Raw genomic sequence first — 57,128 nt, forward strand, 5'->3', positions numbered from 1 at the left:
CATCCAGCAGTTTACTTTTTCTAAACAGTCACACAACACCTCAATGGGACCATAGTCATCTGGGTTCAGTGATAGATATAGTTGTGTGTCATCTGCGTAGCTCTGATAATCAACCTTACAGTTCTGTAAAATTTGTCCTAAAGGAAGCATATAAAGGCTAAACAGAAGAGGTCCAAGAACAGATCCCTGAGGAACCCCACAGGACATTGGTAATCTGTCAGATTCAAAGTTTCCAATGCTTACAAAATAGCTTTGCTCCTCCAAGTAGGACTTAAACCATTGCATTACTTTAACATTTAGTCCAACCCATGTTTACAATCTGTGCAACAAAATTGTATGATCTACAGTGTCAAATGCAGCACTTAGATCCAACAGAATGAGAACAGATACTTTTCCTGAATCAGTGTTCAACCTTATGTCATTGATCACTTTGATCAGATCAGTTTCTGTGCTGTAATGAGAACCAAAACCTGACTGAAATTTATCAAATATTTTGTTGAATGTTAAGAATTGACTCAGTTGGTTGAAGACCACCTTCTCAATGATCTTGGCCATGAATGGAAGGTTCTGATTGGTCTATAGTTAGCCAGTATAGAGGCATCCAGTGTTCTCTTTTTTAACAGAGGTTTCACAGCAGCTACTTTCAGGGATTTTGGTACGGTGCCTGATTGGAATGAGCAGTTAATTATCTGACACTAATCAGTGACAATTGACTTTACAACAGTTTTAAAGAAGTTTGAGGGTTCACTGTAATAAACTCTAACATTGTAGTTGACACATCACTTAGTGGTTGAAGCTGTTCAAGATTTTTGTTATTTTTCTGGTTTATTCGGATGTTTGACCTTATTGATTGTATTTTTTCATTGAAATATACAGTAAATTCATTGCATTTTCCAGCTGACAGTAATTCAGGGGCTATCTGATCTGGGGGGTTGTGAGCTTTTCAATTACAGAAAACAACGTGCGAGATTTTTGGCAATAATTTCAGAAAAGTATTGCTGCCTTGCTTTGAACAAGCCATCATTGAATTTTCACAGACTTATTTTGTATAGTTCTAGATGAATTTGGAGTTTTGTTGATCTCCATTTACGCTCAGCTCTTCTACAGTCAGATTTTAAATTCTGCATTATCTCAGTCCTCCTCCAAGGTGTTTTCTGTGTGTTTGGTTTTCTCTTAGTTTTGATTGGAGCCACCACATCTATGACATTACAGACATTTGTATTGAACTCATCCAGAAGATCATCAACTGTCTCAGCACTCAATGTTGGTGTCATTGCTATGGCTTCCATAAACTGTGCACTTGTGTTGTCATTTATGTATTTTTTCTTTAAACACACATAACTAGGGGGAACAGATGTTACAGTTTCTAGGTCAAAAAAGACACAGAAATGATCAGATAGAGCTAAGTCTCTTACATCAACAGCAGAGATATCAACACCTTTAGAGATAACCAGATCCAAAATGTGACCTTGAGTGTGTGTCGGACCAGACACATGATGTATAAGACCAAAAGTGTCCATTAAAGCATACAGTTCTTTGGCAGTATTGTCCATGTTATTGTCTACATGAATATTTAAGTCACCTGTTATTATTAAAAAGTTGTATTCACACACCCCCCTTTTAGAAACACCAGTTTAAATCCTGCAGTTTGTTGGGCATTGAAGGACGCCGTCCAGACGGGATATGACGGCTCTGTTCTGTTCATTATGTAATCAGAGTGTGTCATTGACCACAGTGGAGCATTCTGGGAGTCTGTGGTAAAACCAGGCAGGGGAAGAGATATGAATAATAATTTTAAATACTCATAAATAGACCAATTTTATTCAGTTAATAATTCATTTAATTATCCATACTCATTTTTCTGAATCTTCATCTAGACCAGTGGTGCCCAAATTCTTTTTATTAAAGTACCAAACATGAATGGCATTGGAGGGCCTAAACTAAACATTCATGTTCCAGTGCATGAAATTAAATATGCCACTAACGTAATTGTGCTATATATATATATATATATATATATATATATAAGTAGTTTTGAAGTTGAAGAACTCTTTTCTTTATTGTGTTTCATGGCATAAAATTATGAAACATCTAAATGTCTTCAAAGACATTTAGTGCAATACAAATGTAACAAAATGAAAGTCAACATACTCCACCTATACGGTCAAAACACTACATTCTCCTTGCCTTGGAAAATCCTTTAAAACTCGAGAAAAATAACATAATTGTAATAATAATCATAAATCAGTTTTATATAGTGCTTTTCAAAGAAAACCCAAAGATGCTTTACATGAAGCTTCAGATTTTTTTCTTATAAATTATGTACTGAATTGTAACTGTTTATATTTCAAAGAATATCAAAATATAAAAACAATTATTGGCAGCGGGCCAAAACGAATCGCTTGTGGGCAAACTTTGGCGTGCGGGCCCTAAATTGGACGGCCATGATCTAGATGTCATTACATTTTATTTACTGTATATAGCATTTCACACGACACATTTATCTCAAAGTATTTAATAAAAATGTTTAATTTTAGAAAATAAAACTCCAGCTGTTTCACATTAGCTTTCTGTTCCATTTGAACAGGAAACAAACACGTTTTCATCTCCATTCACCAGAACTGGTGAGAGAGTTACTAAGAGCTGAGATATGAGTCGTGGGTTGGACCAGGGACCAGGAAGTGTCTGCTCTACAGACACCAGGAGGATCTCTACTGGAAAAAGCAGAGAAAAATACAAGAGTGAGACATTATTGTCACAGCGTCTAAAATTACAGTGAATGCATGAGAGTGAAGATGGAAAAATGCATCAGATTATTTCCTGTAGCTGTGTAAACCTGTAGTAGTATAAAGACTTCATGAACACCTGAGCTGTAACTATAACTGCCCTCCTCCTCAAATAAGGTTTATGTCCACTCTGAAATCACAATATTTCATTATTTATTAACAACTTTACAGTTGTTAATTTAACCACATGTTCATGGCTCATTGTAAACCCCAACTTTCAAAATAATTCAATAGATTAAGTAGTTTATACTCAAAGTTATAGAAGAAGTCTTACTTATTTCATTATGTCAAATTGGTGTAACATGTTCTTCCTTTTTGAGTAACTTTAACTAAGTTACTGAGTAAATGGACACAGAATTAAGTAATTACATGCTAAGAATGACAGAGTCCTGTTATTTCTCTTATGTCAAACAAGGATTATTTAAAAACAAATAAACTTTACTCATTTAACTGTTTTCAAAAAGTACAAATAGCCAGTCATCCAAACTTTTAAGTTCTGGAACATTTTGATTTTTAACTTAATCAACTTCAAAAAATTAAGGCAATTGATTTTTTTTTTTTTAGTTCTGGTAATTTATTGGGTTTACAGTGCTCCTGTAATCCACCCACTTTTTATCCATACTTGCTTCGTCTGGAGCCTTTTATTGGTGTGTCCATTGTTTGATACGAACATGTAGAAAAATATAACAAGACAAAAAAAATCACCATGTCAAATTGACATTTTGTCATCTTCTCCCAGTTAGTTCTAAAGATTAAACCAGTACTAAAGAGGACAAGATCAATAATATCCTGCACGGCTCACAATTCATAATCAATAGGGTGTTAATACTAATAAGCTGTTCAATGATTACCAGTAAATCATTTGAGTTCTAAGTGTATGGAGCTGTGATGGTTATCCTCATCATTCTGATTATAACCGTTTAAATCAGACATGGGCAACTGGTGGCCCAGGGACCACATGTGGCCCATGGTCTAATTTTGTGCGGCCCCCAAATTGAGTGGCAAAATCACACCAAAAGGCCAGAAAAATAGACTAAATTACTTCAAAAACACAAGACGACTGCAAAAAGACACTTCTTAAATACTAATTAAAGTGAAATACAGTTTGGCTTTAATTAGCAGTAATTTAAAAACATAGGTAATGTTTACATTTCAACAATCAATGCTTTATTTTTCTTCATTAATGCAATTGTTTCTTTTTCATTATATTTCAGTCACTAATTAACAACTTTTAACTAATTGTAAAACGTAATATGCCTGTCAATTTTTTAGTATATATTTACAAAAATCCATGTGTTTTTTTTTAACACACGTTATTACATCCATTTTCACTAAATCCTTTCAGTGACACATTCAAATATTTGTCACAATGTTTTATTGAAAATAAAGCATTTAAAAATGTTTAATGCAACAAAAAAAAAAAGTGAAATGCAGCAGTATTTGTGGAATAGAATAGAACGGGGGTCACCAACACCAGGTAGCCCATGTGGACCCCTGGAGGGGCCCTCAGGCCTGTTGTAACCCCACTATTCCCCAACGAGCTCAGTCTAAAATGGAATTTACTCACAATAATAAATACAGATGACGGATGTGGTTTTAGTAGAATTATGATACGTTTTCTCCAGTTTATTGATTAAGTATCACAGATACAGTAGGTGTTTGTTATACAAGGTGCAGATTTCATGTTCAGATTTTTATGTTTTAATAAATGAAATCTTACATCATAGTTGAATTGTAGGTACAGTAAGTAGTTGTGGCTTAGGCACCAGCAGACCCCCGCCACCCTGAAGTAGGACAAAGCAGGTCTGAAGATGGATGGATGGATGGATGGATGGATGGATGGTTAGTGAAATAAAAACATGACTTCTAATAAAATGTGGTCCTGTAAAAATGAAACAAGTGCATAAATTAGCATGAATAAAGTGTTGCATGTTTAAACTTTTTAACCTTTAATGCACGTGAGGCTTCATCATTTTTCCCTCTAATTAAAGTAAAATCATGAAATCTTAGAATTTCTGTGTATATCAAACTGTACTTCAGATTAATCAATAACTTAGTAGTCGCTCACTGTTTCAGAAAGGTCGTTGACCCCTGGAATAAAATATAAAATATTTCAGTGGTTTTCAAACCTTTTTGGCTCAAGTCCCCTTTTCTCTAACTTTGAATGCAAGTTCCCCCTTACATCCAACTAAAACATTTTGCTCAGAATTCTGTGAAAAAACAACTAATATAGATCATAATGATAGATCAAATGAGTGATAACACACATTTTAAAGAACCTCATGTTGTAAATAAGTGAATGAAACAGTATTTAGTGCCTCATGAATAGATTAATTTCTATAGATTTTATCATTTCCAGTCGTCTACCGCATGATGTGAGACCAACACTGACCTTTGTATTTTCAGTTCATGTTCTAATTAAAATCATTTCTATCATTATTGTGTGTTTTTTTGTGTCATTTTGTGTATATTTAGTTTTTGTTCGTTATTTTTATTATTTAGTAATTTTTTCTCTCATTTTCTGTTTTTTTTTGTTGTTTTTGTGTGTTGTTGATATTATAGACATTATTCTATCTTCGTGTGTGTGTTTTTGGTCTCTCATTTAGTGTATCTTGTTGTTTTGTGTGTTGCTGGTAATAGTAAGTATTTTTTAGTGATTGTGTGTTTTGTTATTGTTTGTCTGTTCTTTTTTATTATTCAGTAATACTTTTTTTCTTATTTTGTGTGTTTTTGTTGTCGTTTTATGAGTTGCTGGTAATATTTAGTATGTTTTTAATTTTGAACTAAAAATAAATTGGTGACCCCATGATCGTCTTAATTACAGATAAGCTGGCAGCCTTGTGATGTGCTTATTTCCTTTTGCTGCTAATAACTCTGAGTATCTCATTCCTAAACGTGAGGTATGTTCTTCTCTGAGTATGTTACCATGGCAACATTGTCCATGAACTAAACCTGGTCACTGGCAGGTTTTATCAAAGAAACCCTGGGTTTCTACCTGGCTCCGCCCACCTGAACACCGTTTCTGAACACTTTAATGAACCTTTACACTTTTCTCTGAAACACATTATTAACATCACACACTACAGACGTGTTCACATCATTACTAATGTTGTGTTGATTTATGTTTATTTATTTTTTTATGTGCAAACGGTAGTTTTCTTTCTAACATTGTAGATGTAGATCATTTAGTGAAACACACTGAGAGGTTGATCTACATTAAAACATCTACTGACGTCTGTAGTAAAGTTCACTGAATACAAACCTGTGGATAATATAAAGGAGGAGATGATCATTTAAATTAATACACTTTTAAAGCTCAATTATTGTTTTATATTGCTATACAGTTAAATCTGTAGATCATATATCTATGAAGGTATGATGGCGTAGTGAATTGTGATGCTGCTTTTGGAAGCGATGGGTCGTGGGTTTACGTCTGGCTTCAGGCCTTGTGGGGGACAGCGAGTAGAAAATAACGTACTACAAAATATTTTTTTTCACTACCCTAAAAAAAGCTGTATTTTTTTTGTTGCTAAAGTGTCAAATGGTAGAAGTTAACATCTATTGTTCCTCACAGTTAATAGCCAGTCACCAGTTTATTTAGATACTATTTGGAACGTGACGTAGGTTTAAAATCCACTTTTTACGGCGTTGTTCTGTGAGTTTTTACATTTCTCACCTTTGTGAACGACAATCTTCGGTACTCTATAAAATCTCTGCCGTAAACAACACAAAATATGGACATTTTGATGATTTCAGACGTCAGATTCTCAAGCTTCCTGCTCTCCATCTGAATTTAGCACTTTAGCTTTGTGACGATGCAGCAATGTGAGTGACGTCACGTGAATCAACAGAGCAGGCCATAGACATATACACATTACAACAGCTCTAGGGTACGTTTAATAGCACAAACGTTAAACAACTACACCACAGTATATAATATCTATGGAGCAGACTCCTGTACGCTGTCAGTGAATGGACACATTCACTTGATAGCCAATCAGATATCTTTAATTAATAAAAAGCTCCCCTGTAGTGGCCGGGAAGAGTGGGTGTGTGTCACGCCCCCCATGACGCTGACACTACCTGGGGTGGAATCAATGGAAGCCCAAAAAAGTCATAATTAAATAAATAAAAACAACATTTTGAAATAAATACCATTTTGATAAATAACAGACAAATATATAATATGGTCATTAAATTGTTAAATAAGGTAATATTATTATGAAATATGTTTTATTATTCTTAAATATCTATTTCCACAGTGGCCTTTTTATTTCATAATGTCATTTTTCAGCAGAATGACTTCGGTCTGTCAATCAAAGCTAGTGGGTTGGACCTCAGCTTGATCCTTAAAGATCGATTAGTTTTCCTGGACATCCGTCATTACCGTTCTTTGACCGACACAGTGGGAGCAATGTGAGGGAATATAAATAAAAGTATTATTAATAATAAAAAATAAAGCAATAAAAGTGCAGTGAGATGTGTCAGAATGACTTCGGTCTGTCAATCAAAGAACATAAGGCGGAGCCAGTGACATGATTGGCTGATCCTTTACACAGACATGAGCAGCAGCACTTACAGTATGGATTAGTGGAGAGTTCTCACTAATGCTGAGAAGCCTGAACACCACGAGTGCATCACATGTTAGAAAAACACAGTCTCATTCTCAACTCATCACATATTAACCATCAGTCAGTACCCCATAACGTCAGTGTCCCACACACGGGGTACCCCTTAGTGTCAGTGTTCCACACACGGGGTACCCCTTAGCGTCAGTGTTCCACACACGGGGTACCCCTTAGCGTCAGTGTCCCACACACGGGGTACCCCTTAGTGTCAGTGTTCCACACACGGGGTACCCCTTAGCGTCAGTGTCCCACACACGGGGTACCCCTTAGCGTCAGTGTCCCACACACGGGGTACCCCTTAGCATCAGTGTTCCACACACGGGGTACCCCTTAGCGTCAGTGTCCCACCTACGGGGTACCCCTTAGCGTCAGTGTCCCACACACGGGGTACCCCTTAGCGTCAGCGTTCCACACACGGGGTACCCCTTAGCGTCAGTGTTACACACGGGGTACCCCTTAGCGTCAGTGTCCCACCTACGGGGTACCCCTTAGCGTCAGTGTCTTACCTACGGGGTACCCCTTAGCGTCAGTGTTCCACACACGGGGTACCCCTTAGCGTCAGTGTCCCACACACGGGGTACCCCTTAGCGTCAGCGTTCCACACACGGGGTACCCCTTAGCGTCAGCGTTCCACACACGGGGTACCCCTTTGGTGTTTATTTTTGACGCTGAGGGTCCGTGTTCCACCCACAGGCAATGATAAACATGGTGGACACGTATATTTTAATAACAAATCGCCTTATTTTAATATAGATTGTGGCTTTAGAAATGTTTTGATGACAATTGTAATGAGAAATGTTCCCTTAAATTTCATAGCATCCATTCAGTTTATGTAAACAATCTGTAGTTTTTTCGTTACAACGTACATTCTTCTGTGGTTGCTATGACAACCTTGGACACCAAAAAACTGCAAGTCAAAAGCAGATAAATATCCATTCATGGACTGAGTAATGTTGTAATTCTCTTGTTAAAACCTTTAGTGTTTTTATCTCCTAACCATGGTTGGGGGACCCAGGGGAGGTCCTTACTCTCCAGAGCTGAATGTAGCTCCTCCTCCTCCGGTGTTAAATCCTCAGATAAAAGTGGAACTGTTGGAGAACTGTACTTTATTAACTACCTGCACTGTAAACATAAACCTCACTACCTGTCACAGTCACCGTGTTGGACTGAACCCAGGTTTTAATACACACACACTTCTGCTCCACTGACACGCACACACGCGCATCAGCCACACGCATGCACCCGCTCCCTCACTTAAAATGAATACATTCAAGCTAGACACATTTATTTAAGTTTATTTATTTAAGCACTTTAATTGCTTTATTTTTTATTATTAATAATACTTTTATTTATATTCCCTCACATTGCTACCACTGTGTCGGTCAAAGAACGGTAATGACGGATGTCCAGGAAAACTAATCAATCTTTAAGGATCAAGCTGAGGTCCAACCCACTAGCTTTGATTGACAGACCGAAGTCATTCTGCTGAAAAACGATATTATGAAATAAAAAGGCCACTGTGGAAATAGATATTTAAGAATAATAAAACGGATTTCATAATAATATTACCGTATTTAACAATTTAATGACCATATTACATGTTTGTTTGTTATTTATCAAAATGGTATTTATTTCAAAATGTTTTTATTTATTTAATTATGACTATTTTGGGTTTCCATAGGAACCAAGACTGACATTTTATTTGTTAATTTTCCTCTCTCTCTCTCTCTCTCTCTCTAGTACCCCCTGTAGTGCCATCGCGTACCCCTAGGGACACACGTACCCCCATTTGAGAAACTTTGATTTAAAGGGACGCAAGCAGCGACCACGTCAACATGATGGACTCTTCATCAGAGCGTCTGCAGATAACCGGAAGTCAAGTATGCGGAGAAAGTCATTTTCTGTTAACACGCACGCACGTACGCGCGGTCACATCACGCCATCGGAATCTCCACCAGCTGCGCAGACGCAGAAGATCCTCTCTCTCTCTCTCTCTCTCTCTCTCTCTCTCTCTCTCTCTCTCTCTCTCTCTCTGCCACATCAGGCTCTACGTCCGCCGGATTTACCAGATTTCCTTATTTAATCACTGGTTATATAATAATAATAATAATAATAATATAATAACACACACTGATCGTGTTTGGTTCCACCGATGCAGTAAGTAACGTGTCCGTGTGTGTGTGTGTGTGTGTGTGTGTGTGTCGCTTTGTTTATGGACGGATAACCTGTAATGTACATGCCATGGAAGCTCATATTTCATTAGCAGTTAATTATTTATCTGTGATCGATAAGAAGCTGTAGTCATATCGCTTTTATAAAATCTGCTTTTTTCTACTGCACAGGTTGTATATACTGTATCAGTATTTAATATACACACGTTTTAAATAGAACCAGTGTCATGTCTCTGTTCTGTTGTTTCAAAGTTTATGTAGAGAGTTACACAAGTTACATAAAACAAATAAATAGAGGAATAAAATCAAGTATCCACCATGTGCACGTAAGCACAACATAAGCGCTATACACAAATAATCAATACTGTCATGAATGCACTTATACCACATTTATTAATAAATAGATAAATAAAATCCTGAGTGTAAATCGTCAATAACCACATAAACGCACGTGATGCATCTGAATAGTGCAGATACATGAGACATGCTGGATATTAATCAAATTATTCACATTATTATTATTATTATTATCATTATTATAAATGATAATCTGTGTTGTTATTACACCTTTTTGCTGCCGTTTATAGTTTTTTTTTATTGCGGATTTGTAGAATAAACAGATCATCTATTTGGGAGCTCGTTGCTGACGTCACTAGGACACCACACACCGATGCAGCTGATATGACGTCACGCTGTGAGCATGCGTCACAATAGATGAGGAGTGAGCGTAGAGGAGGGGGAAACATGATACATATATATAAACCCAGAAAAGCCATCAGAATAGCAGTGATCTACTCTGTCAGCAGAGTAATCAGATTACAGGAGGAAAAGAAGGCCAAGGTCACCTGACCAAAACAACATTTATTCACAAGTGCTCTCATTACATTTTTGTAGATCTATAAAATCCAGTTTGATCCTATTTAGTTCTTCAAATATAGATGTTTGCTTTTTCAACAACAGGAAACAGGCGGATGCTCGGTGGAGCGTTGAGAAACATCACTTCCTTAAAACTACAAGGTCACGACCTTTATCTGTTTGCCATGTGGTTAAGCTGCAAACACGATGAATGATAATAAATATTAACAAAATACATCCTTTGTTGATGTTTAAGGAGGAAATCCATGTATCAGAACAGCGCTAGGCAGAAATAAAAACAATAGTAATAGTAATTGGTTACGTTGTTGTTTTGCAGCAAAAAAAAATAAAAACAAAAAACATGTCAGTCTTTCCATATAGCGTTTGTATGTTCTCCCTGATCATATATGGGCTCTTATAGTTACTGCTTCTGAATGGGTGAATTTACCTACCGTAGCACTAACCTTTAAGATTAGTAGAAGTAGTAGAAATGGAAGTCGAGCAGATTTGAAACTATAATCCTCACATTCATTACTTTTTTGCTCGGCGTATAAATCATGTTGTGGCCTGTTCTCGTATGGGATTGGATTTAGTGATTGTTGAAGCATTTCACAAAGGGTCAAGGTTCACTGCGGGTGGTCTCTTTTTCCTTCAAGCTCGGATCCTCTACCAGAGGCCTGGGAGCTTGAGGGTTCTTCAGTATGTTTACTGTTCCTAGCACTGCACTTTTCTGGACCGAGATGTCTGATGTATTTCCTGGGATCTGCTGTAGCCACTCTTCCAGTTTGGGGGTCACTGGCCACAGGCACCACTGATGCCTTCACCCTCCAGACCTTCTCCAACTCTTCTCTGAGCCCCTGGTATTTCTCTAGTTTCTCGTGTTCCTTTTTCCTGATGTTGAAGTCACTCGGTATTGCTATGTCGACCACAACGGCTTTCCTCTGCTCTTTGTCCACCACCACAATGTCTGGTTGGTTCTCCATTACCATTCTGTCCGTCTGTATCTGGAAGTCCCACAGGATCTTGGCTCGGTCATTCTCTACCACCTTTGGAGGTGTTTCCCACTTTGACCTTGGTGTTTCCAGCCCATACTCTGCACAGATGTTCCTGTACACTATACCAGCTACTTGGTTATGGAGCTCCATGTAAGCTTTCCCTGCCAGCATCTTACACCCTGCAGTTATGTGCTGGATTGTCTCATTGGCCTCTTTGCACAGTCTACACCTGGGATCTTCTCTGGTGTGGTAGATCTGGGCCTCTATTGCTCTGGTGCTCAAGGCCTGCTCCTGTGCAGCCATGATGAGTGCCTCTGTGCTGTCCTTTAGTCCGGCTCTGTCTAGCCATTGGTAGGATTTCTTGATATCTGCCACTTCAGTTATGTTTCAGTGGTACATCCTGTGTAGGGGCTTGTCCTCCCATGATGGAACCTCCAGCACCTCATCTTCTGTTCCCCATTGTCTGAGACATTCACTGAGTCATCTATTGGAGTCTTGTCCTTGATGTACTTATGGATCTTGGATGTTTCATCCTGGATAGTGTCTCTCACGCTCACTAGACCTCGGCCTCCTTCTTTATGGCTAGCGTACAGTCTCAGGGTGCTGGATTTGGGGTGGAACCCTCCATGCATGGTTAGGAGCTTTGGTGTCTTAACATCTGTGGTCTGTATCTCATCCATTGGCCAGCTTATTATTCCTGCAGGGTATCTGATTACTGGCAGGGCGTAGCTGTTTATTGCCCGGGACTTGTTCTTGCCATTGAGCTGGCTTCTTAGGACCTGCCTTACTCGTTGGAGGTATTTGGCCGTAGCCGCTTTCCTTGTCACCTCTTCGAGGTTGCCATTTGCTTGTGGGATTCCAAGGTACTTGTAACTGTCCTCAATGTCTACTATTGTTCCTTCTAGGAGTGAAACCCCTTCTGTGTGGACTACCTTCCCTCTCTTAGTCACCATCCAACCACATTTCTCTAGTCCGAATGACATCCCAATGTCTGCGCTGTAGATCTGGGTGGTATGGATCAGTGAGTCTATATCTCGCTCATTCTTAGCGTACAGCTTGATGTCATCCACGTAGAGGAGGTGACTGATGGTGGCTCCGTTCCTGAGTCGGTATCCATAGCCAGTCTTGTTGAATATTTGGCTGAGGGGGTTCAGACCTATGCAGAACAGCAGTGGGAACAGGGCGTCTCCTTGGAATATGCCACATTTGATGGAAACTTGTGCAAGTGGCTTGCCATTGGCCTCAAGGGTGGTTTTCCACGACCTCATCGAGTTTGCAATGAAGGCTGTTAGAGTTCTGTTTATGTTGTATAGCTCCAAGCATTCAATGATCCAAGTATGTGGGATTGAGTCGTAGGCTTTCTTGTAATCAATCCAGGCTCAGGTTAGTGTTTCGGGTTCTGCAGTCTCGAGCGACTGTTCTGTCTACCAGGAGCCGGTGTTCAGCACCTCTGGTATTTTTACCGATTCCCTTCTGAGCTGTGCTCATGTATTGATTCTTGTGCCCGCTTATCTTAGCCGCTATGATGCCAGACATGAGCTTCCACGTTGTGGAGAGGCACGTTATTGGCCGATAGTTGGATGGGACTGTACCCTTTGAGGGATCCTTCAGGATCAGGATTGTGCGTCCTTCGGTTAACCATTCTGGGTGATTCCCATCTCTCAGCAGCTGGTTCATTTGTGCTGCCAAACGCTCATGAAGTGCTGTGAGTTTCTTTAGCCAGTAGGCATGTATCATGTCAGGGCCTGGTGCTGTCCAGTTTTTCATACCTGAGACTCTTTCTTGGATGTCTGCCATTGTGATGGTAACTGGATTCTGTTCAGGGAGGTTGCTGTGGTCTTCTCTCAGAGCCACCAACCACTGTGCATCACTATTGTGTGCTGCCTCCTTCTCCCATATGCCTTTCCAGTAATGTTCAGTTTCCAGCCTTGGTGGGTCTGCTCTGCTATTGCTCCCCTGCCATTGAGCGTACACTTTTGGTGGTTGAGTTGTGAACAGCCGGTTTATTCGTCTGGCTTCATTGTCTCTCGTGTACCTCTTTAGGCGGCTGGCCAAGGCTTGGAGCCTTTGTTTGACAGTTTCCAATGCTTCAGGTATGGGCATCTGGGTGTACCTCTTGGGGACTTGTTTTTTCATTGCACCTTTCAGGGCCTCTGTCAATTGGCTCATTTCTCTCCACGCTGCCTTGATGTTAGCTTCCAGCCTTCTTTTCCATGGTGGGTATGTCATCTCATGATTGCTCTTACGATAGCCAAGTGTCTCTAGGATTACTGATGCTGTGAAGTATCAGCTCACTGGTTTCAGTGATGGTTGATGTGGGTATCGCTCTCAGAGCTGCATTCACATCTTCTGAGAGACTTTCTGGTGGTACTTCACTTAGCCTCTGTAGTTGGCTTTGTGGCTGCCTGGTGGACATTTTTTCCATGATCTTATTTTTCAGGTCAGTCGCTGCCTTGTTCAGTGTGATTGGGGTTTCGTACCCAATCTCTGGAGGAGAGTTGGTGTTAACTCCGCTCTGACCTGGCCGCTTGGCTCCACCTTGTTATAGCATTGGTGTTGTACCTCGTCAATCTGAAGTTGTGATAGCAGTTGCCTTTTGTGGATGTTGGAACAGTGAGTTACTACAGTAGGTGTTTTGCTGTGAGTTTGAACTGTGGGTTTCGTAGTAACCATTTCTCCCACATCCTTTGCATGTAGCCCCTCCGACTAGGGTTACTGGAGTAGTAGCATTCCAACAGAGCAGTGTTATCGCATCTCGCCCATTTCAGTCTTATATATATATATATATATATATATATATATATATTACAACAGTGTAAATAACTGCACCAGGTTTTCACATCCCATACTCAGCTTTCTCATAAACAGGGCTTTTAAATTAGGGCCACACAATTCATCGAATTTTAATTATAATAACGATTTTGGTTGCCACGATTAAATTGACCTGATTGACAGCAATATTTACATGCACTCTGTAATAGTGTATTTATTCAGTTAGCCTTTTGTACATTTTAAATTGTTGGAGTAATTGTTTGTTCATTATAATTATTATTTAAAGCTTAATATTACACTGTAAACTGTACACATGTTTGTTTAAAAGTAGTGCAATAAAAACACAGATTTTCCCCTAATATCATACATAATTGTGATTATGATCATGATTACATTATTGATCAAAATAATCATGATTATCATTTTGGCCATAATCTTGCAGCCCTATTTGAAATAATGAACACATTCACTGGGTGCTGTCATTTCCCACCAGTCTGTATTAGTTCAAATATGGTTCAAGTAAAACTGTTGATCTGCAAGAATCAACATGCCTTGATCTCTGATATATTTTTACTTTCACTCAGAGCTTTTGTTTCATAAAAAAAAAAAAGAAAAGTCTGATGAAAAATCTGCCTCAGAATTTTGTAAACTGACCCGTGAACAGGTTTGTTTGAGCTCAAGCCCTTCCATCGCACTACGTGATACATGACAAGTCTTTTCTCTTTCCTTACAGAGTGTGCACTTGACAGGCGTGAAGGGACAGCGCTGACCATAACCACAGACCCTGCATCTGCATACACATCTGTCTCATTCCCCCTCCTCCTCCTCTGTTCTCATCATCATCATCATCATGGCAGATCCAAGCCTCACATCACCCTCTGGGACCCCCCTGCGCTCACCCAATGCCTCTCTCACCCTGTCCTTCCCATTCCTGAGGGAGGGGAGCCGGGTGTGGGAGGAGAGGAAGGAACCATCACTGCCTTGTGAGCTGCCTAGCCCACTGCCAACCAAACGTACCCGCACCTACTCAGCGTGAGCACAGCACACTTATTTTGTAAAAGAGTTTTGTTTTAAGTCCTTGAGAGCCACAGTTCTGCAGATTGCTGACGTTGCATTGCTTCAACACGTCTGAACAGGGAGATTGTTAGGCCTGCAGTAGGGCTGGGCGGTATACCAGTTCATACCGAATACAGGTATATATTTTCATTATGATGTGAATTTTTAAAATACCGCCGTACCGGTGTATTTGATTACACAACTTTCAGAACGCTGCGCCGCGTTTCTGACCGGACCCTTTTCAACGTTGCACTTCTAAATAAGAAGGTAAACAGTAGCGCTCTGGTGTTAGTTACGGTGTAAATGGATAAGAACACTCACGGACACTGAGACACGGTAAGCTTAAGATGTCAGCAGTTCTGCAGTAATACACAAAAAGACTGCAATTTGTAATTCTTATAACGCGAAAATAAGTCGTGGTGAAGCTGCAAACAAAACGCTACATTATTCACCATAAGAAACACCACACCACTGAGTATGCAGCATTTAAAGCTAGAAATCAAGCTAATGCTAAAGCTAAGCTAGTGCGGCAAAGAGCCATTGGGCTGCTGTTGCAAACTTGTATTACTACTAGTGTGGAATTATTCTACAATATTCACTCATCATAACTCTCCTAAATCAATCTACTGCAGTAAATCCTCTCTCAACCAGTAGAAGATGCTGTGAACACCTGATTATATGTGAAAAAAAACCTTCATATACCGTGAAACTGTTAGAATTTTGAAAAATACTGATGATATTCATATTTGGTCATACTGCCCAGCCCTAGCCTGCAGCGTTGGATTGTGGCATCATTTTTGATTCAGATGTGTTGTATTAAGGAAACACCCAAAAAGGAGGCCAGTGCCTGCTTGTTTTTGAAGAACATCCCTGAATGGAATAAGCAGCTCAACATCAGAACTTCTAATATATACAGCGACCACACAGTCCTTATAAGATATGATAAGATAAGATAAGATAACCTTTAGTCGTCCCACAAGGGGACATTTGCACAGTTTCAGTAGCAGATAAATAAAATAAAAAAATAAAAACAGCATAATAATAAATAGAAGATATCTACACACATGAGCCTGTACACAGTACAGAGACAAAGAGGGAGAAAGGACGTTGCTCAATAAAAAACAGAATATATAAACAGAATATAAAAATATACAGTAAACTAGCTGACTGTCAGTGGATTGGCTGCCAATGTTCTGGTTATATACTCTGACAGCTGCAGGCAGGAAGGAGAGGCAGAATCTACTATATATATCTATAAAACATATAATATATATATAACATGTATAACACATGCAGGACTAAGGACCTTCAGGAATTTACCTCCTTAAACCTACTTGACTTTAACCTGGTGAAAATGCAGAAATCCATTCCTGATCAATGCCACCACTATTTTCTTTATATCGTCGCTGCAGCTGAGACAGCCACGTGGCTCCAGCATCCAGTGAGTCTGAGTAGGATAAGCATGTATTAAAGGTAGATGACATGATCAAACCTGTAATCAACACACAGTCTTTAAAATAGTGATACCTGTCCATTTGCAGCTTTGTAAATAAAGGGGATGCCTTAAAATAAATGACTCAAATCCCCTACAACGCATGTGTGCAGAGGTGGCAAAAGTACTAGTCTTCAGTGCTCAAGTAAAAGTATAGATACTTGAATAAAAAAATGACTGGTAAAAATAAAAGTACTGAAGTTGCTCCCTTACTTGAGTAAAAGTGAAAAAGTACATGCTACTAAATGTACTTGAGCATAAAAGTAAACCAGCAAATTCCATATCTTTTATTTTTTGAAGAACTTGTAGAAAACTGGTGCATGGAAACAAGTTAAATATGTTACTCTTTATGAACACCTGGAGAATTTAACACTCAGTTTAAATACAATTTGGAAATAAAATGCGTCAAGAAAAAGTGCAAATGCTCAATAAAACCCAGAGCAGCTTTGAGTTTAACATATTAATCTTGAAACTAAGGGACCTGTCTAATAGAAAAAAGCTCAAATTACCAAAATGTTGCGTCTTTACAGGTTGTGGCATTTATCTTTGAAGGTCTTAAAAGTGACAAGCTTATTTTTCAAATGTAATAAGTAGAAAGTACAGATATTTGTTTAAAAAAGTAAGGAGTAAAAGTACAAAGTCGCCAAAAAATAAATACTCAACTGAAGTACAGATATGAGAGAAAACTACTAAGTTACTACTACTTGTCACCTCTGCATATTTGTAACAAGTAAATGAGTAAAATTGTCCTCCATGTTGCATGTTGTGCATGCTTTGCTGTTGGAAACACACACGAGCACCAAAGACAAAAACAGGTCTGAACAGGAGATGTTCTCTCACTCTGCTGTCATGAAAAAAAGAGGATCAGATAAAAGCTGGTGTGCAGCAGATGATTGGTTGGCCCTGTCACACTCAACATCTGCATCAGCATCAGTAGGAACAGGGATTAGCACAGCTGCGAGGATACAGTAGAGGATTGTCTGCTTTAAATACAGTATGTTGTATTGTTACTAGGGCTGGGCGATATGGACCAAAACTCATATCTCGATATTTTTTGTCAAAATCACAATATACGATAGAAATCTCAATATTATTAACTCAATACAGTCTGACCAGAAAGACAATTCTGGGTTAAAGTTGCTGATGAAAAATGCCATACAGGCACATTTATTAACAAACATCTGCACAACATGTGCCACTTTCTCCAGCACGTGTGAGTGAGTTTTGTAGTGTAGCTTGTTTAGGGGAAGGTCTGGGTCAGCACACACTCACTAATCCATGTAACTGTGCTTTTCATGTTGTTCTGAGAAGTAACGAAGCGGTGACTTATAAAACGAGCAACACTAGGGGGAACAATGGTGGAAATGGAAAGTGCCCAAAATGTCTTAGAAGTGGAAAAAACTTAGTAATATAACAAAAATGCATTAAAAGGAGCAAAAAAAGGTGATTAAAATATGTTAAAATATGGCAAGTTTGGTGTAGTTGCAGAACAATTGTAAAATAATAAGCAAAAATAGGCTCAAATTGTTATTAAAAATATTCTTAGTTTCTTGAAGTATTTTAATACAAAATAAGGTATAAGATATATATCTCAGAAATTTGGAAAAGTTGTAAAGAACACAACGTTGTCCCTCTGAATGAGGATAAATGGATGTATATCACTGTAGCAAAACCATTATAAAGTGATTTTTTCATCATATTTCCATTTTAACTGTACTCTTTGAATTATATTAAATACTGGTATGATGTGATTTGTAATGTGTGATTGTATATTATTAAAATATATAGATATATTTTGCCAAAATAGAAAATGCGATATATCGTGACCCTTGTGTTTACCAACCCTAATCAGTCTACGCAGATGGCTGCCACCTCTGAACCTGGTTCTACTGGACATTTCTTCCTATAAAAAAGACAGAGGTTTTTTTCATCCCACTGTCACTAAATACTTGTTCATGTGGATGTTGTTGGGTTCTTTTTCTTACTATAGACTTTATATTTTGTTAAACGCACTGAGATGACTTTGTTGTAATTTGCGATATATAAATAAAGTTGAGTTGAATCACGATACATTACCCAGCTCTAATTGTTACTCCTGAGCTGAAGCTGTGGGTGTGTCCACAGCAGTGTTCTGACTGTTTGCTGATCACAGAGTTTGTTTCTGTGAGTCAGAGGATTAGTGCTCTCACCTCAGCTGCTGTTGTGTTGTGAGTGGGCGTTCATGGCTTCTTCTCACTCCTCTCTGTCGTCTCATGCCTTCAATGAATCTGGTCATGTTTGAAATACATCAAACTCTGTTTGTGTTGGAACAACAACCTTCTTTCCCTGTGTGTTCACAGCACTGTTCGTGCTCACTCAGGTCCAGTCTTTAAAGGTGTTTGTAAGAACTTCTCCAGGTCACAAGGTCACGGTTTCATCCGACCGTCGCACGGCGGCGAGGACATCTTTGTTCACATCTCAGAGTGAGTCGCACTGACACACGGCGACACATGACGTATGATCTTCTAAATTACTGAAGTTCAATTACATTTAATCACAATGACTGATCCTGAAATAAATAAGTTAATAAAAGTGAACCTTCCTCTTGTGTTATCTTTCTGTTAGCATCTCTAATGATAACGCTAATATCTATCATCTCATTTATTTCCTATCTATTGGTGACCTCGTTAGGCTTCCTAATCAATGAAAATATAGGTTTTAAGATTTTTAAAATGGTAAAATGTTGAAAGCTTGATATGAAACACATTTTAATAATAACTACATATATGTAGAACTATAACATGGTTCCTCAGTTTTATGTAAAATTATAATTGACAAATTTTATAGAATTTTCATGGCAATTACAAAGTCAATTATCTGAACTCAATTACAATGATGACAGTAACAGATTTCTTAAATTACAATTATAATTACACCAAATTGTAATTAATGATTAATTATGCGATTACAATTATATTTGACCTTAACCCTGCTGCTTACTAGTAAATAGCACCTTTATCTTTTCATTCAGCGTTGATAATTATATTCTATATTAAAACCCAGTGAGGGACACAAGTCAGAAATGAGCAATAACTATAAACGTTTTGTACATCACACATTCTATTCTATTCTATTCTATTCTATTCTTCGCAATGAAAAATAATCGGATTGATGGTAGTGAGAATAATTACAGAATTCTCAGCACAATATTTGTGAATTTAATGAAGCTACTGTACAGTATGTGACCTCAAACCTATGGCGCCCCCTGTTGGTTGCAGTGTTAAAGTTCACCCACAAAGCTTGTGCAGGTGTGGATCAGAGCATCATAAAACACCAGCTCCTCTATGTTTTGTGCAAAAATAAAAACACAAAGAAAAGTAATCTGATTGTGTTAATAACTCACCAGATTATTATTATTATTATTATTTCACCTTACAGTATTTAAGTAGGTAACACAGATGGCCCAAGACATAATTAACATTGACTCTTCTAACTTTGCTCTTTCAGCATCGAGGGAGAGTACGTCCCAGTTGAAGGCGATGAAGTCACATACAAAGTGTGTCGAGTTCCACCCAAAAACCTGAAGGTTCAGGCTGTGGAGGTGAAGATTACACATCTGAACCCTGGGACAAAACATGAGACCTGGTCTGGGCAGATCATCAGCTCATAGGGTGGAGAGCACATCACTCACATTACTATACTTTTTATTTCTATTTTCACTGGAGTGGACGCTTTTCACTCAGACATCTAAAAAGAATCAGTATTATTATCAGTATTGACCCTACCTGGTGCTTCAGATTGATCGTATCGTTCCTCTTAATGTCAGAAAGCCATATCAAAGGAGTAACAACATCACTTTAAATCACACGTGTCAAACTCAAGGCCCGGGGGCCAAATCTGGCCCTTTAGAGTATCCAATGTGGCCAGCAAGTGAAAGTAAAAATTTCCCACTAATTCAGCTGTACATATCTCAGTTTCTCCAAAACACAAATTCAATGACACAAAACATGCAGGGCTCACAGTTTTCACATGGTGAATGATAAATTATAGTGCGTTTATCCCTACACTAAAGTAGTCTCAAAGCACTTTACAATATCAACTCATTCACTTATTCACACACCAGTGGGACTGTGCTGCCGCAGGTCGCTGGTCAACCACTGGGAGCAACTTAGGGTTCAGTGTCTTGCCCAAGGACAGTTCGACGCATAAACAGGTATAGACTGGGATCGAACCCTCAACCTCTGCCATCATACTTTATATCACATGATGGCAGTTTTTTTTTTTAAATGTCACGTTGTTGAAAGAACTCCTAATATTTCCAAAACCTGAAATTTTCCTAAAATCATTTGACATTTTTTTCCCCCAAATGAAATAAATATTGATATTTGAAGTGAAGATACTGCAGGGACTGATATCCATCACTTGTTGCTTGGATATTGTCCGTGCCTTACATACTGTATGTATCAATCATATATCTATAATCTGTGGGAGGTCTGTATTTGGCCCCTGAACTAAAATGAGTTTGACACCCCTGCTTTAAATGGTTGATTTGGTCTAATTCTGAGATGTCTGTGTAGCCAAAGCTCTTCCCTTTGGGATCAGTTTGTTGTGCATGTTAATTACACATTTATCTATCGCTTCAAATCTCAGCACAACTCTTGTTTAATTCTTCCAGGCGTGTTTTTAAGGAGGGTCTAAAGAACTTCATGTATGACTGTAGCAGGCACTGATGTTGGACGACATGCAGAGAGCGCTTTTACTTCCTCTCTCTACGTGGTGGTTGTTCATTTGTTTTCAGGGTGACTTTCAGAATCACAACAATAGGTCATAGAACTCTGTGTGTGGAGTGTATGACTTCATATAAACTACTGAACATGCTGATTTCAACACATGGTTAATGTAGGCGTGACTAAAAAGGAGCTGACAATGTCAATTCATTTCAGCATTAAAAAGCATTCCTCTCACCCTGTCAAGACATCACATGACCCTGCTTGGGAAAATCAGCTCGCCTCCTCATAACATGGTGTAGTAGTGGCGTACGTATGCACTTTTTAAATTACATTTTCTACTGATTTTCAAACAGTTTGGTTTGTTATAAAAGTCAGAAGTATTGTCATAACTGCACCAATGGATAATTATGTTACACTCACAGTCAAAAGGTTGGGATCACCTACTTACAGTATGTCTCTATTGGACTTTTGATAGGTGCAACAAATACACACACACGCACACGCACACGCACACGCACACACACACACACACACACACACACACACACACACAAGGTATTTATGTCAAATCAATATATGAGCTACTAAAACTCAGAATGGCAACATGAGATAAATGTATACTTTTTTAAAAGGAATATTACTGTTATAAAATAATTTAAATTATTACATGTTTAGTTTAAACAAGTAATAACTCAAAATATTGTATTATATTAGTAATATTTAATAAATGTGAAATTTATTTGCAATGAAAAATACATACAAGATTTCCCTTTACAAATATACATCAATAAAAGTTGCATGTGTAAATCCCTAGAAGAATTATAGACTGTGGACATATACACATGGAGAAATCAGTAATAATAAATAACATTTATTACATGAGGATACTTTACATGATACTTTAAGAATAACCACATTAAAATAGTTATAAAACATTCAGTGACTGGATAAACAAGCATATTCTAAATAACAATCTTGCAATACTATGAAGTCAGCCCTGTTCTTCCTTTGGAACAGGACCTTATTGTACATACAGTATGTTACAGGTGATTAGAGCATCCGTAGGCTGCACCAAGTCTGGCATCTTCAAGCCAAACAGTTTGTAAATCCAGATTTCAACGAGATGAGAGTATTTAGGTTTGTGCAGATTGTTCACCTTCCCTATGTTACCACAGACTCTATCAGAGGTTTACCTGTGGTAAGATGGCCACCAGTAATGTCTTTAAAGACATGTAGCCTTTATTATACATATCTATGTTTATGATGAAGACTCAATGGATTTTACAGGAAGCAGTGACATTTGAGAATCACTAAAAACACACACAGATCAGTTTGAACCCTTATGACAACTGTGTTCATTTCTATCTTTTAGTTTTATCTTTATAGAAGACTTTAAGTTATTGTTGGTCTTCATTTTATTATTCTTAATGCCAGTTTGCTCTAAAGTTTTTTTGGCTAAAATATAAATATGAAACGGATAGTCATTGTTTGCAGCTCATGAAACCACGTTAGCTGCAGTAGCATCAAACATCGTCTCACACATTGATACAATAACCTAATCATTTTTTTAATTAATTGACAAAAATGTAAAAAGCTCTTTGATTCACTGTATCGTAGCTCAAACTGCGTCAGGGTCAGGTGGTCATAATGTTGGGTTATTTGCCTCAAAATCTTTATTAGTTGATTTGTTCATGTTTTTTTTTTTACTTATTTACTGCAAACTGTCACAATATTTTCAGGTCAATTCACTTTGTTGTGTGAAAGTTTTTTTAATTATCAGTAAAATAAACTTTTTGTGAACACGACTACATATTTGGTGCCAACGGACTTCACTGTTACTTTGTGTTTGTGGTTTAGCCTCTGTGTTGTGTCGCATATTTTTTTTAATTATATTTCTTCTTCTTTGTTTCACACAAAAGGACACTTTGCACCGTTTCCGTGTGGATGAACCACTGTAGATAATGTCAATAATTCCTTCTTCTGAGCCTTGAAAGAACATTAAAGCATTTTATGATTCACATGTTTTGGGAAGATGTTTATTTTTTTTGTTGGCTGTGATAAAAAAAAAGAGAGGATGAGGAGAATGGATGGAAATGTCCTTTTATGTTCATGAATGACTATATAACGAGTCAAGTATAAAATCCCATTGAGGGAAAATAAAAATATGTCGCTGGAAACCTACTTTGATAAAAGTTAATGTCACTGATGACAATAGAACAATTGCTGCTGCTCCTGGTTTCACATCCAGCTGTTTAATTGATGTAACTTAAATTACCTAAAATATGTAAATTATAATTATTGGACTGTTTAAACACTAGATAAATTATAGTAGATAGTGGTTTATCAGTTTGTAAAGGTGATACCATCTATTTAAAAAGATTATCAAACCGTTTTTACATCTAAGACATTCGTTAATTACATTTTTAGCTGCAACAAAATGGTCAATTATAATAAACGACTTTTCAAAAAAAACACCCAGTGCATAGAAAAGACCCAACTCTGTCAGTTCACTGCTTCTGTTTCTGCTAGCTTATAAAGTCACTGCAATATCTCTTCTGATATACATTGACATCTACGAGTGAAACACAAACTTCATTTCTTTCTTTCCATTAGCTTTGAGACAAACAACGATGCAGTGAATAAAAGAGGACAAACCGTTACTTCCAGTGTGTGGAACGTTCCCTCTTTTCATCCCACAAATGAAATGAACTCCTCCCTATGTGGGAGAGAACAGAACTATACCAAAAAATAATCTTACTGCATTATCTATTAAAGGTCCTATATCATGTAAATCAACTGTTTTGAGTTTTTAACCTTGTTACAATGTTAATTCCTCACCATAAACACCCCCAAAGTATTATTGGGCTTCCATCCTGCATCTCTGAGAAATCCTCAATAATCCTGCTCTCTGAGCTGCTTCTCTGTCCTCTTCTGAAAAACGAGCGGTTCAAATGCTAGTGACGTCACTAGAATTATGAACCGCCCCCTCCAGGAAGTGCCTGCTGCTGGTGCCACCCTTCCACAGTGAAAACTGCAGTGTAGGCACCCAGGGAGCAGACATCATGTCACCTTTGACTTGATCTGACGTGTTTGTGACCCAAAGCGACGCAATGGTTGAGGTGATAAACATGCTTACTAATGAATAATCATGTGCAGGCAGCAAACAGCTCGTTGGTCAGAAAGTGAGTTTTCAGAGGCTAAAACTCTGGAAAAACGGCACGTTTGGGAAAATAAACCTCAAATACTATGTTTTTGGGGTTCTTAGAACAAATGAAGATGGGTGAAAAATGCATGATATCAGACCGTTAAAATACTGGATCTCAGGGGTTTTTTTGATTAATTTGACATCACATCACATCTTCTGTCGTGTTTCATAAAATCTTTCAAACATAGTAAGACCTAAATATGGAGTGTCCCTTTAAAAAAATCCAGCTTTGTTGGATACGAACAGAGTCAGTGGTCGTATCGGTGCCTTTCAGCAGTTCATTGGCCAAGGGCACTGGTCAACCTGCCAGCAGAAGAAGCCCAGATGGGCCTATGGCTAAAAGGAGTCTAAGAGTCACAGCACTATTGAGGCGAGGCATCAAAGAAAAGTTCTCGACAGAGTCGTGCTGTGTCCTCTGGAGAGTAGACGGTGAAGCCGATGGTTCGTGGGTCGTTGAAAATTTCATAGTCGTTTCCACCCTGAGGAGAGATTTAGTGACGTTAGTAGAAAACATCACAGAGCGCGGATCAATGCATTGCTACCATTGTAACTGCTAAACGAGACCATTTCACAATGAAAATCTAATGTGAGCTTCACACTGGTTAGCTACACATAGGGTTGCCACCTTTCAGAAAAGAAAATAAGGGACAAATGGGGCCGTGAAAATAGAAACATTTTGACATAGAACAGTGTTTCCCAAACTTTATTTCCCCATGTATCCCTTAGCTCATGTTATACATTATTTATTTGTGTCTGCAGGCTCGTCTAAACTCTTTCCTGTGTCTCGTCCCACATTAACCTTGAATGTAGGCCATTTTATTCATGTATTTATATATTTAATGTTAACCTATCAGTATGATTTGTTTGTTAAAAGCCCATACATAATATGACTATTTATATTGCCTAACACTACTGTAATAATAATCATTCAATTTTTTTTTTTTTTTTTTTTTTTTTTTTTCTTTTTCACCTTGTCTGCACATGCTGTTGAAGGTTAACACTACAAGAAGTGCAATCTTTTAACAGGAATGCATATTTTATTATTGCAATTAAATAAATGAATTTATTTCATTGCATAATTGTGACCATCACCAGCTCTCCCTAGGGAAGGGTAAATACTTTATTAAAGGGAGGATGTAAAAAAGAGAGGGCAGTGTTACACCAGGGTGAGGGGGGTGGGGGGGGGGGAGTTAATAGGGAGGAGGGATACAAGATAGGAAAACGAATGGGTGGGGAATAGTCAATAAGTTTCAAGTGATGTGATGTGAAATTGTGGTTGTGTATATTGTGCTTATTGTTGTGTTATCAAGCCAGTCTGGTGACCAGTGTGCGGCTTAGGAATAATGGTGGTGGCTGTGAGCAGAGGAGGAAGTGAGTGGAAGTTACATAAAACAGGTATTTGGGAACAACGTGTCTATGGTTGAGCCCAGTATGAGTGTTATCCCACAGCCCGAGGCCAGTGCGTCCATGACAAATGTGATTCCAAGAGCCGCTACTGCAAAACCCATGAGCCGCCCCCGGGCCCGAAGAAGCAGTCGGGCCAGCAGAAAGAGCGAGAGATCTAGGGGCCCCCGGCGACCACCCCACGGCCAAGCAGCCCCCCGAACGCCCCCAAGGTCCCAAGCCGAGAGGCTGCCATTGCCCCCCCCATACACACCTGAAAAGCCCCCAAGGAGCCAAGGACCCAGCGCACCACGCCACCGACTCCAACCCCCACCGCGGGGACGGAGGCACCCCAACGGCACACATCCAGCGCAGGACAGCAGCCCCCAGCCAAAGATGCCCCGGACCCACCCACCAGTCCGCAGATGGCAGGACATACCCACCAGGCGGCCGAAAGCAACCTCAACCACCGGAACAGCTAACGCCGCCCCCCCAGTAAACAGCATCATCCCGAGGCGCCAAACAACCCTGCCCCAACCCCGGTGAGGACACCAGCACCCCCCCAGCACACCCACCCCCCAAACCGGCGAGGCAGGCCGCCCCGGGCCCGCACACCACGGGGCCCGCCCCCAAGGCCACCAGGAGACAAAGCAAGCACCAAGCCCCACCCGGCCGACACAGCCCGGAAAGACCCCGCGAGACCCACCGCCACGCCCGACCGCAGCATCTTGATGTACTTTTACTCTATGCAGTGGCCCAGCCACCAACAGAGGGGCCAGGCCCCCACCGGAGAGGCCCAAATATGTGTACCAACCCACCACCCTGTTATGGTGCCTCTCCATTCCCCAATGGAGAGGCACTTCCCGATCCCCTGTGTGAATGTGTGTGTTTGGTGAATGTATGGGGTGTAATTAAAAGAAGGGGGATGGAGGGGAGCGGTACTCCCCCTCCAGCCTCTGTGGATTTATGTGTATGTGGTGTAATAGGCCGGAGGGTGTAAATGATGATACACCCTCCGGGGGGTGGCATGTTGAGATGCGATTAAAATTGGAGGGATTAGTAGGGCAACTAGAGGTGGGAGGGCCGCCCCCACGCCACTACATAGTAACACAGGTGGCGGCCCCCTCCACCCCCAGCCCCACCATCCAGCCCCCCAAGGGTTGGGTATCGGTGTGTGGTGCATTTTGTGAGTTGTGGTGCATTCAACTTTAAAACCTCAACATCCTAGACATTAAATCAAATTTAAGTAGTCTATTAAATCAATCCATCATCAGGAGATGATGGATGTATGAAAAACTTCTCAGATTGTTCATATCTACAGTGTTGTTCTCCTGAGGCTGTTTGACTATGTGACACTGAAAACTCTCCAAAGTTGGACACGTTTAAATCAATATAAGCATATATGCGCATGCGCACTACCGGAAAATGAATTTTTGCTATAACAATAATAATTCAGTTTTGTTTATTTTTGTTTTCAAAGTGAACGGACACGTGTTTTATTAGTTTATTGGATAAGGTTAGGGTTGGGGTTATGGTTGCATGCGCGCGTATATATGTTCATAATCGATCTTAGTACGTGGTAAACTCAGTCCGTGACACCGGTCCTTCTCTCTCCAACAGTCTGTGAAAGCACCACGTGCTCACAGCCGTAGATTTCACCGCGATGATGCTGACCTTGGCATTTCCTGCGTTGTATTTTGTGTGTGACGGTCTGACGGATATGTCTAGTGTTGTGGTCATTTAGGGCTCTAATCTCAACTGTGGGTGGAGCAGCCCTGAAATGTGGGTGTTCTAATTCAAATCTGGCTTTACGCACTGTTGTATGGTGTGTATTAATCATTCATTCATTATTCTGCAAAAGAAATGCTTATTTAACCATTACAGCTATTCGCCTGTTCTGACATGTCACACCTGTTTACTGCTTTTTGTAAAGACACAGCTGCAAAGTAAATGTTGTTAAGTGATAACCTAAACAACACCTGTTTTCCACAGAAGGTGCTAAAACTAACACCTCGAGGTGTGAGCAGTCACACTTTAGGTGTAAGAAGTCACACTTTACTTAACAGGAAGACAACGCCTTGTTATGTATCAAGTGTTAACCACGAACAACAACAACTAGTATGGAAACCACCCTTTATGAACACCTGTTACGCCAGCTGGGCCATGACATCTGTGTGAACTTTTGTCCTATTTTTCTATTCGCTTAGGTGGTCAGATCATGTATTATGACATATTATCACGCCATGCTTCAGGCTATATATACCACTGATTATTGTGTTCGGGGGCTTCTTTTACACGGACATTCTAGTTGTTCATGAAACCCCCTTCTTTCTCTATCGGCTGATAGTTTAAGACTTTGATACTTTGAAACTTTTTGATTGACTTTTAATTTTTGTAAACCTATAATAAAAATTCATTAACTATTAAGAAGCCTACTTGATTAAATTACCCGCCTGCAAACACCCACATCTGGGACGGCGCCTGAGTGGAGGACACACTTCTAGGCCTCTGGTAAGTGAGCCTGCCCTTGGTATCCTCTTAACAGGGGTGACCGGGGTGGGCTAACTCATGCTGTTGTAAAAAGGAGTTGTTTCCAGCTTCGACCTATATTGGATGGGTCCTAATATCAATCCCACAAAACTATAGCAAGACTACTCATAATCCTAAAATATGATAGACTTCCAATAGGAGGAAGTACACTTAGTCCTTTTCTTTATTAGATAACAATAATAGAGAATAGGCAGCCAGCTTCGGAGACAAGGTAGAGGGGGAATTCTTGTTTGAGTAAGACAGTTTTAGATCCCCTGCCGTCATAAAGTCCCGCGGGCTAAAGACACGCACATTCTCCGGTGTGCGTAAGTCCTTTTCTTCTTACACGCTTCTAACCCTGGAATAAGTGCAGCACCCCCATAAGGTGAAACATTATATTGCACTAGAAATATGGACTTAGTTACATTTGAAGCCACAAAAACTTGTGCGTCGCGCAGCAGCAGCTGTGATCACTCAGCTGCTGCTGTGTGATTAATTAAAACTCTGACAGACACAGACTTCTGTCCACGTTGGTCACAGTGATTCAACTATTTTCATACTATGTCCAACGTAAAGTCACAGTTTGATCCACTACAGAGTGAAACAAGCTGTCATATGCAGATGAGGATGGAACACAAACTGTTCCCACACATATTTTAATGAGGCTCAGCTCAGGTCACTTTATATTTAAAACTGTGTATTATGGAAGTAAATAGTTCTGTTTCACTGTAAACATCCCTCTGTATTAAAGCAGAACGCTCTGTGGACACGGTATTACATCATATCTCCATCATCTAACTCTGTCACGCTTTACAGTCAGACCTCCATACACAGATTACAACTTGTGAAAAATGCTGCTGCCTGGCTCCTCACCAACTCTCACAAACACGACAATATCACACCTGTCCTTTACTCCCTGCATTGGCCCCCAGTCTTTTTCAGAATCCGGTAGAAACTTTTGCTTTTTGTTTTCTGTTCCATCCATGGCCTCACACCTGTGTGTTTATGTGAGACTCTGACCCTTCACCAGCCGAGCAGAGCCCTACGTTCTGCCCAACACCCCCTGCTCATGGTACTCGGGTCACGTTACAAACACACACGCACACACACACACACACACACACACACACAAAGACGCACACACGTGACAAGAACGTCAGCGCACACGAAGAGACAGACGGGAATACACATATGCTGTGTCTGTAAATACACATAGCTTAATGAACCCTCTGATTAGTGCAGAATCTGCTCTTCAGAGTCAAAAACATTACAGCTGAAAAGAGCAGTTCTTTGTTAGAACTGTCAATCAATGCTCACTGAGGGCTGTGATTGGAGGAAACCCTCGTCTCTAATGGGCCAACAGTGAAAGTTGATGATGCAGGGGAATCTTAAAGAACATGTTTCAGCCAATAGCAAAATTCACTTGTAAAAGCAGCGTTCAACCCTTAGAGGGCAGTAACCGACATTTTACAACTAAATATGAGAAATGGAAATACTTTTACTAAAATATGAAGAGTGGGACTCGGATTAATAAACAGCACTACTTAATGCCCAAATGTATTCAGCAGAAAAAGGTGGGTTTGGGGTTGAGTTACTCTTTAAGCAAATACAAAACAAAAAGCATTCTGTTTTGGCTCAGTACGAGACGCACCATTTAATGGCCAAATAAGGAATGATTCCATATTTTAAGGGACGGGTGGCAACCCTAGCTTGATACTTGTTATAAAATGAAATGGTGCTTCAAAATGACACGCAAAGCACACCAAGCAGTGCTTAATGAAACATTTGAGGCAAACATCAACAACTCACATCCGACGTCTCGTTGCCGAAGAAGTAGATGAGGTTGAGGCCTTCACTCTCTAGAACCTCCAAACACAGCCTCTTGTCCCAGCCCTCGGGGAAAATATCAAAGCTGATGAGACCGCCTGAAGCAGGAAAAACACAAGCCTACATTAACCGCATTGCCTGAACTTGGCATTGAGCATGTCCACGTTTAAAAAACTGAACTACAACAAAGAAAGGAACAATGAAAACATCAGGAGGGTTCAGAGTTTTTTGGGACGATAACAAGTGAGGAAAATGATATTTAAAAAATTGTGACAAATTATTAGCTGAAAAATGAATGAATGAATAAATAAATAAATTTAAGTAGAGAAAAGAGAAGACTGATTACCCATGTAGAAAAACAGCTTAGAGTCTATGTTGTTTTGTTGAGGTACTGTCTACGCATTAGACAGTACCTCAACAGAGAAACTTAGCAACAAAAATAAAATGCAGTTAAGCCAACAATAGATACTTAAAATGTAAAAAAATGAATGAATAAATAATCCAAAATAAGAAAACTCAGAGATCACAAACCTCCGCCGAGCACCAAATATCTTCTTTGCCAGATATTGATCTAGATCAATGATTCTGATCATGGTACCAGCATCATTCACACTTTAAAGGCTTGGAAGAAATTAAATATATTATGTAGACACCCCCGTTTTTTCAAAATAATTGTCATGAAATGCACAATCTGGATCAGATCCAGATTAAACTACTCTTTTGGGAAATTGATGAACCAACACGACATAACTGAGTCATTTTAAAAAGATCAGTCAATTACGAATCAAGATATACATTTTTGAGATTTCACCAATCAGGACAAATAGGGATTTTCTGATTTTTTAAACTGATCCAGAATCAGTAGATTGATGCAGATTGTACTTTTGATGTAATTCTGCTAACAGACAAACAAAGAAATAAATGAAGGAACGTCAGTGAAAATATAACCTGCTTTGTGGATGTAATGGGTTCAAACAGTTAATGTAATTACTCAGGTGGTCATGGTATCGTCTTCTGATAGCGAGGTTGGGGGTTCGGTCCCAGTCTGTCCTTGGGTAAGACACTGAACCCTAAGTTGCTCCTAGTGGTTGATGTGAGTGTGAGTGGGCAAATGAGCTGATATTATGAGATGACTGCAGTGTGGGGATAAAGCGCTATATAAATCAAGTCCATTTATCAGTTACAGATGGATGCAGTGAATCTCAGTGTCCAAAACATGGCAGAGGAATGTCACGCTGCAACATTCCTCCTTCCCAGACTCCTTTAGTCTTTCAGCTGAGGAGCAGCTGGCCAATCAGAAGGCTGCATTGCCTACACACCCTCCACTCATAAACTTTTTTTAGTTAATTATTTCGTGGACAATCTCCTTTTACAATAAAAGAAGCGGCTAATTCCCAGCTGTAATCTCCTGCCCCGTGAATCGGCAACCTAAAGTGCATAATTAAAAAATGAAAATACAATAAATTATATTACATTTGTGAGGCACACAGACATATAACATGTCACACACACATGGAGCAAACACAGTTTGAACAAAGACAGCACAGAGGAGACATGAGAACAATCATAGAGGCCACATTTAAAATACATACAAAACATAACATGGAGGCAGGCAGCAGAGCAGTGACCATGTCCCATCAAACATACTGTATGTATCACATCTGACAGAGATGAATGTGTGCAGTTATAGTATATATTACCATGTTTTAAGGTGTGTTGTAAAAGTGGAGTATCTCTGTATATCTTTGATAGTGGTGGACAGTGAATTCCAGTTTTGTATTGCTCTAACAGAAAACTCTAGTTGACCAAATGTGCTTTTGCTAAACGGAATGAGAAGGTCACCTCGTGTGGTGCTTCTAGTGAACTGACTGCTGATGTAACGTTGAGTTATGAATGAGCTCAAAAGAGGAGGGTGGTATTAAGCAGAATTTTGAAAACCAGGCAAATGTTTTTGTATTTGATTACATCTCCGCAGCTCAGCAGTTGTTTATTTTAATACAATGATGTGAACTGTTGGGCTTCTGGTCCAACACTTTGAGGGTTTTATTGTAGAGAGTTGCTAATGGTTTTAATGACAAGCTGCTAGTTTGCCCCCAGCTTGTCATACAGTATGTTAGATGTGACATCATCATGGCATCCATAAACAGTTAGGCAGCATTAAAAGTTTCTAATAAATTTAAAATAGGCTAAATGTGACCCTATTGGACACTTTTTTGATGAGTACCTTTGAAACAAGGAGTAGAATCAATAATGATGTCCAGATACTTACATTGCGGCATAATACTAACGTTTTGACCAGAAATAGTTATATTCGACCTTCACTCTGTCGAATAGTAACAGTGATTAAATCAGGCCCATTCCCTCCCATACACAAAAGGGGAAAAGGTTATGTACAGGGTTTTACATATATCCATATACACACATATATGCATACGGTTATACAAGTAAAGGTACATCTCAAAAAATTAGAATATCATGAAAATGTTCATTGGCACCTGCCCACATTGCCAAAGGTACCAAAAGCTGGTTCAATGACCACCATGGTGTTACTGTGTTTGATTGACCAGCAAACTGGCCTGACCTGTCAAGAGGAAGGTGAGAGACACCAGACCCAACAATGCAGATGACCTGAAGGCTGCTATCAAAGCATTCTGGGTTCCATTAGACCTGAGCAGTGCCACAGGTTGATCACCTCCATGCCATGCAACATTGATGCAGTCATTCATGCAAAAGAAGGCCCAACCAATTATTGAGTGCATAGAAATCAACATACTTATCAGAAGCATTAATTTTTTGTTTAAAATATCATTTTTAATTAATCTTATGTATTATTCCAATTTTCCGAGACACTGAATTTTGAGATTTCATTATCTGTAAGCCATAATCATCAACATTTCAAGAAATATAGTATTGAAATATTTCACTCTGTGTCATGAGCCTATGACTTTCTAAAATATTGAACATTTTCATGATATTCTAATTTTTTTAGATGTACCTGTATATACAGTACATATATACAATACATACAGTTTATGTTCCTGTCACAGCAGTCAATCAATCTTGCTGAAGTGTTTGCACATTGCTGGACTTCCCCAATCAGGTAGGGGACATTGTGGATGTCAGGCAAGTAAGACTACAACCGCATTGTTTTACTCATTCTCAAATTCATTCCTCGCCTCTGTAATGCAAACCTTTACCTGTCCTGGTTCTCCTCAGCCTGCTCTGAACTACAGATCACTGAGTCGTCTGCAAATATATCGTCTATGGAGCTTTCTGTATCCTAAACTGATTGAACACCAGGCTTCTTCCTCAGAAGTCCGAGAGCAACACCAAGGTTTAGGACTTCATGGATGTGGTTGAAAATAAAGTGACATTTACAGTAAAAAATCCATATGAAGATTCTCACCTTTAGTGAACCGAAGACCCTTTCCAGCAAACTCCTTTTTCAAGGCAGCAACAAATTTCTCCCTGATCTTCTCCCTCTGTTGAACAGAGCCAAAGATGAAAAGCGTGATATCTCAACAAAATATAGCCTCAAAAACAAGGATCTGATGAATGCATGACAAAATAATGAGACCATAGGATTTTTAAAAAAAAACATACAATCAACATGCAATGGGCTTTACAGAGGCTTTCAAAGGTCATTCTTCATGTAGGACAAGTAAAGCATTCAATCTGAACTATCATGGCAAGATAAGATTTTGCTTACAAAACAGAACTATATATCAAAGATAAAATGGTTACGTTTCAGTTATCAGTAGTTATGCAACATGCGTACATGTTACTGCTTGATAATTTTGCCTCAAAAGCTCACTAAGATAATGTGTTTGTTTTTTAAAAACTACCAAAATATATGAATATTTAGTTTTTTTAGTTAAATTATTTATGTATTTTTTATTTTTTTTAAAACAACATTTAACATGTATGGAAGTTGTGACTCATCATGGCTATTTTACAAGCATGAAAATCTCTAAGTGTACTGCTTAGTCTGTGTTTATACATGACATACTGTACATGTTTATACTGTACATGCCACTTTTCAGTTGTTTTTATTGCACATGCAGCTCAGAGCCAGAAAGATGTTTTGGAATGACATGACATAATAAGAATTTTGCTTTCATGATGGTTCGTGGTGCAGAGAAAACAAGGCGAGGTTTGCTTTGTTGAACAAGTTTGGCAGCGTAAATGTCAGCATGCGGCCGCTTTTCTTTATCATTCACTGGCAACACATTCTTGCATGTCAATAAAAGATCTGCTGATTCTAATGAGCAGCAGTGAATCCTGGTTGCCTTTATTTACATACACAAGGAGCTCTTCTTCTCTCCTTAATGGCGTCTAAGAAATAGCAGAGTGGGAACTGTCACCCCCTGTGGCTACAGATTTTTTCGGGTTACGGTTTTGATTTATCATCTCTCAGTAAACAAAAGAGGGTTACATCAACTTTTTTAAACTTTTACTGCTTGTTAGAGCAACCCAAAGCAGCACAAATTGTCATTTTGACTGAAAAAGCTGCTAAATGATCCTAAACGCTTCACCTCCCATAGAACTCACTAGACTAAAAGGGGCTTATCACGTCACCAATGATGTCATTTCATGGCACGTAGGGTAAAGTAGTCCCAGATTTAAAAGTCCCATATCATGCATTTTTCACACATCTCCATTTGTTCTAAGAACACCAAAAACATAGTATTTGAGGTTTATTTTCCCAAACTCGCCTGTTTTTCAGTTTTAATCTCTAAAACGTGACTTTCTGACCAATGGTCTGTTTGCTGCCTGCTTATGCATATTCATGAGTGGGCGTGTCTATACACTGACTTGCCTGCATGACTCGCTCTGAGGCAGATCAATGATCACCAAAGTGATTTTCTCTTGCTATCCACACACTGTTGTTATTGTTTTCAGCCAAAAACAGAGAAAGTGTAAGAGCAAATAGTGTCTCTGGATGGCATTACTCTGATGTGTTTTGGACCAAATAAAATCACTTTGGTTTTTATCCTGGTTAAGAAGGAGAAAGTTACGGCTCATCCAGGATGTGATGTCATTAAGACGAGCCTGGAGTTTTAATAACTGATGAGTTTCATCTGATTTCATTGAGAGATAAAGCTGTGTATCATCTGCATAGCAATGGAAATGTACATTATGTTCTCTGATAATGTTACCTAGTGGAAGCATATATAATGTAAAGAGTATTGGTCCCAAAACTGAACCTTGTGGAACTCCATGATTAACTCTGGCGTGCGCTGAGGAGAGATTATTAACATAAACAAAGTGGGTTCTGTCTGATAGGTAGGATTTAAACCAACCCAGCGCTGTTTCTTTAATCCCAGAAACACTTTCCAGTCTCTGCAGCAGTAGATGATGATCCACTGTATCAAAGGCTGCACTGAGATCTAAGAGAACCAGAACTGAGACCAACCCTCTGTCTGAGGCTAAGAGGAGATCATTGGTTACTTTTACTAAGACAGTCTCTGTGCTGTGATTGGCTCTAAAGCCAGACTGAAAGCTCTTATATAAATTGTTCCTATGGAGGTGATCACATAGTTGACCTGTGATGACTTTTTCAAGAATTTTAGACACAAAAGGAAGATGGATATTGGTCTATAAATGGACAAGTCACTTGGCTCAAGGGTTGGTTTTTTAAGGAGAGGTTTGATTACAGCGGTTTTAAAAGCCTGTGGTACATAACCTGTTACTAGAGATGTGTTAATCCAGTTCATCATATTAGTGCTGATTAGTGGAAGAACATCTTTAAATAGTGGAGCTGGAATTGGATCTAAAAGACAGGTTGTTGGTTTAGAAGCACTAACTATTGAGGTCAGTTCAGATAGACCAATTAGAGTAAAACTATGTAAATAAAAGCTGCCTGTTGGGGATACCTCAGGAGCTGCTTTGTTTAATAAAGTATTGAGCACTCCTGCAGAGGGGACATTGGCTTTGTTTCTAATTGTTAGAATTGTATCAGTAAAGAAGTTGATGAAGTCATCACTGCTCAGGTTAACAGGAATAGAGGGTTTAACAGAACTGTGGCTTTTGGTGAGCCTGGCTACAGTGTTGAATAGAAACCGAGGATTATTTTTGTTTTCCTCTATTAAAGCTGAGAAATAGGAAGTTCTAGCTTTGCATGTCTGATGAGAGCCACTTCTTTTCCAGTTCTTGCCTGTTCAAGTAACAAGTCGATGGTGCTTTAGGCAGCAAATAACTCCAACATGTGTGAACAAAGCCAATCTGCTCAGATTTACCTTGTCAATTTCAGAAAATTCGATTCGCTCCTCTGGTGAGCAGCTTCGGCCAATCGGGGAAATGTTCAGCATCCCATTCCTGAACTCAATGAATGTCCCCCTAAAACAGAGAAACAAACACACTATTTAAGTACAGAGCACAACAATAAAGACCAATCACACAACTGGGTTCCAAAGAACATCCACTCATTTCCAAGTTAAAAGGATCCTCCACAGTTTTTACAAGTTTAGCTTAAAATCTTTGAAATGTACTTATTAGAACATATATGACTAGCAAAACACATTATTATGCACCATATTTGTTTAATTGCATTTTAAAAATGGGACTATTTCACAGCATAGAACCTGTGTTCCGCTATCTTGAAATCACATAACTGATGACGTCACACCGCCCCACTGCCTGTAAACAGCCCATTGTTTTCTATTGGAGTGAAGCATTCAGCTTGCTTTTTAGATTATTTAGCAAATTTTTCAGTGAAAATGACAACTTGTACTGATTTTGGTTGCTCTAAATAATCAGGAAAAGTCACCCAGTGAAGAAAAGCATCACTTTCGTCAGAGCTGGGGAGAAAGTTGCAGCGGCCACCTGAAATTACTCCCCTGGCCTGTTGGCAATGGCGCGTGATTGGGAGCTGAAGGTTGACCTGGGGAAGCAACTGAAGTTCCCAGAAGAGGTCGCAAAAACGACTTTAAGGCCAGACATTGTTCTCACCTCAGCAGCCTCCAAGCAGGTAGTTCTCCTGGAGCTTCCTGTTCCTTAGGAGGACTGAATAGAGGAGGCCCATGAGAGGAAGAGGACAAAGTACTCCAAACTAGTGGAGGAGTGCCAGAGCAATGGTTGGCGGGCAAGATGCCAACCCATCAAAGTGGGATGCAGAGGATTTGCGGGCCAGTCTCTCTGCAGGGCCTTCAAGATGCTGGGTATCGCAAGAGCCAGCCAGCAAAGGGCCATCAAGTTGGCTACCAGAAGTGGTGTCAAGGTGGCTGTGGATCAGAAGAGGAGAAGAGTGGCACGTAGAGTAGTGCTACCTGGCCACAAGCTTGATCAACCACAGCTGGGTTGCCTGGGGGAGGGGGTCTGATTGTTTAAAAACCCAAAACCCCCTGTGATCCCAGGTTACATCACTAATGATGTGTCCAGGGGCACCACAGGGTTTATTTAAGAACTGAAAAAATGCCGATGTAAACCTCTTTTGTTTACCGGAATAGGATAAAAACGGTTGTGACCGCAGGGGGCGACAGTTACAACTCTACTGTTTGGTAGTAGACAATGAAGCAGAGAAGAAGAGCTCTCCTAAGGGACCTTTACTCTCCCTTAAACAGTGAGCGGAAGTTAGCGAGTAAACACTGACAGTTATAGGACTCCCACCCAAAAGGACTTCTATTCTTAGGATTTGTGTGTCTTCAACAGTCTGTGATTTCTCTCTAACTTCAGCCATCAGAGCGTGTCAGAGCACTGTTTGGGCCCATCCTAATGTCCACACTCACACACTCACTGCCTGAGCCCTCAGTAGCTTCACTGACATCAACTGGAAAGTGATGGAGTGTGTAAAGCTGTGAGGCTTGAAGCACTAGAAACAGAAATGGGACAGTCCTTTGTTTTCTGTTGACAGCAATACATAACGCTCCTTGTGATTGCAGCGTTGGGACTTTGGGCTTTATAACACTCACACATGCTTTTTTATGACTGTGTTTACAGTCTCTCTGTATATTACATGGCCAATTAAGTATAAACTCAGAAGTCAAATATGAAAGTTGAATACTCACTCAAAACCTTGAGCTGAGTTATTTTTGTGTCAGTAAATAGACATATTTTGTTATCAGGTGAAAAAACTTTAGGGTTCACTGTTCAGTCATTGTTTATTTATTTATTTATTTAAAGGGTGCATTAAACAGTGGCACAAATGTATTTACCTGCCTATAGGCTGGATAAGGGAGCCAGTACAGTACTGCTACAATTTACCATCTCATCCTTATTTTTGATAAAAGTTTACCAAAGTCTTTTTAAAGACCCACAGAATATTTTACTGACTATCTGAATTCTGACACCAGATTCTGAAAGATTGAATCCTCTACTTTCATAAAAAAACAAAAATAGTTTCTGGCTCATTTAGTTTTTTGTAATCAGCCATTGAATAGAGCAAGTTTTACACAAATCTTCAGTTTCAGAGCAAAGAGCTGAGAAAAAAGTCTTTTTCTAATCAACCCTGTCAGTGACTTTAAAGCTATTTTTTTTTTTTGCTTTAGTGACAACTCTAACATCTGAACATTGTTTCATTACATAAAACAAAAACAAAAAAAAACACTGAGACCGGGCTTTAGATGGCAAAATTATTATTATTTATCTATCTGGGTCAGAGTTGAATGGATTTCTTACTATATTTTGGCGTTCCTCCAAGTTTTTCTTCCATCAGTCTGCACACACACAACTTCCTCTTCCTCCCGGACATACGGAGTGTCACTGCGTTCCCCGCTTTTTTTATTATTTTATCTCACCATCGCCACACTATCCATGAGTTCCACACATGCTCTGGTTGAGTGTGCGCTGCTGGGAATGTCAACTCTCCTACGTAGTGCCATTATCTGTCTCGTAAACTCCTTTCCTCCTCTTCCTCTGAGCTCTGCTGAGCATGGATGAGCTCTCATCCAAAGGTGCGCTGCTACTTCCGACGTGTCACCTATTATTTTGCTAATTGGCTCACAGGCTGGGGGTATTTTGTACCCCCCTCCTCCGAAACACGCACCAATGACCCGTTTAGCCCGGTTAGTTGATGGTTTTATCTCAACATTATCAATAATCCACTCAGGTCCACACATGTTCTGTGTTAGTGTGTGGTGCTGTGAGCTGCTGGATACATCACAATATCACTCTGTAGCGCCATAATCTCACTTGTTCCTGCTTCTTCCTCTTTTGCTGGGTAGCATCAGTGGCTAATCTCTCATCTAAAGGTGCACTGCTGCTATCTTCTGGACACAGTTGGTCACTACAACACCCCACATCTTAGATATTGATGAGAGACCTCCGCCAGGGTGTTTTTTAGTAATCCCCGTGAAAAAACGCAAATGACTATGTGCTATCTCGTCAATGGCACTGAGCGTTTGGATATGAAATGACGAGTTATCTCGTCAATGGCACTGAGTGAGTTAACTGCAACAAGAGATTAAGTTTTTTTTTGCCATTTGCTTTTGTGTTTATGGTATTTGCCCACGATTATCGCTATGTCACAATGTTTTTGTTTACTAAAAAAAGTCAGAGGAAATTCCTTTACGCACTTCATGATTTGACAATAGGACAGCCCTAAGCCCTCAAGGACTTAGTGGTAGCGCCTCAAAGTCAGTAAGTGTGTGAGTGAGGACATTGGGGCCCATCCCAATCAATTTGTATCCTCTTTCTGTAAACAAAAGAGGGCTACATCAACATCTTTAACTTTTCCTGTTTTTAAGAGCAACCGAAAGCAGCACAAGTTGTCATTTTGACTGAAAAAGCTGCAAAATGATGTAAAACCCTGTTCAATGATCTAAAAAGCAGGCTGAACTCTATGTATATTGACTCTAATAGAAAACAATGGGATGTTTACAGGCAGTGTGACATCATCAATCACGTGATTTCAAGATGAAGGAACACAGGTTTTAAAATTGTAAAGATTCAAAGATTCAAGATTCAAAGTGTTTATTGTTATGTGCACAGTAAAGAAACATGTTTCCCTGTACAATGAAATTTCTATTTTGCTCACCACACTGGATGCCACAAAAAACAAGAAGATAAACAGATAAAGATAAAGAGAAAAGTATAGTAACAATAATTACAAAAATTTAAAACATAAATATAAATGTGTACAAGGTAGAAAAGATTGAAAAGTCAAATATAAATATAAAAATAAAGTGTGCATTGTGAAATATAGTCCGTCCTCTTGTCTGTTGAGGAGTCTGATAGCAGAGGGGAAGAAGGAGTTCCTCAGTCTGGTGGTCCTCCATTTGACACTTCTGTACCTCTGTCCTGAAGGTAGGACTGTGAACAGACTGTGTTGGGGGTGTGTGGGGTCTTTAATGATGGAGGCAGCTCTCCTGTGAACTCTGCACTTGGAGATGCTCTGCAGAGAGGGGGGTGGAGTCCTGGTGATTGTAGATGCTGTCTTCACCACTCTCCGCAGGCGTTTGTGGTCCATAGCAGTGGTGTTGCTGTACCACACGGTGGTACAGCTGGTGAGGATGGACTCAATGATGCAGCTGTAGAAGTTGGTGAGGACTTTTGGTGGCATTTCAAATTTCCTCAGCCTCCTCAGGAAATACAGCTGCTGTTGAGCCTTCTTCACCAGCTGTGTGGTGTTGAGGGACCAGGTGAAGTCCTCACTGATGTGGACCCTCAGGTATTTTACACTGCTCACCCTCCCCACTTCCTGCTCCCGGATAGACAGTGGCTGATGAGAGCGCCTCTCCTTCCTCATGTCCACTATCATCTCCTTGGTCTTGTCCGTGTTGAGGGTGAGGTTGTTCTCCTCACACCATGTCATCAGACTGGCCCCTCCTTCCTGTAGGCGGCTTCGTCTCCGCCAGTGATACATCCTATCACTACGGTGTCGTCTGCAAACTTCAGCATGGTGTTGTCCTTGTGGGAGGCGACACAGTCGTGGGTGAACAGGGTGTAGAGGACAGGGCTGAGGACACAGCCCTGTGGGGTGCCAACAACAGTGCGGATGTTGGCTGAGGTCCTGTTCCCAATCCTGACAGACTGAGGCCTGTCAGTCAAAACGTCCAGCAGCCAGTCACAGAGGGTGGAGTGAAGTCCGAGGGAAGAGTTTTTGGGTGAGCATGTGGGGAATGACCGTGTTGAGGGCTGAGCTGTAGTCGATAAAGAGCATCCTGATGTAGGAGTCTTTACTCTCCAGGTGACAGAGAGAAGTGTGGAGGGCAGCGGTGATGGCGTCTGAGGTGGACCTGTTGCGACGTTATTCATACTCCAGGGGGTCCAGTGTGTCCGGTATGCGGTTTTGAATGTAGGTCAGCACCACTCTCTCGAAGCACTTCATTATGATTGGAGTGAGTGCTACTGGCCTGTAGTCATTCAAACAGGTGGGGGGGCTCTTCTTTGGGAGGGGGGCAATGGTTGTGGCTTTGAAGCAGCGGGGGACAGTGCTCTGTCTCAGGGAGAGGTTGAATAGGGAGGTGAGAATGTCTGTCAGCTCATTTGCACATGCACTGAGGGCCCGCCCTGAAATGTTGTCTGGTCCTGCCGCTTTGCGGGGGTTAATTCTCCTCAGGGCTTTGTGTACCTGGGTTGATGACACGCTCAGTGGGGAGTGAGGGGCACCCGGGGGTGTGTGACTCATTTTTGTGTTGGGAGTCGAGGTCTCAAAGCGCGAATAGAAGACATTGAGGTCATCTGGCAGGCTGTCTGGGGCGTCTGTCCCATTTTTAAAAAGGTAATTAAATAAATATGGTGCATAATGTGTTTTGTTAGGAACAGATCTTCTCATAAGTACATTTCAAAGATTTTAGGCCACATTTGTAAAAATAGAGGAAAATCCCTTAAACACCGAGTCAATTAGCTTCCTTACTGAGCCCTTCAGACTATTTTGATCTAATTTTTGTAGAAATAAAAAGCCGTGCTACAATATCTGTTGTTTGAAAACATCCTATATATTTTATATTTTACAAAAGTCATATGATCCTCTTGTTGATCTTTTAGCATTTGCTCGTCACAGACGTATGCAGGCCTTCACTACATGTAGAGCTATGATACTATGATACTGTTAAAAGGAGGCCCTAAATGTGCACCTTTTCTTTGGAAGCTTGATGAGCCCCATGTAGCTCAGGCAGAAGTTGATCAGGTCCTGCAGCAGCTCCTCACCGATGTGGTTTTGAATGGCCTTTGAACCAGTTCAAAAGAAATGAATGAATGAATGAATGTTGAATCTGATGTTTTTTTAGTCATTTGAACAAAATAATGAAAAAGATTAAAACTACTTAAAGGGGCAGTATTATAAAAAAAACACTTTATAATGGTTTTGCTAGTGATATACATTAGCCTCATTCAGAGGGACAAAGATCAAAAGTTCTGTTTCCTCCCCCCCTTGTTATTCCACATTTTTTAAAAAGTCAGCTACAAACAAGCCAGTTGGATTTTTCTCGCCATGTGTAGTCACATTGTGGAAACTCGTTCTCCTGACAACCCTTGCTCCTCCTACCCTATAAGAATGTGAGCTCTTCTCTCTAAAACTACCTCACAGCTAAAACAAACACCGTGGTCTCATATAGAATATTAATTCTAGGGTCGCCTGGGGGAGGCGGTCTGATTGTTGAAAAACCCAAAATTTACATATATTATTGTCATATATGTAAAGCTACATACACAAAATGTGTTCTCTGTATTTAACCCCTCCCTGAGGAGCAGTGGGCAGCCACGGTGTAGCACCCAGGGAGCAGTTCCAATCAATTCCATTTTTAGTATTCGTTATATCGTGTTGTATCGCTTTTGAGATGATCTGACGTGTTTGTGACGCAATGCAATGCAGCGGTTAGACAAAACAGTGGACTATCACCTTGAATGGACTATTCCTATGATCAGTAGTGGAGAAGATGACAAGAAAGCAACGTAGCAACTCTCGTGAGTGTTTGAAACAGCTGAAACAGCTGACGGACTCCACAGCTGATGTGATAAACACACATCCTGAAGCAGCATTTGTCTGACTCACAATCACAATAGCCTCTTAGATAGCCATGTGTTTTACTGTAATGCAGTGTCAGCGTCATGGGGGGGGCATTTGCGGGTAGTGTCCCCCCAGCTGACCTATTGTGCCCCCCCACACACACAGACACTCTTCCCACTACAGGGGGAGCTTTTTATTAATTAAAGATATCTGATTGGCTATCGCACTCGACTGTGTCCATTCACTGACAGCGGACGGGGAGTCTGCTCCATAGATACATTATACTGTGGTGTAATTGTTTTACATTTGTTGAACGTACCCTAGAGCTGTTGTTAGGATCAGCCAATAGAATGTGTTTGTGTCTATGGCCTGCTCTGTTGATTCACGTGACGTCACTCACATTGCTGCATCGAGAAACGAGAGCACAAAATAAAAAATTAAAAAAATTGAATTAAAAAAAGCGAGAGGGCAAAACTCAGATGGAGAGAAAGAAGTGAAGCTTGAAAATCTGCCATCTGAAATCATCAAAATGTTCATGTTTTGCGTAGTTTACGGCTGCTCCAATCATTGTAAGCAAGAAAAGGAAAAGAGATTTTATAGAGTACCGAAGATTGTACAAATCTCACAGAACAACGCTGTAAAGAGTGGATTTTAAACCTACGTCTGTGGTCAGGAGGAGCAGAGTCTGCTGATGCCTGTGTCTGTAGAGACCACTTCGTCAGAGTTATCTTAGCAAGCTAACTTTGTTTTTGTGGCTGTATTTATGTAGCATTAGATTGTTGTTAAATACTCATTTACTATTATTTACCTTATTTCTTTCCCCCCTTGCACACTGTGCACATAAAGCTGAACACCATAATACTATTTCACTACATGTCATAAAGTACTATTCAGTATTAGTATATATGTATGTGACAAATAAACCTCATGTATCAGGCTAACGTCGTCGTTGAGATGTTTAGCATGTTGGTTTACATTATAGCCGTTTGTGTGTGTGTGTAGCGGAGGGTTTTTGTGCCCCCCACATTTTTCTTAATGCCCCCTCATTTATTACCGCCTGGCACCGACTCTGCTGTAATGTGCAGTTTTTTGGCTGAAAACAATAACTGGAGTGTGTACATAGCAAAAATTGCTAGTGATCAGCTATTGTGTGGAGTCTGCATCTACAGACACACCCACTCATGCATATGCATGACGGCCCCAAAACAGCCCGTTTTTAGAAGTGACATTAAAGTGACTTTTCAGAGTCTAAAACTCTGAAAAACAGGTGAGTTTGGGAAAATAAACCTCAAATACTATGTTGTTAGGGTTCTTAGAACAAATGGAGATGTGTGAGAAATAGCATAATAGTGGACCTTTAAGTTGAAATGAGCCAATGAATCTGCATTGAAACCGAAGACAAAAAAATAAAACAGATTAAAAGTCACATTAAGTCAGAAAAAAATGAATATATTTCCTCTCAAGAATAATGATCAAACACAGGGAAATGTCAGAAACATTAGTCCAAAATAAAACACAGTTCACCACACCCACATGCTGCTCTATGATAAATGTTGCCCTCCTTCTTTAAAAGTCCCATATCATGCATTTTTCACACATCTCCATTTGTTCTAAGAACACCAAAAACATAGTATTTGAGGTTTATTTTCCCAAACTCGCCTGTTTTTCAGAGTTTTAATCTCTAAAACGTGACTTTCTGACCAATGGTCTGTTTGCTGCCTGCTTATGCATATTCATGAGTGGGCGTGTCTATACACTGACTTGCCTGCATGACTCACTCTGAGGCAGATCAATGATCACCAAAGTGATTTTCTCTTGCTATCCACACACTGTTGTTATTGTTTTCAGCCAAAAAACTGCACATTACAGTAAAACACATGGATATTTAAGCGGATATTGTGAGTCCGTCTCAGAGCTGTGTGTGTTCATCCAACAGCAGCAGCTTCAAACACTCACAGGAGTGTTAAGCTGTTAATTCACTTTCTTCTCCTGCTCATCTTTATTAAATACAGGAATATATATATATCTATATATACATTATATTTAAGGTGATAATCATTTGTTTATCGCCTCAACCGTTGTGTTGCATTTAGTCACAAACGCGTCAGATCAAGTCAAAGGTGACATGATGTCTGCTCCCTGGGTGCCTACACTGCAGTTTTCACTGTGGAAGGGTGGCACCAGCAGCAGGCACTTCCTGGAGGGGGCGGTTCATAATTCTAGTGACGTCACTAGCATTTGAACCGCTCGTTTTTCAGAAGAGGACAGAGAAGCAGCTCAGAGAGCAGGATTATTGAGGATTTCTCAGAGATGCAGGATGGAAGCCCAATAATACTTTGGGGGTGTTTATGATGAGGAATTAACATTGTAACAAGGTTAAAAACTCAAAACAGTTGATCTAAATGATATATGACCTTTAAGGAACGTAGCCCTCACCCAATACCTTTAAGTTACTGTATGTACCAATAAACCAACAATAACAGTTTTGGCTGGAGGTCAAATAAAAGACAGCGATGGTCTCATTTTGTCAGCTTGGGTGAAACCACTGCGGTACGGGGGACAATACCAAAATGGAATACTACAGTCAGTAAAATACATGTGACAGATCCTCAGAGGGGATTATCTGTAGTCCACCTACATGTTTGGAGAGGAGTTTCCCATCTTTGTACTGCACAGTGCCGTTCTCAGCAAACACGTAATCAAACTTACGAATCACTGCAAGAGAAAAGCACAAGTTTACATTCAGATTGCTCTGCTTTTCTCTGACATTTTAGCAGATTTTCATTCTTGTTTTTATCAAACTGAGATAGAAATTCTTCTTATTCACCCAATAACACATTACAGTGCATGTCACGCTGCCTGGACACCCTGTTCTAATCTGTGTGAATTTTACACACACTTTGTTTCATGAATGAAACTGGATTGGTGATGCAAACTGGACTTTTTAAAACAATGTTTCTCAACCTTTTTCTGTTTTGCCCCCCATTGAAGAATGAAACATTTTCAGCCCCCATCACAACAAAATGGGTAAAAAAATGTTTTTACCTTCATTGAAAAAAGGTAAAGATTGTGAGTGTTCTTCTTCAAAACACATAAAATTAACATAAAATGTGAAAATCACGTGTTGGAACAGTAATAATAAAGTTATTTGAATGCAAAGATAAAAATGTTCTTTTTTTAATGCTCAGCAAATGAAGGCTGTTACTGTGATGGTGTGTTTCAGCTGCAGGACAGAAAATCTTGTGTTATCACAAGAAACTTAAGTGAAGCAAGTGGGAGGCGATGACAGTATTGGTTGTTCAAACATGGTTTCAGTCATAACCCAACAGCCTTTTTGTTTAGTTTATTGCCTCACATATCAGGGTTTGCACCAGAAATTTTTCACAGCATAGGGGGCATAGTAGCTTTTTTTTGTCATTGTTCCAGCCTTACTTTAAAGCTAAAAGTTATTTATTCATTCAGGTGATGATGAATGTAGTAATAGAGTTACTCATGCTTGGTATAGGTCCTCCACTAATAAATATGCACACACTGTAAAGACAAGAAATAACATTTTATTCAAAAGACTGATTCCAAGACGCACTTTTCTAATTAAAATGAGGTATAATGTGTGACACACACACACAAACATGCGGAGGATGCACACAGTACAGCTTTAATTGGGCCAAATAAAGAAGACCTGACCCGAGAGAACGTGGCCCTAACTTGTCCGACCAGAATGAAGCTGATGTCTCTTAAAGGCTGAACACATTTCACTGTATTCACATCCGTGCGCGCGCATGTAGAATGATCCGCTGAGTTATAAACCAAATCTGGTTGAAGCTCGACTGTTTACATCTTCCGCGTAGTTTCTGTCCAACATAGACAGGCAGCATCGGGGGCAGCTAAGTGGCGGCAGGGGTCCTCAGGTTAAATAGAGAGTGCGGCTGATGTCTGTGTTTCTCGGTTATTCAGATTAAAAATTGAGTTTAAACAACCCATGTGCACCTGGAAGTCCCTTTTGTGTCCAAGTGTGTAACAGTTATTACAACGATACGATTATAAAAAAAAAACAACAACAGAAAATCACCCCTACGTTGCTGAAAACGGCGTAATTACAACGTTGGGGGCCCCTACGTTCAACAGCGCTGGCAAGAACCCTGAAACAGTAAAGGTAATTTATTTGTCATTGTAAGATGAATATAATAAAGAAATTACAGATAACAGCAGGCATTTAGAAGCATATTAAAAAACAATGAATAAATTATTAGCACTAGTGCCCCGCAGTGGTGATTTTGGCCCTTGGACAAATCTAGTTGACGACCTGCGTACTTTCACAGTTAGGATTGGGTACTGAAACACGGTACCAATATGGCACCGGTTTCGACGTAAACGGTCGTAACAAGACCAAATAAGAACATTTCGGGGCCCCACCACCCCCCCAGTTGTTGATCGTGACGTCATCACAGATGATGACATCAGCCTTTCCTCTGAGCTAACACCGTTGCCATTCAACGTGTGACAACAACATATGACCTATGTCTGTACTTCAACTCAGTGTTCGCTGACTTTCTGTTTATTGTCATAACAAGTTGTGTTTGTAAACAAAATGTTTTACTTAAGCTTTAAAAACAGATTTAAAAGGCACAGTTTTGCATTTACACAGGAATGCAACAGATTGGCTAGTTCAGGGGTTTACTGCAACCTGAGGCTCAGGAACCTCATGTGGGTCTTTGACTCTTTTGCAATGGCTCCTTATAGCTTTAAAAATAAATATTGAAATAATATATATATATATATATATATTTTTTTTTTTTTTTTTTTTACAAAGGCTATTAATGATTATTGACAAATAAAATCATGATAACAATATTAATTTCCAGTATTATATATTTTAATATAATAATGTTTTATTGAATATTATTTAAATGTTTTTTGTTTATTTATCATTTCCATATGTTACTTGTATATATATTATTTAAGGTAATACTGTGTTCAATTTGGCCCTGAAAATAAAAGGATATTGTATTTTGACAAAGTGTATTCGGTTTAATTTTTTTAAAAGTACCGGTTTAAGCATCGTTTAAGGACCGGAACCGTTTAAAAAATACCGAGCAGCAATAAAACCCAACCAATACGCAACCCTAGTTACAGTGGCTGAAATATCTGCAGGTCTCTTCATTGTTTTATAGAAAAATCTTACAAATGTCTGAGCTTTAGCCCATGAAGCAGCTTTCACACACGCTGCTCCGATTACTCATCAGGTAAAGTTAAGTCAAGTCAAAGGCATATACGGTAATGACTCGTTACTTATACAGTAGTTATATGTTTTTATAGGATAGTCAATAAAGGACATTTATTCAGTTAAGTATCTGACATTGAAAGTAAGGAAGTGTTAAATAATTACTTAGCTTTATGACGCCGATCGGTGCAAAAGTAATTTACTTCTTCCTCTTATTGTTTTTGTTTGTTTTCTGTTGTCCAAGTTTGAAACGATAAAGAAATTAAATGAATTGAAAAAACGTTCCAGGAATTAGTCTCTGCAAGAATGTTCATATGAGTTTTTGCACTTTTTTTTATTACATAGAACAAAGAAAAATAATACAATGAGGAATTCTTACATTATTTATCATCTCAATTATTCTTAAAAAAAATAAATAAATAAATAAAAAAAATATATATATAAAATGTAATTTATTTTTTTTAATCTCTGACTCTTTCTTATTTGTTTTTAATTATTTTATTAGATTAGATGCATTAGTCTCTAAACCTTTTTATCATTTTATCTTTTGTCAATCACTTTAGTAAAAATCCTGTAAAGCACTTTGGACTACAATTGAATTTGTATGAAAGGTGTTATAAAAATAAAGTCTGACTGATTGATTTCTAACATCTAATGTTGAGCAAATGAATGCCTGTAATGTTGCTCTAAAGATGTTTTCCAATTATAAGCCTATCATCTCAATGAAGGGGAGGAAAATGTGCCATTGAAATGAAAAAAGTAACTACATGACAACGAGAAAGTGACTAACTTCTCTGTGAGTCTGAGATTATTAATCATTGTGTTGCTCAGAAAGGAGAACGCTGCTCACCGTCGTCTGCCTCCCCGAGTTGTTCTGCTATCTTGGAGTAGTCCGAACCCCCCACAATGCCAATTTTCACTTTTTTCCGCAGAATCTGGAAGAACTCGTCCAGTTGAGGATTTATTTTCTGAGAATAACACACACAAAAGCCTCTGAGATAGAGTTAGTTAAAACATTAACCAATCACTGTTCACTAGAAGTCAGGAACTTTGGTATGAAATATGTAATACGACTTAAATCGGCTGCAATCTGCCCTCCCTCCAGGACCTGTACGCCCCCAGGATTTTGAGGCGTGCAGGAAAGATTGTGGCCGACCCCTCCCACCCCGGTCATAAACTGTTTCAATCTCTCCCTTCTGGTAGGAGGTTTCGGTCCATCAGGACCAGAACCTCCAGACACAAAAACAGCTTCTTTCCCTCTGCACCCATCCACATGAACACACCCCAAGTCACCCACTGAACCCCCCCCCCACCCGATCACCACCTCCACCAGCTTGATATCTGCTGCACTGTATATATATATTTATATTTATCCTATTTATCCTTTATTCTCTATCTATCCTTTATTTATCCCTCATCCTTTATATTTATCATTATTATTATTGTTGCTGGGTTGTTCTTTGTTGTTTTGTTTTTATTTCTTTTTGTTGTTTGTTTTGTGCACCAACCACCAAGTCAAATTCCTTGTACTGTCCTTAAAACTGTACATGGCAAATAAAACATTTCTGATTCTGAAATGCACACCTATAAACCTGAAATTATTACAAAAGCTTGAAAAACAAAAGTATATTTTTTTATTAAAAAAAAAATAGAGTTCAGCTTTCTTTTTAACCTCAACTATTCCCTTACATGTGTCGTAAGCACTTTATATTATATGCTGCATGTAATGCTGCTAAATTTAGCTTTCTCTCTATATATTTTATTGATTGTTTTTATTATTTTAGTTTTAGTACTGTCCATAAGTTTGCAATGTCTTGTATTTATGCTTTCTACAGATATATATTAGCCCAAGTGCTATATCTGGCATATTTACGCACTGGCCACAGTTACATGATGTTTTTTAATTTGGAATTAAAGTGTTCTGCTTCATGTTTACATGTTAATGGTAATTCCCAAACGTGGTTCACATGAAAAACAGATTTATTCTGTTTTAGATAATTCCGTCCAGTAAAAGTCTGGAAAACAATAACCAGGAATAAATAGTTGCTCCCTGGTAAAGATATCATCTCTAACAACAGGTAAAATGATAAACTGGTGATATTACAGCCTGTACATGCAGTACGAGGACACATTTACTCCTCCTCCGGGTCCTAGTGCCTGCCGTCCAGTGAAGCCTGTTCTGTTTACCGAGGTCCGCGTGTGTTTAATAAGTCTGTGTGTGTCCGTGTCAACGTACTCATGTTTATACCTCCGTCCATCCACTCTTTTCATTATATCTATGTCTTTTAAGACTCTTATTAAATCATAACTGTCAAGTTTTGGATTTGAAAATAAGGGAATTTTTCTGGCGCCCACTACCAGCCGTCCCACCCCCCAACCAAGCTCCAGTATCTCTTATATTATAATATAGATGTACAATAAATCTAAAATACCTACTTATCAACCACTTACTAAATTTAATGATGTGATTATAATCTGGTAGGTCGACCTGTATGAACATTAAAATGCTGTAAACATTCCTACTAGGGCTGGTGATATGAACCAAAACTCATATCTCAATATATTTTCTCAAAATGGTGATTTATGATATAAATCTAGATAATTTTATTAAATAAAGTCTGACCAGAAACACAATTGTGGGTTAAATTTGCTGATGCTAAATGTTACACATGGACATTTATTAACAAACAGCTGATCAATATGTGACACTTATTAATCATCAAACTGAGCTTTACATGTTGTTCTGAGATGTAAAAGCAGTGACTCCTAAAACTAGTATTTTGATACATAATAAGCTATAATATATACATATATATTTATATATATATATACAAAATAGAAAACTTGATACATCTTGAATCTCGATAAATCACCCAGCCCTAATTCCTAAATTATAAAACAGCCTAAATAAAAACTTACAGTTTATAAACAAGTCAACACGTTGTATATTTACTGTTAATTTCACGTTGCTTGTCTTTAAGTTTGACATTAACATTTTATTTTATTATATATTTTATTATAATTTCTCATCCTCTCTCATGTAGTTCTCTGATATTCACTAATGATTTATTAAACACATTTATTACAGACTTTACATTATTTAACACTTTATAAACAGTGTATATTTGTGGAGCTTGTGATTGGATGATTTTTCATGGTGACTTACGTGGTTCCTTCCTCTGTGGTAGACGTTAAAATATCAGTTATTAATCTAACAGAACGTGTAACTGTGTCACATCCTGATGGTCTTTATGAAGATAAACTCTATGTTATATTTTACAACGTATTTACACCAGTTCTTTGGTTTTTTTCACCAGAACGTCTTCATTCATCATCTCTGTTCTGAGATGTTTCCAGGTTTGTTGCTGACGCTAGAATTCGGGCCACCGCCATCTTGGATTGTGTTATCACCAGCGCGTCATCGCCGCAAGTCGCACTTTCGCAAAATGATGCAAATGAACTCAAAGAGGCTTTAACCAAGTGAAGTGTTTACAAGAAAGAGGAATTATCTAATTCGGAAATAAAAACGGAATAAACCAGCAACATAATTCAATTCAATTCATTGACTTTAATTCGGAATTAAATTAGCATTAGGAATTATGTGTTAACAAGGTCAGGTTAAAGAGGAATTAACTTTTATTCCACTTTAAAGAGGAATTAAAGCTTCCATGTAAACGTGGCCAATGTCCCTTCAAAATTAACAAAATTGAAATTGAAATATTATGTGCATTTATCGCACAGGAAGTTGCACACACAATCGAGAAGTAGCAGCACCAGGGATTAGATAAACAGATTTGGAAGACCTAAAAAATAGTTACATTTAGTGATGCACGATAATTATCAGTTTTTTATTTTTATAAATGTACTAATATTAATTCCTAAGGACACTTCGACACATAGTCAGGTGATGGGATCGAACCCCCAACCTCTCGATCAGAAGACGACCCTCTACCACCTGAGCAACGGTCGTACTATGGCACTGGTACTATGGTGATGGTACCACCACCATGTTACTATGGTACTGGTACTATGGTGGTGGTACCACCATCACCATAGTACCAGTTCCACTGTATGATGGTTCCATAGCTCACCTCTCTGGGGGCTGTCAGAGTCCCGTCCACGTCAAACAGACAGAGGATGTTCCGATCTGAAGGGAAGCTCTTCAGTTCCTCCATCTCCTTCATCTACCCAATGTTTCCCTCTGAAAACTCCACGTGTTATCCAGCGTGTGTCCTCACACAGCAACACTCCAACAGATCGCTTTAGGTCTCAGCTGATCGTCCTCCTCCACTACCGACTCGGCTTCGTTCGGCTTCGTTCGGCTCCGCTCGGGTTGGTCACGCGCTCAAAATCCTCTGACGTCACAGACCAGTAGCGCAGTAAAAGTTTACATTTAAACTGAAATTGTACCTGATGGAGGTTGGTTATTATTTTTAAATCATTTAAGCTAATTAACAATATAATATGTACATTAATGAGCAATATTCATGCATTTATTAAACATTTGAACTGTCACAAACTGAACATAGTTTCATTTTTTCCCTTTATTTTTTTTTTTTTTTTTTGCTCTCAATAATTTTTGTAATATGTTAATTGTAACTCTTGTTGCTGCTGTTGCAATTCTGTGAAATGGAATGACTGATTTACATTTATTTGTATATTGCAAAGTGATGAGAAAAATATTGTCTAAACTGAAAAGTTTATATATACATGATATATATACAATGATTTTTAAGGCTAACTAACTAAACAACGGATAAAATGAAAGGCTGAGGTGAAAGAGGATGGTATTCAACCATTGTGAAGCTTTATAATAGGCTACATATTGAATAAAGAAATTAAGACAAAACTGATAATAAAACAAAATATTTTCCTGACATTTTCTGTTGCCATGGAAATAAATAATTCATATTTATATTACTCAATTTAACCAATTATTATTATTTGCTGTAGCAAAACTAAAAAAAAAAAAAATCAAACAAACAGAATGGCACAGAATCACGTGACTGAGGCCAGGAGATAATGACGTGTGTTGCGAAATGTCAACACTACGTGCAGAACGTGACAGAGTTTCTTTGCTGCTCTGCAATCCAACCTCTTACTAAAAACCTTTGTTCATGTCAGGGTGTTTAACATGTATGCACGTAGAACTGGTTCACGGTTCAATGGTTCAATGGTTGCATTTGTTTTTTATTCATACACAAGCATTGTTTATTATTTAGTAGGCCATGCAGTGTTGAGAGTAACTAGTTATTTTTGTAATATATTTCTTTTTGAAGTAACTCAACAGTGTAAATCATTACAAAAGTGAAAAGTGGTAATATAGTTACAATTATCCCAGTAACGAGTAATATAAATATATTACAAGTTTAAAGTAACTTACCCAACATTGAGGCGATGTGAATACAAAAGCTAAAAATTGATTTTCAAAATGTAATGACAATAATTCTTAACATGATCAAACATACAACTGTTTTCTGCACATTTAAGATTTTATACAACATATTAAATGTTGGGTGTGTTTGAGTCTGCTTGTAACACCATAATCATCCTCTAGAGGGCGCTTCAATCACTAGAAGGGGACATAGTACACATAGGCCTTCATGAAATGGAAAGTTTTCAACAATTAAGTGGACTTGAGTTTCTTCTGAAATGTGATTATGATATTAACAAGTTACCAGGTCAAACTCAGATTTTTAAAAACAACTCCTTCTTTATTGGAACCTTTTTTTCAAACACAATTTCACACCACGCAATAAACTGGTGAGCAGAATATCTGTTTTTATGAATGGCATAGTAAGTGAGTCTGGACCATCTCCCATTTAGTGGATCATTCTGTAATTCACTGATTTCTGTGAAAAAAATTCGTTCATTTGTCCTTAGAAAAATATGATCAGATTGTGAAGGCTCTTCCACTGTCACTTAAGAATATGATTAAGTGGTAGAAGGACTAATCCTGTAGCCTGGGCATGGTGGTAGAAGGCTTAAGCCTCTAGCCTGGGCCTGGTGGTAGAAGGACTTATCCTGTAGCCTGGGCATGGTGGTAGGAGGACTAATCCTGTAGCCAGGCCCTGGTGGTAGGAGGCTGTAGCCTGGGTGTGGCAGTAGAAGGACTTAGTCTGTAACCTGGACCTGGTGGTAAAAGGCTGTAGCATGGTGGTAGTAGCCTGTAGGCTGGGCCTGGTTGTAGAAGGCTGTAGCCCATAGGTGGGCAAACTACGGCCCGCGGGCCACATCCGGCCTGTTGGTATTTTTAATCTGGCCCGCCGAAGCTAAAATAAACAATTAAAACACAAAATGAACCATCTTGCTCCGTCATGTATCTCAACACCCGTGGGAACCAAATGTTCTCCCATTCTCCGCTTTCACCCGCCCTTTTCCAGCCGCCCAGCCAATCAACACATGTAAACAAAGACTAACATTGGCAGAGAAAGCTGCATGTAACGATGCCTTCATGGCCATGGGAAACCACAACACTTGTTGAATAAACTACATTGGGTCTCAGTACGTTACAATATCATAATTATGACTGCATTCCTTTGACTTAGTCCTGTGATGCCTGACATCCTACTAGGTATGGACAGAAAATGTAAGATGAGGAAGAAAGCAGAGTTAGATTGGTCGCCGCCATAACACACCCACAAAGAAGAAGAAGCGGCAAATAAACTTAATCATGGTAGAAGCAGAAACTTGGATATTTGGCCAGACAAACCATTCTTCCATGTTGGATAATCAAAGTAAGCTGTTTGTTGATGTTTTATTGCGGGATCACGTGGTGTCGCGTGATACACCTGGTGGAGATTGATGGAGAAAAGAAGAGTTAACAGTGAGTGCTGAGTGTTTAATAATGAATGGACAAGAAAATACTTTTCACTGAAGTCTGTCAAAGGCTGTATGTCTTATTATTTGTAAAGAAACCGTTGTGGTTTTAAAGGAATAAAACATCCACCGTCACTTTTCCTACAAACATGCTGCTAATTATGCTAATAACCATTATTAACAAATTATGTTGGAGGGTTTTTTCATGCAAATACTTTTTTATTAAACTGAGCTACTTTTACACACACACACACGCACACAGGCACACACGCACACACACACATATTGTGTGTGTGTGTTATGTGAACTTTCAAGTCCCACATGTGCCCATTGACCCCCAAATAATCCTGACAAATAACACATGTTAAAATGTGTTGAACCAACAGGAAACAAGTAATATAATTATTCACAATAAATCAAAAACTAAATAAAACTCATTATCTGAATTAAAAAGAAACAAATGTAAAAAGTGCAGTAGAAAACCAAAAAAAAAGAAAAACTAAATGAATAAATCATATTAAAGTTTGTTTCTGGTTCCGCTCCACTTCATATGCTGACGTAAATCATTATGTTTGCATTTTAGTTCCATGTTACATTTTGATCCCAGTCATATATCTAATGCAGTCTTAATTAAATGCTTTTTTCATTTCTGATACATTTTAGGATTCTAAATTTGCCAAGTAATGATCTTTACTATCAATGAAGAATGGGTTTTAAGAATATTGGCATGAAATTGAAAATGTAATTCTGTCATGTTTCCATTCTCCACCACACATTTTGAGAAGCACTGCTCTACTAACAGACCTGTCTCTCCTTAAATGTACAAATGTTTCTTTAGAATTGGGGCTAAATTTGGGTGAAAGTTGCAAATCTGTAACACATATTATTGATTTGTTATGACGTTTTATAAATTTGAACTTTAGACAAGAAAAAGATGAATGTATGTATGCATCGGGTGCTGACCCGGCCCATCTGTCAATTTTTAAAAGTCCATGTGGCCCCTGAGCCAAAAAGTTTGCCCACCCTTGCTGTAGCCTGTAGCCTGGGACTGGTGGTAGAAGCCTAGGCTTACATAGCAAATAACATCACATGTGGCTGCCAAATAAATTAATTAGCTTCATTAATACACTAGCATAACACAAAGTTAGCTCCAGTACAACTTAAATAATCAGAGCTGCCAAGCCTCACGCTTTGAGTGTGACAGTCACACAATTTGACTCTTACATTTATATTTATTATATTTATATTTTCCCCATTCAATACTCCATTTATTTTTTTTATGATAATAAACTGTGTTCCTCGCGAGATAATGAGATAACCAATCCCAGACCAATCCATGTCTCCTAAATCTAACTAACCACGTTAGTCATCACACAATAATAAACCAATCTGAAGCAACGTACGGCAGGTCTTGAAGAGCCGTCACACCTCACACAACACGCACCGACTTGTCGACATGTTTTCAGAAAGAAAGTGTTTCTTGTAGACTGACTACGTCTGAGATGGTATATAACTACCCAATTTTGTTCACTGTTTACATTGCTGTGTGTGTGTGTGTGTGTTATAGTGTTAGTTTACTCATCTAAAAAACGAACCTCCCCTCCCCCCCAGTGCACGGACACACACAGAGTTAGCTGTGTTAGCGACTGTCTGTCAACGACTCAGTGCAGATGTCTGTCTGTCTGTTAAACTGCATCAGTTCTGAGTGTTGAAGCACTGAGAGATGTTTGAGGAAACTGTTATGGCAATTATTATATTCATCATCATATCATCAAATGTGTGTTCATGTGTACA

General features: G+C 39.1%; 2 protein-coding genes across 2 annotated transcripts; one reads left to right on the forward strand and one right to left on the reverse strand.

Annotated features, from left to right (window-relative positions):
* Positions 1–9,438: 9,438 nt before the first annotated feature.
* Positions 9,439–20,927, forward strand: csdc2b (cold shock domain containing C2, RNA binding b). The gene is made up of 4 exons (XM_028454664.1): positions 9,439–9,571; positions 14,941–15,239; positions 19,095–19,217; positions 20,242–20,927. The coding sequence occupies exons 2-4, from the start codon at positions 15,058–15,060 to the stop codon at positions 20,402–20,404; spliced, it is 468 nt and encodes a 155-aa protein (XP_028310465.1). The 5' UTR covers positions 9,439–9,571; positions 14,941–15,057; the 3' UTR covers positions 20,405–20,927.
* Positions 20,928–24,353: 3,426 nt separating this feature from the next.
* Positions 24,354–52,832, reverse strand: pmm1 (phosphomannomutase 1). Its single transcript, XM_028454662.1, has 8 exons — positions 52,607–52,832; positions 49,366–49,483; positions 45,933–46,009; positions 42,423–42,514; positions 36,648–36,747; positions 33,815–33,890; positions 30,391–30,506; positions 24,354–25,148 (listed from the first exon to the last, which is right to left on the reverse strand). The coding sequence occupies exons 1-8, from the start codon at positions 52,697–52,699 to the stop codon at positions 25,032–25,034; spliced, it is 789 nt and encodes a 262-aa protein (XP_028310463.1). The 5' UTR covers positions 52,700–52,832; the 3' UTR covers positions 24,354–25,031.
* Positions 52,833–57,128: the final 4,296 nt, after the last annotated feature.

The sequence above is a fragment of the Gouania willdenowi genome, chromosome 8, assembly GCF_900634775.1.
Source record: "Gouania willdenowi chromosome 8, fGouWil2.1, whole genome shotgun sequence".
Classification (NCBI taxonomy): domain Eukaryota; kingdom Metazoa; phylum Chordata; class Actinopteri; order Blenniiformes; family Gobiesocidae; genus Gouania; species Gouania willdenowi.

What these genes read in the sequence shown, in the direction of transcription:
- csdc2b (XM_028454664.1), top strand. Translation starts at nt 15,058, where the DNA reads ATGGCAGATCCAAGCCTCACATCACCCTCTGGGACCCCCCTGCGCTCA. An exon ending in CGTACCCGCACCTACTCAGC is followed by an intron (nt 15,240 to 19,094) that starts GTGAGCACAGCA and finishes GTGTGTTCACAG; the next exon opens with CACTGTTCGTGCTCACTCAG. An exon ending in ATCTTTGTTCACATCTCAGA is followed by an intron (nt 19,218 to 20,241) that starts GTGAGTCGCACT and finishes TTGCTCTTTCAG; the next exon opens with CATCGAGGGAGAGTACGTCC.
- pmm1 (XM_028454662.1), bottom strand. Translation starts at nt 52,699, where the DNA reads ATGAAGGAGATGGAGGAACTGAAGAGCTTCCCTTCAGATCGGAACATC. An exon ending in CTCTGACAGCCCCCAGAGAG is followed by an intron (nt 49,484 to 52,606) that starts GTGAGCTATGGA and finishes TGTTATTCTCAG; the next exon opens with AAAATAAATCCTCAACTGGA. An exon ending in ATCAAGCTTCCAAAGAAAAG is followed by an intron (nt 36,748 to 42,422) that starts GTGCACATTTAG and finishes TCTCTGTTTTAG; the next exon opens with GGGGACATTCATTGAGTTCA.